The 72,089-nt window shown below is 36.6% G+C and overlaps 1 protein-coding gene across 1 annotated transcript; it reads left to right on the top strand.

Moving 5' to 3' along the window:
* Positions 1-19,480: 19,480 nt before the first annotated feature.
* On the top strand, positions 19,481-70,250 carry THOC1 (THO complex 1). Its single transcript, XM_039217686.1, has 21 exons — positions 19,481-19,562; positions 21,953-22,026; positions 22,122-22,182; positions 23,392-23,458; positions 27,141-27,259; positions 27,706-27,754; positions 28,384-28,479; positions 36,456-36,538; positions 38,907-38,980; positions 44,405-44,513; positions 46,391-46,522; positions 57,192-57,292; positions 58,707-58,773; positions 58,972-59,022; positions 59,114-59,184; positions 60,042-60,137; positions 60,683-60,748; positions 65,607-65,690; positions 68,214-68,361; positions 69,097-69,172; positions 69,839-70,250. Exons 1-21 carry the CDS (start codon positions 19,509-19,511, stop codon positions 70,132-70,134), a joined length of 1,974 nt encoding a protein of 657 aa, XP_039073617.1. The 5' UTR covers positions 19,481-19,508; the 3' UTR covers positions 70,135-70,250.
* The last annotated feature ends 1,839 nt before the right edge of the window (positions 70,251-72,089 follow it).

Genomic DNA, 72,089 nt, shown 5'->3' with positions numbered 1-72,089 from the left:
CCTAATCCTCCTATACGTGCAAACATATGATATTTGTCCTTCTCTGCCTGACTTATTTCGCTCAGCATAACACCCTCAAGGTCCATCCATGTTGCTACACATGGCCAGATTTCATTGTTTCTCATTGCCATGTAGTATTCCATGGTATAGATAAACCACATCTTCTTGATCCATTCATCTGTTGATGGACACTTAGGCTCTTTCCATGTTTTAGCTATTGTGGAGAGTGCTGCTATGAACATTGGGGTACATGTGCTCCTATGCCTCAGCACGAAATTAATTTTTTAAGTTTATTTATTTTGAGAGAGAGAGAAAGAGCACGAGCAGGGGAGGGGCAGAAAGAGAGTGGGGGGGAAAGAATCCCAAGCAGGCTCCAGGCTCATTGCAGAGCCCAACACAAGGCTTGATCTCACAACTGTGAGATCATGACCTGAGCTAGTATTAAAAGAGTCAAGACGCTTAACCAACTGAGCCATGCAGGCATCCTCAAAATTAATTTTAAAGTAGCCAAAATTAGGGGTGTCTGAGTGGCTCAGTCGAGTGTGCAACTCTTGATTTCAGCTCAGGTCATGATCATGTGGCACATGAGTTTGAGTCCCAGGTCAGGCTCTGAACTGAGTGTGGAGCCTGCTTGGGATTCTCTCTCCTTCTCTGCTCCTCCCCCAAAATAAATAAATAAACTTTAAAAATTTTTTTAAAAATAAAATTATTGATTTTTTCCTTTATGGCTTATGTTATTTGTATTTTGAAAAATCCCTTTCTACTCCAAGGTAATTAGGATACTTTCTAAATAATTTAATTTTGCCGTTCATATCTTTAACCCACCTGGATTTTTTTTTTTTTTGTATAATACAATGGATCCATTTTTATTTTTTACATGTGGATAACCAGTTCTCACAGAATGATTTATCATAGGGGTGCCTGGGTGGCTCAGTTGGTTAAGCGTCCAACTTCGTCTCAGGTCATGATCTCACAGTTTGTGAGTTCAAGTCCTGTGTAGGGTTCTGTGCTCACAGCTCAGATCCTGGAGCCTGCTTCGGATTCTGTGTCTCCCTCTCTCTCTCTGTCCCTCCCCCACTCATGCTCTGTCTCTGTCTCAAAAATAAATGAAACACTAAAAAAAATTTTTTTAAAAAGAATGATTTATCATACAATCTATTTCCCTACTGTCACAGTGTCTTCTAATGTGATACAATGAAACAGTAAAAGGTTTCTACATATATGTGGGTCTGTTTAGAGGCTCTTCATACTCTTAGTCCATTTTTATTTCTCTAAATCATTACTGTGGCATCTAATTTTTATGATTATAATAAAACTGATATCTGGTAGGGCAATTTTTAATTTTTTTCAAAATTACTAAGGAATAACTGACAAAAGTTGTATGCCTTTAAGGTGTACAACATTTTTTTGTTTTTGTGTAGTTGACATACAATATTATATTAACTTCAGATGTCCCTCATAGTGATTCAACATTTATACACATCATGAAATGATCACCATGATAAATCTAGTTGCCATCTGTCACCATAAAAAGTTGTTACATATTATTAACTATATTTCCCAATGCTGTATGTTGCATCCCCATGTCTTTATAACTGGAAGTTTGTATATTTCTCTACATCCTTGCCAACTTATTTGTCTTGTCTTTTTTTTTTTTAATTAATGGCCATTCTGACAAGTGTAAGATTATATCTCATTGTGGTTTTTATTTGCATTTCCCTGATGTTTGGTAACATTAGCATATCTATATGTTTCCTTCAGAGAAATGTCTATTTAGGTCTTCTGTTCAATTTTTAATTTAATTGGGTTGTACGTTTTTTTGGCTACTGAGTACATGATGTTTTGATATACATATACACTTTGAAATAATTACCATAATCAAGCTCATTAACATATCAACTACGTCATATAGTTACTTTTTTTGTGTATGATGAGAATGCTTAAGATCTACTGTCTTAGCAAATTTTAAGTACAGACCTTCCTCGATTTACAATGAGGTTACATCCTGATAAACCCATGATAACTTGAAAATCATTAAGTTAAAAATGCATTTAGCACCCTTAACTACCAAGCATAATAGCTTAGCCTAGCCTAACTTAAATGTGCTCAGAACACTTACATTAGCTTACAGGTGAGCAAAATCATCTAACAGAAAGCATATTTTTACAATAAAGTGTTGGGATGCCTGGGTGGCTAAGTCAGTTAAGCATCAGCTATGGCTCAGGTCATTATCTCATGGTTCGGTTTGTAAGTTCAAGCCCCACACTGATTCTCTGCTGTCAGCACAGAGCCTGCTTTGGATCCTCTGTGCCCCCGTCTCAAAAATAAACATTTAAGAAGAGTATTATAATAAAGTTTTAAATTTAATAATTTATTGAATATTATATTAAAAGTGAAAAATGTATTGGTTGTACGGGTACAGAATGGTTTTAAGTGTATGGGTTGTTTCCCTTCCTGATCACATGGCTGACTAGAAGAGGTAGCTTGCTGCTGCTGCCCAGCATCATGAGAGATCATCATAGGGCAGATCATTAGCCTGGGAAAAGACTGAAATACAACATGAGAAGTTCTACTGAATGCCTATCACTTCTGCACTATAAAGTCAAAACATCTTAAGTCAAACCACTGTAAGTCAGGGAACCATCTGTATAGAACACAGTGTCGTTAACTATAGTCACCATGCTATACATTCAACCCCCAGGACTCATTCATCTTACAGTTGAAAGTTTGTATCCTTTGACCAATATCTTTTCCTTTTCTCCATGCTGCAGCCCTGGTAACCACCATTCTATGTTCTGCTTTTATGAGTTTGACTTTTTTAGATTCTACATATACATGAGATAATACAGTATTTGTCTTTCTGTTTCTGGCTTATTTCACTTAGCATAATATCCTCCCTTCAGGTTCATCTATGCTATCACAAATAGCCAAATTTATTTCTTTTTTAAGGTTGAATTATATTTCACTAAGTATGTTTATGTGTATATATATCACATTTACTTTATCCATTTATCCACTGGCAGACACTTAGGTTGTTTCCATATCGTGGCTACCATGAACACTGCAGTAATGGAAATTGGAATGCAGATTTCTCTGAGATACTGATTTCATTTTCTTTAGATACATACTCAAAAGCAGTATTGCTAGATCTTACGGTAGTTCTATTTTCCATTTTTTGAGGACCCTACATACCATTTTCCGTAGTGGCTACACCATTTTGCATTCCCCCTAACAGTGTACAAAGGTTCCCGTTTTTCTAACCCCTCACCAAGACTTATCTTTTTGATAATAGCCATTCTAACAAGTGTGAGGGAATATCTCTTTTGATTTGCCCTTTCCTGGTAAGTAATGATGTTAAACACCTTTCCATATACCTATTGACCACTTTTATGTCATCTTTGGGGAAATGTCTTTTCAGGTTCTTTGTCCATTTGTGTGTGTGTGTGTTAATATTTTCTTTTTTTAATATAAATTGTTGTCAAGTTAGCTAACATACAGTATATACAGTGTGCTCTTCGCTTTGGGGGTAGATTCCAATGATTACATACAACACCCAGTGCTCATCCTAACAAGTGCCCTCCTCAATGCCCATCACCCATTTTCCCCTCCTCCCCACCCCATCCATATCAACCCTCAGTTTGTTCTCTGTTTAAGAGTCTCTTATGGTTAATCGGATTATTTGGTTCTTTGATGAGTTGAGTTCCTTTTATATCTTGGATATTAACATCTTGTCAGATGTATGGCTTGCAAATATTTTCTACTGTTCTGTAAGTTGTCTCTTTCTTGATTTCTTCACTTGCTGTGCAAAGACTTTTTAGTTTGATGGACTCTTAACTTCTATTTTTGCTTTTGTTGCCTGTGGTTTGGAGTCATATCTAAAAATCATTGCCCACGCCAATGTCAAGAAGCTTTTTCCTTATGCTTCCTTCTACCAGTTCTATAGTTTTAGGTCTTACATTTAAGTCTTTAATTCATTTTGACTTAGTTTTTGTATGTGGTATGAGATAAAAGTTCAATTTCATTCTTCAACATATGGATATCCAGGTCTCTCAACACCATTTTTTAAAATAGTTTATTGTCAAGTTGGTTTCCATATAACATCCAGTGCTCATCCCCACAAGTGCCCTCCTCTATGCCCATCTCCCCCCTTCCCCTTTCCTTCCGCTTTCCTCCACCCCCATGAGCCCTCAGTTTGTTCTCGGCATTCAAGAGTCTCTCATGGTTTGCCTCCCTCCCTCTCCCCACTATTTTTCCCCTTTCCCAATACCATTTATGGAAGAGACCATTCTTTCCCCATTGTGTATCTTGGGCATCCTGTTAAAGATCAGGGGCACCTAAGTGTCTCAGTTGGTTAAGCATCTGACTTTGGCTCAGGTAGGTCATGATCTCATGGCTCATAAACTTAAACCCTGTATCAGGCTCTGTGCTGACAGCTTAGAGCCTGGAGCCTGCTTCAGATTCTGTGTCTTCTCTCGGCCCCTCCCTCACTTTTGTGCTCGCATGCGTGCGTGCTCTAAAACTAAACACTAAAAAATTTTTTTAAAAAAGATCACTTGACCTTATATGCATAGTTTATTTTGGAGCTCTCCATTCTGTTCAATTTTGTTTCAAAAAAGCCTATTTTGCTTTTAATGCCAATGCCATATTGTTTTGATTGCTGTAACTGTGTAATATATTTTGAAATCAGTAAGTATGAGGCCTTCAGTTTTGTTCTTGCTCAAAATTACTTTGGCCACTTGAGGTCTTTCATGGCTCCACTTGAATTTTAGGATTTTATTCTATTTCTGTGAAAAAAGGCATTGGAATTTTGACTGGTATTGCATTGAGTCTATAGACCACTTTGGGTAGTACGCATATTGTACTAATTCTTCCAATCCATAAACATGGGGCTTCACTTTTTAATTTTCTTCACCAATGTTTTATAACTTCAGTGTACAAGTCTTTCACCTACTTAGTTATATTCCGATTATTCCTTTTTCTATTATTATAAATAGGATTGTTTACTTAATTTCTTTTTCAGATATTTTAGTGTTACTGTATAGAAATATAACTGATTTTTGTATATTGATTTTGTATCCTGAAACTTTACTAAAATCATTTATTAGTGCTAACAGTTTTAATGGTTGAGTGTTTTGAGCTTTGTATATACAAAATCATGTCATTTGCAACAGAGATAATTTTACTTCTTCCTTTTCAACTTGGGCACCTTTCATTTCTTTTTCTTTCCTAATTGTTCTAGCTAGGACTTCCAGTAGTACATTGCCCAGGAATGATGAGAGTGGGCATTGTTGGGAGTGGTCATCGAGAAGCTATGACCACTGGTTGACCCGTGAGCTGAACCCAGTAACTGGAGGCTTCTTACTCTTCCCCTGTCCTTGGAATGTGTATTCCAAGGCTGCCCCAAGGACACAGCCTTATGATAGTGATGTCATGTTGAGATCATCTGGATGGTTTCCATGACTGAACCCAGTTAAGACCTCTGTATAAACTTTGAAGACTTGGCAGGCAGGTGTAGAGATCTACTCTTCTTGTGGCCACCAAAGAGAGCCTCACATTAGTTCCCTGTTTATTAAACCTACTACCTACCAATCTCAACTAGCCAGCCTCTTTCTTTGGTCTCCTTGCCCTCCATGTATGAGGGCCAGTTTCATATTTTACCTGGGAAGCTCCCAAGGGCTTGTGAACCAACTGGTGAGCCAGCCAAGAAACCAAAAACATGCACCTTAGGCAAAAGGCATCCATGGGGGAAATCCCAGGTTGGCCATTGCTTCTCTGTGGGTTGGAACAGCATGCATATCAGAGGCCTGTGGACCGCCATGTGAGTACAGGGACACCCCCAAAATACTGGCTGCTTTAGTGAGCTTGTTTGAGAAACTGCACATAGCACACTGCAGTGAAAAAGGGAAATACACTGCTTTTGCAGTGGGCTGGCCTCTACTGTGGGCAGTTAAGCTGGCCACTATGCCCAGCTAGAGGCTGAAGCTCAAGTTAGAAAGTCAAAACAGCTATGGTTAGAGAAGGACATGTGAGTGTCCACGGGTCTGCTAACTTCAGGGTGGCAGACAAAATGGGACAGCAGGGTAGTAAGTTGGATACTTTACTTTGCAAGTGTGTTACAAAGTGTTTTTGCAAAAAAACTCTTAGAGGAAAACTTACATTTTTTTCTCTGTCCCTTGAGGTTCTAAATCTTATGTCTTTGAAATGTAAACCCCAGGAGATAAGCAAAACACTGCCCTCAGGGTTAAAAGAAAAAAAAATTAATACCAAAAGTACACTGGTACAAAATTAGAATTTGGTTTTCTCTCCACTAAAAGAACAAAGTTTGTTTAGATTATTTGATCTGGTCTTAATAAGAAATTATAGGGGCACCTGGTTGGCTCAGTTGGTTAAGCATTCAACATCCTCAGGTCATGGTCTCACAGTTCATGGGTTCAAGCCCCAATTCAGGCTCTGTACTGACAGCTCAGGGCCTGGAGCCTGCTTCAGATTCCATGTCTTCCTCTCTCTCTGTCCCTCTCCAGCTCGTGCTCTGTCTCTCTTTATCTCTCAAAAATAAAAGTTTAAAAAAATTAACAAAAATAAATAATAAAAAAGTCTTTCTTTGCCTTTAATGTAATCTGCCAAAAAAAAAAACACCCAAAATTCTGTTTTGCCTTTTATCAAGCCTTGAATTCTTAAGAAAATGGTGTCTTCTCTATTAAAAGAGCTCTTTTTTTTTTTATAACTAAGTGACTCTCATGGAAGGTGTTGTCAAATAAGAAGTGATGCTAAAGTTTCTTATTTTTTTTTTAATTTTTAATGTTTATTTTTGAGAGAGAGAGAGAGACAGAGCACGAGCAGGGAAAGGGCAGAGAGAGAGAGGGAAATGCAGAATCCAAAGTAGGCTCCAGGCTCTGAGCTGTCAGCACAGAGCTGGACATGGGGCTTAGACTCACGATCCATGAGATCATAAACTGAGCCGAAGTCACACGCTTAACTGACTGAGCCACCCAGGCACCCTTAAAGTTTCTTATTTGTATGAAATTCCTAAAAATCTGTTACGTCCTGGTATAATGTTATCAGTCATAATTTTAAAATGTCAGGGCACCTGGGTGGCTCAGTTGGTTAAGCATCCAACTTCAGCTCAGGTCATGATCTCATGGTCTGTGGGTTCAAGCCCCGGTTGGGCTCAGTGCTGACAGCTAGTTCAGAGCCTGGAGTCTGTCTTCAGATTCTGTGTCTCCCTTTCTCTCTGACCCTCCCCTGCTCATGCTGTCTCTATCTCTCTCTCAAAAATAAATAAGACGTGCTGGCTTCGGCAGTACATTTAAAAAAAAAAAAACATTAAAAATTTTTTTAAAATAACTTTAAAATGTCTGCCAAAGCAATAACCAAAATCCCTTGTCAATTACAATAAAACGAACTCTCATCAGATCTTTAACCATAGCCATTTCTTAAAGTCTTTGTGATTTACAGTTATTGTTTTATTCTGATGCTTTGCCCCTCTCCCCCACCAAAAAAAAGTGCACTTGCAAAAGTGCTTCATCTGTTAAGCAGATTTATGGAAAAGACTTTTATTCTAATAACTAAGATCAATCTACATTCATGTAGGAAGGACACGTAATAAACCTTTCAAGTGCTTCTTCCCCAAAGCTACTCACATGGCCCCACCATATCTCACAGGAAGGTAGCTTGAGTCCTGTACTCATTCTCCTTTAGCCCACATCAGTAAAATGGACCACTATATTGATGATATAATGTTAACATGTGAAGATTTCCCTCTGTTCTGGGACACGCTACTGGCTTTGCTAGAGGATCTACAAGAGATAGGATGGGCAGTGAACCCCCAGAAAACTCAAGGCCCATAAGGTTTTGGGAGTCATTTGATTCAGCAAGATTTAGATTGTCCCAGAAGCTGTGATAAGAGAAACAACTCAATCTCCCTTGGGATCCTATTGTCCTGTTGTAAGCTGGACCTGCTGAAACACATTCCTCCTAGAATGGAACATGCACCATTGAAAGAGCAGAGAAGGTGGGGGTCCTGGTCTGGCATATTCCAACCCCCATCCATCTCCTCACACCTGACAGTGCTATCTCCCCCAGCCAACATGTATGGTATGAATAACCAGGTCAATTCCCTAAAACTGCCGAACTCTATCTCCTCACTGCCAGGTGGGCACATTTTGTTTCCTTCCTACTGTTAGAATCATTTGGCCACCATCTTTGTTCTTTCCATTGATCTGGGGGATGTTACAGCATATATAGAAAGAAGCTCTTTCTAAATTTACCCAAGAAGCCTTGATGATAGCCAACAAAGCCTATCCTTACTGAATACTGAAATGTCTCTAATGAAAAAAGCTATCCTCCAAAATAGCCTTGGACATTGTTACTGCCTCATGAGGAGGCATCTGTGTGCAACAAAATGTGTGTTCATATCTGATGGGTCTGCTAAAGTGTCATCTTTATTTAAATCCCATGAGGACACAAATAAAAGCCCTGTGTGATCTGACAACCTCTAGCTTAGGGAACTTAGTCATGTCTTTGGGTTTCTGGTGAAAAAAACTGTCACTGACTTTGAAAATTATTGTCTTACTCTATTTTCTCTTACTTGTTCCTGTACTGTTGCTATGGCATCTGCCTCTAATGCAGTTAGCCACCTCCAATGCCTTGCGTGGCTCTTGTCAGTTTTTGTAAACTGTTTTACAAAAAGTCTCCAAAATTAAAAAAAATTGTTTTTAATTTAAAAGTTATCAGATTTATGGGGCGCCTGGGTGGCTCAGTCGGTTAAGCATCCGACTTCGGCTCAGGTCATGATCTCCCGGTTCGTGGGTTCAAGCCCTGCGTCGGGCTCTGTGCTGACAGCTAGCTCAGAGACTGGAGTCTGTTTCACATTCTGTATCTCCCTCTCTGACCCTCCCCTGCTCACACTATCTCTCTTGCTCTCAGAAATAAATAAAACATTAAAAACAAAAAGTTGCCAGATTTATGGTCTTAAAATTTTTAAATACTATTCTATTATCTTTTTAGTGCCTGTAGGATTTGTAATGATGTTCCCTTTTTCATTTCTCATAGTGACAATCTGAGTTTTCTTTTTATTCTTGATCATCTTGTTAAAGGTAAACCAATTTCACTTCTCTCTTCATAGAACCAGCTTTGGTTTTATTCATCTTGCCTATATTTGTTCTCTATTTTGTTGCCTTTATATTTATTATTTACTTTTCTACTTTCTTAGGGTTTAATTTGCCTTTCTTTTGCTCACTTCTTGAGATGGAAATTTATATCATTGATTTTTAACCCTTTCTTTTTTCTAATGCTTACAAACTATATAAAATATGTAACACAACATATTAAAGCATTGGATTTTCCTCCAAGTATTACTCTAGCTATATCCATAAATATCAGTAAATTGTGCTTTTGTTAATATTGGTACACAATAATACCAAAATACACAATAACTGGTATACAATTCAGAATTTTAATTTCCAGATATTTAGTGATTTTGCTACATACTTTTGTTGATTTCTTTTTTTTAATATTTTTATTTATTTCTAGGAAAGAGAGAGAGAGAGACAGTGTGAGCAGGGGAGGGTCAGAGAGAGAGGGAGATACAGACTCTGAAACAGGCTCCAGGCTCTGAGCTGGCTGTCAGCATAGAGCCCGACGTGGGGCTCGAACCCATGAACCATGAGATCATGACCTGAACCGAAGCCGGGCGTTTAACTGACTGAGCCACCCAGGCGCCCTGAACTCTGTGTGCTTTAATTAGTAAGAATATCTCCTGAATATCTCCTAAACATTTATTTGAATTATGGTATATTTTAAACATTTAATATAAAAAACAATTAAGAAACACCCACATAACCACCATTAAGATGAAATAGATCATAACATTTGTCATATNACAGACTCTGAAACAGGCTCCAGGCTCTGAGCTGGCTGTCAGCACAGAGCCCGACGCAGGGCTCGAACCCACGAACCGCGAGATCATGACCTAAGCGAAAGTCGGACGCTTAACTGACTAAGCCACCCAGGCGCCCCCCTCTCTTGTTGATTTCTAAATTCCATTATTGTCAGAGAACACATCCTATCTTAACCCTTTAAAAGTTTTTGGACTTGCTTTATGACTAAGCATATGATTTATTTGGGTAAATGACTCAGGTGCACTTGACAAAATTCATTCTGCATCTGTTGGATGTAGCATTTTACAAGTATCAATTATGTCAAGTTGGAAAGTAGTGTTATTCAAATATTCTTTGCTTTACTCATTTTTATCCTGCTTATTCTATTAATAACTTAGATGTATTAAGATCTCCAATTATGATTATGTATTTTTCTATTTATTCTTTTAGCTCTGCCAATTTCTGCTTCATGTATTATGAGGTTTTGTTTTGAGATGCACACACATTAAAGAGTTCTTTCCTAGGGTGCCTGGGTGGCTCACGTCATGAACTCCCATTAGTGGGTTTGAGCCCCACATCAGGCTCTGTGCTGACAGCTCAGAGCCTGGAGCCTGCTTCAGATTCTGTATCTCCCTCTCTGTCCCTCCCTTGCTCATGCTCTCTCTCTCTCAAAAAATAAAATTAAAAAAAGTTATTTTCCTAATGTAAGCATCATTTAATTATGAAACAAGCTTCTTTATTTCTGGTAATACTTTTTTTTCATTTCTCCAATTTTATAAAATTAATATAGTAATGCTGTATTTTTCATCATTAGTGTTTATACAAGTATTTCTCCATCCTTTTACTTTAAATCTATCTGACCTTATTTTTAAGTGTATTCTTACAAGCAGCATATAGTTAAATCTTGTTTTTGATCCAGACTGACATTATAAGATTTATTTGATATCTGTTAACATTTTTAAATAAAATTTCTATTTTGGAGTAACTTTAGATTTATAGAAAAGTTGCAAAAATACTACAGGCAGCTCCTGAATACTTCTCACTTAGTTTCCCCTAACGTTCCTATCTTATATAGACTTTTTTTCTTTTTTTTTTTCCTTACACAAACTATTACATAAACTTAATACTAAGAGAAATTAAAGAACTGAAGTTCTTGGAGCATTAAACATCACCTGTGCAAGAAACTGCAGAGTAAATCACAGATGTTGTATACCCAATAAGGGGTGGTGTGGTTGAAAAATCTCTAAACTATCAATAATAACAAATATCCACTATGCTAAGTAAAAGGCTGAATTAACTCTCTATTCTTTTTAAAAGAAATATTATATAAATACTGTATTATGACAAGGTAATCAAAGAATATGCAATCAAAAATGTAGGAGGAAGCATTATGGATAGATATTAGGTAGTTATTCTGAATTTCATGTTTGTGACATATGTAATGGATTGTCATTCTTTTCTCATTCCAAATATTCACTTCATATCTAATTTTTTATTTGTAATTTTGTTATTCTTCTTAAAGACTACCCCTCCCAAATGTATAACCTTCAGGCTGGATCTTTTGACGTATGTCTGTTTTTGTTTCTATAACCATAATTTTTAATTTACTAGATATATATGTGTAATGCTTATACATATGGCCTTTCTCCCTCCATATAAACAAACATACACATGAGAGAGACAGAGACATGAGATTTTGCAGTTTTCCTGTCTTCTAACTCTTGTTACATGAACTTATTTTTTTCTTATTATCTCCAGTGATCTTGGGGGTATATTATTTTAGATTCTACTGATGATTATCATTTATGGTTTTTAAATCTATATGCTTTAATCTAGACTTTTTGTGCTTACCTAAGAAGCTACTACAGTGTTTATTTTGGCCTCCCCTATGTATGGTTAAGAATTCAGCACATTTCCTCCCCTTATATTGGACATCCCTTGGACCCACTTTTTACTCTAGCCACTGCTGACAGTCAGCTCCACACAGCCAGATTCACCTCAGCTGCATCATACACCTGTTTTTTCCACCCCAAGGCTTCTCTAATATTGTGCTCTTGCAAAAATCCCCTGTGGGAACCCTCTATGTGCTCCTGCATGCACAACAATGATCTCCCAGAAGTCAGCTTTTGATAAACAGGGATTCAAAGTCAATGCATAAATGCTTTCCTCCCCTTTCTTTGGGGAGGCACTTTTGAGGCACATTATATATAGCTTCTCAAAAGATTCCAGTGCCTTTGAGCTCCATTCACCCATAGCAGTGACTGATACTATAGGGTACCTTTGTAATGGCTTTTTCTCCTGTTTCATTCTCCCTACTTCCAATGCTTCCTTGGATCACTTTTCAAATAAATTATGTGGACATAAGTCTTTAATTTACTTTTGGGAGGTAGGGTGGTAATCCAAACTAAAACACTCTTCTTCCACCTTGCTCCACAACTTCCCAAGCTTTGTTGACATAAATTGAGGTCTTAGAGTCACTATTACTGTAGAAAAGGAATCCTATTTATCAGATCACTTATTGGTCATGTAATGACAGGCTCATATTCATGTCTACGGCCATTCAAGCATTCAAAGCCATTAAAGCCATAAGGCTAAGAGGAGGCATGCTCATTCCTTTCCTGTGCATTGAGAAAAAGATCTATCACTGCTCAGAGGCAAAATCCAACTACAGACTTCACCTAGCTCACAGGAGCTCACCTAGCTCACCTAACTACAGGTACAGTCCTGCTAGACCATCATCTCCAGTACACTGGATCATTTAAAAGTCAGTCTACCCCATTCAGAACATCAGAATGAAATGGCCCAGTCTCCACTTTGTGGGATTGAGAAATGAAAAGGAAATTAAACCTACCTCAGCTCCTGCATTAATTGGGACTCTTTGATGGCAAACAAAAAAAATCCAACTCCAAACAGCATTAAGCTATTATAAAAGGGAATGGTTTGTGTTAGAAGATGCACTGAAGTAGTCATCTCACATGGAAAAGCCTAGTGCTCCAACTCCTCTGCAGTTAACTCTTCCCAACACTCTCCCATCTCTTTCTCCCCCTGCACCTCTCCTCCCCCACTTAATATCTTTCTCCTCCTCTTTTCAGTTCCTATAGCCCATCTTTCAACACTGTTTCTGTGTGTTGGGCTCATTTTCTTTCTGCAGATGGGCTTAATCCAAGTGATGGGAAGATGGCAACATTAGGTCAAAATTCATCCAGCCCCTGAGATAACAGAGAATTGTACTGAGCAGCCAGTATGGCCAATGGATATTATCCTACTGACTGCTCAGCATCCAAAGACCCTTTCCAATTGAAGGGAAATCCCAAATGGGGCACATTATAGAAGCTGAAAGCAAGAAGGGATGGGTATCACTTTTCCTGTTCTCTGGAAGCTACAGCATGAACACAAGACCTGAGGATAGCCAATCAGATACTCCCAGCCATGACCTCAAACCTAGAGGAAGAGGTACAAAATTTTAGGGCTGGAGATGATGCAAGGATAGCTGCAGCAGCATGGTGCGGTGGTGAGTGTTCAGTGATGTGATGGCAAATGTCCATGGCCCACAGAAATCAGGAAAAGAGCCAAGCCATTGGAGATGGTGTTAGCAGGGGCATCTTAAGACTGATGGTATGTCTTGCTTCCCATGAGGCCTGCCCAAGCTTTATTTCTAGCCTTTGTTGTATAAGCTTCCTCCAAATAGCTTACAAAACACTAACCAGAGAATATTTCTATTGTTTAAAAAAAAAAAAAAAAACAAAAAAAAACTCTGACTAACGGCAGTCATATTTTCCAGACACAGAAGAAAAAAATTCAAAAACTTACTGCTATCTCGGCCTAGTCATATGCCCACCACTGTTCTGTTACAAGAATGGGATGAAGCGGGGTGGGTATGGCAAGAGGAGTGAGAAATGTGCTGAACAACCCCTGCAATAGCTATTAGGACTGAGCAATCCTGACCTCCATTTATAAATATGAATACATAATGAAAAATCACCAGTAACATGAAGTAGAGCAGATGCTCTACACAGTGGAAGCAAGGTGGCCAATAAAAGCAAATGACTCTCCTCTGAAACAGTTTATGCAAAAAATAGAGAATTTTTAAAACAAACTTTTGTTGTGTTCAGATTCCAGAGAGCTATAGCATACCGTAGAGGAGAATGAAACCCCAGTGAAGGACAAGGTCCTGAACAATCTGGCCCTGTCCATTTGTCCAACCTCATTGTCCGCTGCTTTCCATCTTGCTCACAAAGGCTTCTTTCAGTTCTCAAATATGCTGACATCCTTCCTAACACAAGCCATTGCACATGCTGTTCCTTATACCTGGCATGTTCTTTATTGCCTTCCCCTGCAAAATCCCACCCTCATAATACACAACGAATCCCTTTCCATCCTGTAAGTTTTAGCTTACATATCACTCCCTCAGAGAAGTCTTTCCTTGACAACTCTATTTACGTATTGCCCTAGCACTGTCTGCTGAGCTTCTCACTCTTTGATTTCAAGTGAACTTAGGGCTAGGTTACTTCATCACTGTTCAAGTTTTCACCTGCAAACTGAGAATTATAAAGAGCAAATCTTTTAAGTTTGCTGGGAAGTTTAAAGGAGTTCATACATGTAAAACATTTAGAATTCAAGCACAGAACAGCACTCAATAGATGCTCTTAGTTCTGGCACAGCATTTATCGCACAATGAAATTGTTATATTTTTATTTACTTTAAAAAAAAAATCTGCTCTTCCACAGAATAAAAGCTCCATGAAAGAACTCTTCTATTCACAGTGCTAGGTTCATATATATATTTGTTGAGAGTAAACAAATGAAAATATTTTCCAAAAATGAATGAATAAAACATTATTATATGAATACACTAAGATACTGAGGTGGCCCTGGTAATGCTCCACCCAGATCTTTTTGCTGCAGGGAGCACAAATGACTGATAGCCCACGCTGCTAACCTCTGGACCCACTACACTGGCACAGAGGCCAGGCTTGCTTTCAGAGGGCTATTTCTAGTCAATGACTGAGCATGGCAGAGGTCCTAGTTCAGGCTCATTCTGGCAAACTACAAGAGTCTTCTGTACAGAAGTTTGACCTGAGGACTCCTTATTGGCAAAACCATACCTTTCTTGGAGCTGTGTTTCACTCAGAAACTTCCTACCTAGCCCTCCTTCCTTTCTTCTCCCACAGATATCAGTCCTGTGTTGTGGTCCATCAGCTTTCTGCCTGCTGCATGACAAATTCTTACACATCTAATCCCATGTTGGCGTCTGCTTATTGGTAGAACCAAACTAACACAATCAGAACCTTCAGAAGCAAACTCTGAGGTGAGAATTTATGAGCAAATGATTAGGTGTTGTCAGGAGTAGCCAGTAAGGGAGAAAAAGAATCAGAATAGGGAACAGGAACAAGCCAAGCAACGGTACAGTTTCAGGCAAAATCTCTGCTTAACCCTCGAGGGAAGTTAGGCTTACTAGAGCAAGAAGTCATCCATTCTGTGACTTCTACTCTCACCTTGAATTATGTTCATCTGTGTGGTTCAACCAAGCTCATGACACAGGATTTTACAACGTACATTAGATAATGACATTTACAGTACTTAAAGTCTAATAAAATATAATACTGCGTATATAATCCAATAATATTGTATTTGTGCCTGGTAGATAGTAGGCACTTTGTAAATATGTACTGGAAAACAGTACAATAATAACAGTATAAAATGCTTGAAAATTGCCACCACCCTATAAAAAATATAGTACTCATAGTTTTCACAGAATTCCTCTTTTTCCATAAAAATTAAGTCCCAAAATATATACACAGTGCCATGTCTCTTCCATTTCTATTCTTCGCAGTTCCACTCCTCTCCAAATGCAGGAGTCTCAATCTTTTTGCTCAACTTTGCTTCTCAAACATCAGCTCCCTATCAATATAATTATTTCAATCAACTCAAGTTACAGAGAGAAAGAGAAAGATGGCTAAGGGCTCAGAACCTGAACCAGCAAAAGCTGCAATCCAACATCAACATCCTAATGTAGCTGCTGATCACAGAACAAAAAGTTTTCCTTTGCCCTGGACCAGAGGATAAAGACTAGAACAACAGCAGACTAAGCTGCCTCCTTGGTCCTCTTCTGTTATCACTCCAATGGTAACTTGAATCCAAGTGAGAGTACTCCAAAGAAAAGGAATAATGGTGCGAATGCTTAGAACGGATCTAAACCACTCAGCCTAGACTTCCCCATGGAGGGTATTTCCTAAGAGAGGCAGTTTCTGGTCCATCTTACCTCACTAGGAAAAACAGATGCTCAGTAGCTTTAAGTGAAGATGTTATGCGGCATCGGATGCCTGCCCTTTGAGTGTTATTACATACTTTTGAAAACTCGTATGTTTTGTTTATTAATGACAGTGTGATATTCACCCATATCTAACTGTAAGGAAATAGTTATGGGATATTAATTAGGCCTGTGGCTTGGTAATGATTCAAGAGTTAAGACTTAAAAAAAAAAAATACAGGCTTTGGGATTAAAGGTAGGCCCAAATCCCAAACTGGCTTTCTCTAGCCATGTGATCTAGGACAGCTGAACCTGTTTCCTATTATCTAACTATGTGCAGTGCTGTTGTAAGGAATAGAAATACTACAAGAAAGTGTCATAAGGCAGTAGTCATTAAAACTTGACCATTACCCATGACAATATGGCATACTGTCACGAGTGTGATGAACACAAATTTTGGAACGAAAACTCCTGGGTAGTCTTATTTTGCTGATTCCCTCTATCTACCTTATCTCCATGAGTTTGCTTCCTCATGGATCAAATAATTGTAGGATAATTGTATTACCCACCTCAAAATATCATATAGACAGGCACCTGGGTGGCTCAGTTCGTTGGGCGTCCGACTTCAGCTGAGGTCATGATCTCACTGCTCGTGAGTTCAGGCCCCGTGTCAGGCTCGGTGCTAACAGCTCAGAGCCTGGAGCCTGCTTCAGATTCTGTCTCCATCAATCTGCTCCTCCCCTGCTCATGCCCTGTCTCTGTCTCTCTCTCTCAAATGTGAAAAGTAAAACATATAAAAAAAATATATAGGGGCGCCTGGGTGGCTTAGTCGGTTAAGCGTCCAACTTTCGCTTGGGTCATGATCTCGCGGTTCGTGGGTTCGGGCCCCGCGTCGGGCTCTGTGCTGACAGCCAGCTCGGAGCCTGGAGCCTGTTTCAGTCTGTGACTCCCTCCCTCTCTGACCCTCCCCTGCTCACGCTGTCTCTCTCTCTCTCTCCTAGAAATAAATAAAAAAAATTAAAAAAAAAATTTAAAATCTCTTAAAAAAAAATATATAGAGGATCAAATGAGGTACTACATGTCAAGTACACTCAAAATTATGAAACATTAACATGATCTAAATGCTTAACTATTTTACTATAATGATTTTTGATAGACACCTTTTAAAAATGCATTCTTGGCCTTATTAAATATAACCTTATCTTGATTTCTCAAAATCATACCAATGTCTTTGACGTTCCTTTTTTAAGCTAACATCAGATTGCTGCCTTTTTAAAAACAGGTTTTCTTTTTAAATTTTCATTGTGGTAAAAAAATACTGAAAATTTAGTATTTTAATCATTTTTAAGTGTACAATTCAGTGACAGAAGTACATTCATACTATTGCACAATCATTATGACTATCTATTTCCAGAGCTCTTTCATCTTCCTAAGCTAAAATCTGACTCATTAAACAATAACTCCCCATAGTCACCTGATGATTACTTTTTTTTCCTACTCTTTCATCTGGTGTTTGCTTCACTCATTAGCAGGAAAAAGGCTCATTTCTCTCCTTCAGTCAAAAATAAACTGCCAGTAATAACCTGCTATAAAAGGCATTTTTAAACCCCTAACATTCTTTGGCCTCAAACAGTAATACAATCTGGTTCCAGCTTGACTCTTCAGCCCCATTTCTGTGTAGAACCCAATGTTAAAGGAAAAATAAACAGCTTTGATTGTGCCTTCTCCCTTCCACACTTCTGTTCATACCATTTTTTCTATTTGGAAGATCTCTCCTATTCACTCTTTGCCACTCCTATGTTTGTTGGAATCCTTCAAGGTCCAGCTTATAGCCTCCTGGAACCTTCTCCAGGAAGGTTCCTTGACCACATGTGGTAATGGTTCTCTTTTTGATCACTTATAGCAACTATTATCTAAATTGCTGATAAAATTGTATAGTTTTATTTCACACCAAATAGAACTCCTCAAAAAAGAATTAAGCTATATTATTTTGTTCAATCATTTGTTCAAATATTTATTATTCATTCAACAAATACCACCCACTGTATACAAAGTGCCTAACAGATGTTTGCTGACTAAACAAATAGAATTCTAAGTCATGGGGCTTTGGTGAATAAGTCAATAAACTCCAGGTCTTATGCTTGAATTCTTGTAAAAAAAAATTTTTTTTTAATTTACCTCTCAGGTCTTAGTTGTGCTCCAGATAGTTAATAATTATCTGTAATATAATAATAATCCTATTACATCAGCTACTTATTAAATCAGCTAATACCAATTTATTTAGCCAATATGGAAACCTAAGACCTACTTGAATGATTCTGTTGATTCTAAGACTACAATGCTCCAGTAGCCACCACTGTTCACACTTCACACTTACGAGCAAGATTATGCAAAGTTATTTGTTAGCTTCCTGTATTCTTGTTAGAGGTCAATGAAGGAAACAAGGTACACATGGAAGGGAAATAAGAGAGGGAAGCTCCTCTCATTTAGGTCAGTGCTGCTTTCCCCACAGCATTTAAGTCCAATAGAGAAAGTTACTGCCCTTTGGCTTTTCATTGGCTAAGCCTCTACAGTGAGGACAAAGGGTTTTGCAACTGGGGTCTCTACCCTGGATGCAGCGCCACCCATTTTCAAACGAGCCCCGAGTTCTGCATTCCTCTTCCGTCTTTCTCTTTCAGTAGACACCTCTAGTGCAGCAAAGTTATCTGATACCAAGATATTGATGATGATACTCATATTTCCATCATAAACCACATCTGCTTTCACTGTTTCATTCGCGCTTTTCGACAGTTTCATGATACAGGCATTTTTTTTTCTTTCACAAAAGACAGAACTGCTCCTAAGATACAGAGCCCATGACCTACAAAGGCCCACGAACTACTCGGCAAGGCCACAGCTGAAGCCACTCCCTCCAGGAAAACAACTGAAGTCCGGAGATCACAAGCACTGCCAACACTTCCCCAGCCTGGGGCACTGCCAGATAACCCACCAGCTCAGGATTCCTGGGCCGCGGTTACCTTCCCGAGCAACCCAGTGAACCTTACTACCCGCCATCCACCCGGTTTCCCCAAAGCAGGAAAACCACACTGCGCGCGTCCCGGCCTATTCCCTGCCCGGCCGCGCCGAGCTTACAGGGCGAGGCTGCTCATATACCGTCACCCCAAGGGTTCCCCACGAATCCGGACTAGACACGGTGTTGCTGACTCAGCCTTCCAACGCCCCGCTGAATTCAAGTCGCCGCGGAAGCTCCCAGCTGTCAGCCGACCCACCCCTAAGCTCACAGGCCGCTCTAGCCGAACACAGAGGCAGCAATCTCGTTACTCCTGCTTGACGTCATCGGCGAGCGCCGCAGCGCGGTGGCGGGCACGCGCAGCCGAAAAGATGTCTCCGACGCCGCCGCTCTTCAGTTTGCCCGAAGCGCGGACGCGATTTACGGTGAGTGGACCGTGGGAGAGTGCGACCCTAACCCGGCTCTATCCTTTTCCTCCTCCCTATGAAAATACTCATATTTTGCTCTGGGGTAAAGCGGGGACGGAGGTGTATAGGCGCGGTGTCGGCTCCCGGCCCCGTCGGGGGCTGGGAGATGGGAAAGACGCATTACTTGCCTCTTCCGTATGTCCTGAGCTGTCCGCCTCCGTCTTTCTGCAGGCGGGTCTCTAGAGAGAACCCCGCGTTCTGGGCGCCTTTGTGCCCTGCGTGGGGGGCTTATCCCCAGACTACCTCCCGTGCGGTCGAGCTCCTGTGCAGTGCTCCCTTAGCGGAGCAGGTGTCTCCAAAATTGCTTAAGGGTGAAGGCGGGAGTGGTTTTAGCCGAGAACTAGCTCCCGCCCCGCCTCCTAAGCTGCGGGAAGTGGTGGTTCTGGCCGCTTATTGACCACCTTTTAACCCACCATATCTCTCGCCTAAGAAATTAACGAGGAGATACAAAGTAGGAAAAGGCAAACAGAGATCAGCTTGGGAATTGTTGCCAGATGTCTTTTTATTCTTACACAATGAGGAGGAGTACTTTCATCATTTGGGAAACACCTTACAGAGCGTTCATGTTAGCTTATTTAACTCTTAGCACTGTGAAGTAGACAAAGTTCTGTGAAGCCTGGTAGGTGACACCACCATCCACCTGGTAGACGAGACCACCCCCAATGCCAGAGTTCAGTGGATATACTTCCCTGTTGTTTCTGACTTCAGACCCAGGATTCTTTTTATGTTGCCCATCATGGCATGAAGAACCCTGTCCTAAGTTGTTTGCCTATATTTGTCTTTAGCATTTGCGCCAATATTTCAAATCATGATTCAACTATTGAGATATTTAACTCTGCTTGCCTAGTTATAGTGACACCAGAATAAAAATTCTATGAAAGAAAATTGATTTTTTTTTCAGTTTTCTTGTGTGCAGGTTATTTTTTCCCCCATACAATGAGGGTTTGTTAATCAGGTTATATCTTATTTATGTCTTCAGAATCGTTTTCTTTCTGTGTATTTTGCTATAATCCCAGGTGCTCTGAAATACTGCTAAGAATAACTGTTAGAAATATCCAATATCGTATTTGTCCCAGAGGGGACCATTTAATTGGAGATCATCTGGTCCAGTGCTTCTAAAGTTCAATGTGCAGTGGGATTATTTGGAGATCTTGTTAAATGTAGACTCTTGTTCAGCAGGTCTGGAATGGAGCCTGAAAGTCTGCATTTCTAATAAATTCCCAGGTGATGCCACTGCTGCTATTAGTAATAAGCATCTACAACAACCCCCTTATGTAATTGGTGAGGAAATTGAAGCACAAAGAGATAAGGAGATATGCCCAAGATAACAGTGTATTCTTGGCAAAGTCAGGAATGGACATTTCCAATATAAATCTAACTCTTGGCAGTGAAGAGATAACTTTCCAAGTGTATGTGAATTTTCATGGAGTGAATGACTTTGCAATATTTTTGTCTTTGATATTTCTTTTTTTAAGTTTTATTTTTAAATCTCTACACCCAATGTAGGGTTTGAACTTACAACCCGAGATCTAGAGTCGCATGTCTACCAACTGAGCCAAATCCCCACTTTGTTTTTTTGTCTTTCAGTTATGACTACTTTATGACAATTAGCAGGCATTCAGTGTTGACTATGTGTCAGGGACTGTGCTGAGCAAACTAGAGAAGGTAGGACTTGAGTTGGGTCTTGAAGAATGGATAGAATTTGCATAAGCAGGTGGGAGGAGCAACATGAGTGAATACACTAGAGTGAGCTTGGCAGAAAATAATGTAAAAATGGCTAGACCTTCGTGGAGAGTATAGCTGTAGTGGGAAATAAGGTTTGATAGGGTGAAGGAGATAATATCAGGGACTTGAGAGGGGGCTGTGAAATTTTGAAACTAAAGTCTATAAATAAAGAACCGAGATTTCAAAAAAAAAAAAAAAAGCAAAATACTCTCATGTATGTGATATTTAAAGCAATGGTAGGTGGGAACACCTGGAATGAGAAAGTCTAGTTGGGAAGCTCTTGTCAAGTTTAAAATTATTAGAGTCTGTATCATTAAGTGGTATTTGCATAAGAATTACTAATGGAGGGGCACCTGGGTGGCTCAATCAGTTGGACTCTTGATTTCGTCTCAGATCATGATCTCATGCACCCTGACAGCATGCAGCCTATTTGGAATTCTCTCTCTCCCTCTCTGCCCCTCCTCTGCTTGTGCTCTCTCTCTTCCTCAAAAACAAACTTAAAAAAATAATTACTGATGGGATGACTGATTTTTCCCAAGTATAAGCATTTCTAGTTAGACACACTGCTGATAAGTAATAATAAGCAAAAATCTTCCACCTATATGCTATTTTTATTTTTCTAGAAGTCTACCAGAGAAGCCCTGAACAACAAAAATATCAAGCCATTGTTGAATACCTTCAGCCAATTACCTGGCAGGTAAGGCATTGATACCCATGAAATATTACTAGCCGAGATCTTTATACTTACCTTGAGCTGTTTAAAACAATTCAGGTGTCTTTTGTTTTTAATAGTGAAAATGAAAAAAAATGTACCCTTGACCAAGCTTTCAGAGGTGTTCTAGAAGAAGAAATTGTAAGTATGTTTTTCTCTATTATTAAAATTTTGTTGATAAATTAATAAATGTTATTTTTGAAATTGCTTTTATCTCAGAATGGGTATTTAAGATTATTTTTTCTATAGTGAACTTACTACTTTGTGAAAGCTGACTTGCTCACAATATAGGGATTATGTAATTGTTGAGGATTTTGACAGCACAAGCATAATTTAAGGGTTTAGTTTTAACAAATGATCTCTCTCCAAGTGAATATAAGAATAGTTGATATGAGATGTTCCTGAGCAAGAACTGGAAGTGGTAGGTGAGCCCTCCTACTTTGCTCTATAAACAGTGACACATCCTTTAGTAACATGAAAGGTCTAGTCCAAGGATGTTCAGCACAAGAACCGGGATTCCATGCCCTCATTTTCCTATGGCATCCTCATCACTAAGCATACAAAAATAGCTAGAGCCTATCCAACTTCAGTAGAGAAATTTAACATAAACGTGAAAACTGAATTTATTTACCATTAGTGAGACACCCAAAGGAAAGCTTTCAGCAGTTTATTCTTGGTTAAGTAAAGGTTGTGTCCCAAGAATCTGGATTCTTTTCTAACGTCTATCATACAGTGTCCCTTTCTTTTGAACAATTCTGTATCAAACTCATTTTTTTTTCCTCTTCTTCAGACCTAGTCACTTATGCATTGTGAGGCATTGGACAAGTTACTTTGCTTTACTGAGGCCCAATTTCATTTGTAAGAAGGGAAATAATATTCTTTCAAGGCTTTTGTAGAAAACAACACTACTGAGCACTCAAAAAATGCTAGTTTCTATGATGTTATTGAACATAAGCACTACCTCCCTTCTATTAAAACCTTCAGACATATTGATGTACCAGTACAATTAATTACCCTGGCTTAGTCTTTGCCCTATGCCATTGATTGAGTTATGACCTCTGCTTCTCTACTTGATTAGCTTGTTGGGTTGTCATGCTAATGTAACCATTTTCCTGAGATCATTGGATTTTAAGTGAATCACCTGATTATGATTTACTTTATCTACTCTGACAATTAGTGATTCTATTACTATTTTTCATTTTTTGTATTTTCATCTTAGAAAGTAATTTTGTGTAAGAAATATGTTTATCTTATATTTCTGGTAATTTAGTTAGAAAAGATGTTTTTATTGTTATCAAACTAGCCCGGACTCTGGCTCCTAAATTAAATTGTTTTCTCCTCTGTTGGTAGATAAATCACTCATCATGTGAAAACGTTTTAGCTATTATTTCTCTTGCTATTGGGGGAGTAACTGAAGGTAAGTACAGTTGTTGGTTTTTTTTTTTTTAAATAATCATGGATGTGACATGCTTTATTTAAAACTTATTCTCCCCATACCTGTCATCTATTTGAGTTTGTTCATTTTTCAAATTCTGCCTACCACCTTTACCAAGAAGTTATCCCAAAGAAATTAACTCATGCTTCTCATCTCTAGTATGCAGCACACATTTTGGCACTTTCTTTGTTCTCCAGTTGTGTCATTCATTCAGTAAATATTTGTTGAGCATCTACTATGTGCCTGGTACAGAGCTAGGACTAGAACATTCAGTGGTACAGAAAACACATTCCTGCCCATAAGGAGCCTAGTGGCTAATGGAGGAAAGAGATGTGTAAATTTTTTACTGTGGTATAATTATTGTGAAGTAGGAATGAAGTGTGGTTGAAGTGATTCTCTAAAGTGATTCTCTAAACTTGAAAGGAATAAGGAAGGTCTTAGAAGGGAAGCTGTAACAGGAGTTGGGATGTGAGGGGTGATTGATTTTGTTAGGCAGAAAGAGAAACGAATACACAGCTATGTAGAGGCCAAGTTCACCCTGGCTAAAGAATTGTGTAGAGCAGAGGGGTGAGAGGATGATGACAATGGTGAGGAAGGAAGCAGCACAGGAAGCTTAGGTCATTTGTGAAGGGCTTTGTATATTGTGCTTACAAGGAGCTATGGTGTAAGAGTTGGATTGGGAGAGACTGCTGGCAGGAAAAGTAGGTAGGGGACTGTTAAAATGAGGCAGTGGTGGTAGGGGATAGTTTCAAGACTGAAGAAAGCATTTTGGAAGTACACAGTGTTGAGGTGCCTGTGTGGCTCAGTCAGTTAAGCATCCAACTCTTGATTTTGGATCAGGTCATGATCTCACATTTCATGAGTTCGAGCCCCGCATCAGGCTCCGTGACAGTGTGAAACCTACTTGGGATTCTCTCTCTCCTTCCCTCTGTGCCCTTCCCTGACTTACTCTCTTTCAAAATGAATGAACTTTAAAAAAATTAACAAAAATTCAAAAAAAGTACACAGTGTCTATCTAACACATAGTGGGAGCTCCTTAAATATTTGCAGAAAGAAGCAATGAAAAACTAGTTCATCAGTACTCTTTAACAAATTTAGTTGAAGTATTCATTAATTCAGATAATTTATGTGAAAAGTACCTTTTTTATATTTATTTTTTTTGATAGCGAGAGAGAGAGAATCCCAAGCAGGCCCCAGGCATTCAGCACAGAGCCCTACATGGGGCTCAGTCTCATGAACTGCAGGATCATGACCTGAGCTGAAATCAAGAGTCAGTTACTTAACTGAGCCACCCAGGTGCCTCGGAACACATTAAACTTTTATACAAGATGTTCATTCATTCATTCATTAAGCATACCTAAATGAGTTATGCAGTAGAGTGTTCCTTGCCCAGTTTCTGTCAAACAGCAGTGTCTCCTTAGTTCATTGATTACCTTGATGTGTTGACTCTGGTAGACTAGTAATATTTTTAACACTTGAAGTTATACAGAGTCTATATTTAGAACTTTAAGAAAGATAAGAACTTATGAACTTAGTTACACTGAAAATAAAGTCTTAGATTTTATTTTTTTTAATTGGATGGGAAAAAGTCCTTGACAGAGATTATTCTTCTTTATTTGACATGTTTTCAAATTGTCCATAAATATGTGAAATTCAACTCTGCAGGTAATTTTTGAGCTTCTATTTATTGCCAGACACTTTACTGATTAAAACATACAAAAATGCCTACCCTTAAAAAGCTCATAGTCAACATGAAAATAAACAATGTATGATAAATGCTATAATTCCTTTATACTATGCTTCAGAAGCATAGGTGGAGTTGTTCAAAGGTATCAGGAGGTTTTAGGTTCATGGATATTTGCCATGTGCTTTGAAAGATGGAGCAGGAATTTGCCAAATAAGAGAGGAGGAAGATTAAGAAAAGAAAAGCATTGTAAACAAAACCATGGAAGTGTCAACATAGAAAGATATTTGGGAACTGCGGAGAGGTAATCTGTGGCCAAGGTTAAGGTAAAGCAAAGAATGTGGGCAGAGGCTGGTGCACAGGTAATGAAAGTTCTGGGGTATCATGTTCTAGTCCAGTTCATCAGAATCACCAGTGAATCTCTATTTTTAAATGAGATTGTAAGGCCTCAGCTTATTTTTACTGAATCAGAATCTTCAGGAGTGGAATCTAGGTAATTTTCTTAAGTTCTGCAATTAAATGTACTGCAACTACAGCAGGGAATATGCCTCTCAAATCTCTTGGGTATACAGAGTATATTGTTTCTCGAGATCTTAAGTAGTAAGGCACTTCGGCAATTCTCTAGTTATTTAGTCTACCTCTGGCCTCTCCTGCTCCCCTCTGTAACATCACTGGCATGTGGTTGTCCGGCCTCCGTGCCCATTGATAGAGCTTACTAATTTGATTTCTCTTAGTTTTGTCAGGTTCCCCTTGTATTGAGTTGAAATCTGTTGCCTTCTGCAACCCATTGGTTCTTGGCAATATCCCTGAAATCACATTGCAGATGCGATCATACCAGTGCAGAGTAGAGCTGGAAATAATACATTTTTTTTCTGAACATACTATATCAATTACAGTGTTTTGGGCTTACAGTGCTCCCTAGATATTTTGTTTGCATTCTATGCTTAAATGGCTACCTTTTTAAAACACTTAACAAGTGCTAGTACATGTTTCCTTAAAAGAGAAGGAGGAATGAACAAGGAGATTAAAGTATTTTTAGCTAGTCCAAGTGACCTTTTCTTTAAAACATTTTAAAATTTATTGCTGTACTTAAATAACATTGAATTTTGAAATAAACTTTTTATATACCATCTTTTCCCTTCAAACATTTTATTTTATATTAAATGTTTAATATTAATTTTATATTAAATGCTTAATAATTGACATCAGTATCAAACTTTTTTATTATCTTTTTTGAAGGTAATCTTTTCAAATCAGAACAATATTTAGCAACATTATGGAACACTTGGACATGAGCAAAAGAGAAAACAATACTCATAATTCCTCTACTTTAAAAACTACCATTCATTTTGGTATATGTTTTTAGTTTCTTTAGTCTTTTTAAAAACTTTTATTATTGTAACCATAATATATGTACAGTTTTAAATCCTGCCTTTTTCACGTAACATTATGTCATAAACATTTTCCACGTTATAGTCGTCATAACCATCGTTTTTAATTGGCTGCATTATATTCTTTTGAATAGCTTAGTGGTGAAGAAAACAGACTGTGGAGCCAGACTGCCTGGGTTCGTATCCCAGCTCTACCACTTACTGGCTCTATGGCCTTGGGCAAGTTATTTAACTTCTCTGTGTCAGATTTCCCATTCTGTAAACTGGAGGTAATATTATCCACCTCATAGGGTTATAAGGATTAAACGTGTTAGTATACATAAAGTACTTAGTGTGCCTGACATATAGTAAATGCTCTAGAAGTATAATCAAGAATTATCATCATCATCATTATTGAGTGAACATACCAAAAATTACTTAAGTATGTCCCGTTTTGGGGACTTTTAGGTTGCTTCCATTTCTTGTCTTTTAAAAATTTGTTAGGGGTAACAGAAATATACTGTTAAAATATTCTTCAGAATTATTTTGTATGAGCTATTTTACTGTACAGTTTTTTAAACTTTTAAATTGGCTTGTGCTCCACTTGAAGGTATTTGTACTGCATCTACACCTTTTGTATTATTGGGAGATGTTTTGGATTGTCTTCCTTTGGATCAATGTGACACAATATTCACTTTTGTGGAAAAAAATGTTGCTACTTGGAAATCAGTAAGTGCCTTAGTTTCCTTTTTTTGCTGACGTTCTGTTTCTATAGATCCAGAGTTCAGAGGATAGATTTTTTTTTTTTTTTTTGCTTCTGTTTTAATATTGCTGACTCCCAAAAAGTTTTTCCTTATGAGAGAATTATACTGTCTTACTTGGGGACCCAAGTAAGAGTCATGTGTGAAGAAAAGGTTTAAGTAACAAAATTTTACTGAATAGTAACAGTTAACTTGAAAATGGACACTTTCCATGTTTAAAACAGCTACTCAGTAACATGTTGTGTTAGGTATGTGAAAATAGCTTTATTTCACTGAAAATGTTTGTAGGGGGAGTGAAAGTGGGATAGTAAACTCAGTGCATGTTAGTGTTCTTTAATATCCTACTTCCTTTGACTTATCGAAGAGATTGCAACAACTTCTGAACAGAAGTAATAATTTCTGTCTTAATTTCAGAATACATTCTATTCTGCTGGGAAAAATTATCTACTACGTATGTGCAATGGTAAGTGATTAGTAAATGATCATTTTTTAAAACATAAATGTAGCTAGAGAAACAGGTGGTTGAATTAAACACAAGTGATAAAATTTTAAAAATAGATTAGTACCATCATCTTTATCATAACAGACTGATTTGTTAAAACTGATCATTCACTTAAAATTAAACTGTTCCTGTTTTGGGGATAAACTTAAGACCAAAAAATTTTTAGTAAAGTTTATTTTGCCCATGCTAAACTCACTTTATTCCTATTTTTTTTAAATTTTTATTTTTTAGTTTATTTTTGAGACAGAGACAGAGCATGAGTTGGGGAGGGGCAGAGAGAGAGGGAGACACAGAATCTGAAACAGGCTCCAGGCTCTTATCTGTCCGCACAGAACCTGATGTGGGGCTCGAACCCACAAACTGCAAGATCATGACCTGAGCCAAAGTCGGATGCTTAATCGACTGAGCCACCCAGGCGCCCCTTTATTCCTAATTTTTTAGTGCTTTTTTTAAATGACAATAGTTTCTACCCCAGTTTTGAGAACTACTGCTTTAGGAAAATACTCTTGACAGACTAGTTAACAAATTTGGGTATAGTTGTAATAAACATAGAATGATCTCCTATAACCTTCACTTCCATGTATTATTAGATCTCCTAAGAAGATTATCAAAATCCCAGAATACAGTCTTCTGTGGACGAATTCAACTCTTTTTGGCCAGGCTTTTCCCTTTATCTGAGAAATCAGGTAAGCTTTTATGCATTAAATAAATGTTTTGAGGAAAATATTTTTCAGATTTTAATGAATTAGAAGCTGTTGTGATAATAAGAAAAATAGTTTTAGAAAGTTGAGTAAGAAATTGTCACTTTAATTTCTTTTACTGATAATTATACTGTTCCTAATGCATAATATAGGTAACCCTTAAAGTCACCGTTTTGTTTTGTTTTGTTTTTTGTATAGTTGACATAGTATCATATTAGTTTCAGAAGCACAAGGTAGTAATTTAACAACTGATTCTCTTTAAGTTCCAAGCTTATTAATCATAAAAATGTGCAGTTGAATCACACGTATAGAGATATGAATTATCATATCTGTATGTCATTTATAATGCATGCTGATTTTTCCACTTCCATTTTCTCTCTCAGTCACTACTGTTTAGACACAATTATGTCCTCATATCTTTTACCATTTTTTATTGCGAAATATAGCACTCATATAGAAAAGTGAGTAAAAGTACATTATACTTATTCTGAATCAAATACTTACGTTACTACTGGCAAAATCCAGAAATGAAACATAACCAGTTCTCCCGAGCTCTTCACAATCTATTCAAATGTTCTAGATTTTAAAAACCTCTTTCCTTCAGTCTTCCTTTCCTTTTTTTTTTTTTAATGTCTTTATTTTGAGAGAGACAGAGCAGGCAGGGAAGGGGCAGAGAGAGAGGGAGACACAGAATCCAAAGCAGGCTCCAGGCTCTGAACTGTCAGCACAGAGCCCAATGTGGGGCTCAAACCCATGTGAGTTCATGGCCCGAATTGTAGTCGGATGCTTAACCGACTGAGCCACCCAGGTACCCCAGTCTTCCTTTCGTTAATATCAGGCTGTTATACCACCTACTTCCTATGTTGTTGTGAGGATTAAATGAATTAAAATATGTGAACATATTTTACAACAATGCCTACATATAGAGAGACCCATACTATATGTGGGCAATTGTTTCTGTGTGTTTCTTTTTGTCATGCTAGATCTGTGGTATTTTATCTTTTGTACTTAATGTGATTCAAGATTAATTTAGATTACCATTGTATTTACTGCTTGTATTTCTGTTCTATCTGTGGAAATTTTCCCCGTTAAACTTTAATGCAGGTCTGTATTTTATCTGGAAATCTTTATTCTTGAAAACTGATTTCAGTAGAGGGGTGCCTGGGTGGCTCAGTCGGTTAAGCATCCGACTTCGGCTCAGGTCATGATCTCACAGTTCGTGGGTTCGAGCCCCACATTGTGCTCTATGCTGACTGCCAGCTCAGAGCCTGGAGCCTGTTTCAGATTCTGTATCTCCCTTTCTCTCTGCTCCTCCCCTGCTCATGCTGTCTCTCTCTCTCTCTCTCAGAAACAAATAAAACATTAAAAAAAGTTTTTTAATGATTTCAGTAGATAAAAGATTCTAGGTTAGCAATAGATATAGGATTTCATCTTATGGGAGATAATCATTTACTTTGTCTTCTATCTTCTATGTTCTCTAGATGACACAAACGTCAGTCTAACTTCTTTGAAGATAATCTAGATTTTTTGTTTTGTTTTTTCTCAAGTTTTTTTTTGTTTTCGGGTTTTGTTTTTCAGTTTTATTATGATGTGTCTTATTGTGGAATTCTTTTTATTCATGATGCTTGGGATCTGTGGGAATCTTAAATCTATGGATTAGTGTCTTCATCTAGTTTGTAAAAATTTTAACCATTATCTCATCAAATATTGTGGATATCTCTTTGTTTTCTTTCTGGAACTCCAATGAACATTGTTATATCTTGTCACTATGTTCTCTGTCTCTTATTCTTTCTATATTTTTATCTATTTGTCTCTATTCTGGATAATTTCTTGGGAATGGTTTTCTGGTTCATTATTTCTTTCTTTAGCTCTGAATGATGAGCTGCTAAATGAATTTTTAATTTGTTATTGTTTTCATTGTTTTATATTCTGTTTTTCATTTGTTTAAGGTCTTATTTTAAGTCTGCTGTGTCACTCTCTAGTTTCTTATTCCCTGCTCATATTTTCAAGCTTGTTCTTTAGTTTTTTAACCAGTATAAGTATTATTTTATAGTCTGTGTCTGATCATTCTAGTACCTTAAGTCTTTGTGGGTTTGTTTCTACTGTTTCTCAGAATTTCTTATGTGTGTATCTGTTTAGTATTGGGTGTTATATTTGAGAAAATATTGAGGGATTTTGAGACCTAAGATAGGTAGTTTCCTCCAGATAGAGTTTTCATTGATTTTGCCAGAAGCCTTTAGAAGGAGGCTACCACCTGTCCAGGGTTACCTTAATCCAGCCCAAGATAAGTCCTGTAACTTATTGGCAAATGTCTTCAAGACAAAAGTGCCTTTAAATATTGATGATGCATTGCTTATCTTACATGTCTTTTGGATGTTTGCCACATATCCCTTACTTTCTTGTCAGCCCTTTACTGTTTTTAAGAAAACCATTTTTGTACTTTATTGTCTGGAACACTGCTGTGAACATGGTTTATGCTCTGTAAATTTTATGGAATTAATGCAGTTTATTGAAGTTTTTAGTTGTCTTTAGGGTTAATCTGAATTAATTAGCCAATTAATTGACCTGTTACTAGAAACTCACCTTTTCTATTACTTTTTTAAATACCTTTCTTTTTTTATTTAATAGCTTTCAACATGTGAATTAACTTACACAATTCACCATTTAAACTATGCAATTCACTGTTTTGTATCATATTTACAAGGTTGTGCAACCATCATTGCAGTCTGATATTTGAGTATTTTTAACTTTTACTCCCCCTGCCCCCCGACCCCCCAGCTCATCATCATTCTTACCCTCTCTTCCAAGCCCTAAACAACCATTAATCTACTTGTTCTCTGTAGATTTTCCTATTCTGAACATTAAAAAAATAGAGTAATGAAATACATGGTCTTTTAGTGATGAGCTTTTTTAACTTAGCATATATAACATTCTCAAGATTTATCTATGTTACAGCATGTATCAGTATTTCATTTTTTAAATAACCAAATAATACTCTCAGTATAGGTATACCACATTTTGTTTATCCATTTCTCAGTTGATGGACATTTGGGTTGTTTCTGCTTTTTGCTGATTATGAACAATGCTGATGTGAACTTTTGTTTACAGGTTTTTGTTTGGATGTATATTTTCATTTCTTTTTGGCATATACCTAGAATGGAATTGCTAAGTCATATGGTAACTGTATTTAAATTCTTAAGGAGGGGCGCCTGGGTGGCTCAGTTGGTTGAGTGTCCAACTCTTGATTTTAGCTCAGGTCATGATCCCAGAGTCATGGGATTGAGCCCTGCATTGGGCTCTGAACTGAGCATGGATCCTGCTTAAGATTCATTCTCTCCCACCCCCCACCCCCTGCTCTTTCCCTCCTCCTCCTGCTCCTCTCCCCTACTTGTGCACTCTCTTTCTCAACTTAATAAATAAATCAGTGCCTCTAACTAAAAAAATAAATTCTTGAACTACCAAACTGTTTTGTAAAGAAGCTGCACCACTTTACAATCCTATGCACATGGGTTCCAATTTCTCCACGTCCTTGCTCATACTTATTATTCTGTCTTTTTCTTTTTAATAGCCATCTGAGTACATATAAAGTGGTATCTCATTGTGGTTTTGATTGGCATTTTCCTAATGACTGTCTAGTCATTATGAAGGTGTTAAGCATTATCTAGATGTTAAGCATCTTTTCATTTGCTTGCTGGCCATTTATATATCTTCCTTAAAGAAATGGCTATTTATTTTATTTGCCCATTTTTTAAATTGAGTTGTCTTTTTATTAAGTAGTTGTATGACTTCTCTTTATATTCTAGATACTAGACTCTTATCAGATATGTAATTTGCAAATGTTTTCTTCCATTCTGCGCATTTCCTTTCACTTTCTTGATAGTATTGTTAACAATACAAAAGTTTTATATTTTGGTGAAGTTTGATACATCAGTTTTTACTTTTGTTGTTTGTGCTCTGGGTGTCATATGTAAGAAATCGTTGTCTAACCCAAGGTTACAAAGATTTATTCTTGCATTCTCTTACAAGAGATTTAGCTCTGTGGTCCGTTTTGAGTTAATTTTTGTATATGGTATGAGGTGGAATTCCAGTTTCATTTTTTTTTGTATGTTAATAACTAGTTCTCCCAGCACTGTTTATTGAAAAAAACTATTCTTTGCCCATTGAATTGGCATTTTGCCTTCTTTCTGCCTTCGAAATTACCAACTGAAATGCCTTCAGTTGAACTTTGGGGCTTTGGCACTAACTCCCTCTATAAACCTTTTGTTCATTACTGTTACACTATTGACTTTTGCTGTTAATCTCAATTTTATTTCCTCAAGGAGCCTCTCTTTCGGCATCTATTCTAAACCTGCCAGCACAGTCACTCATTGTCACCACCTAATTTCCAATCTCTTCTTAGCATTTAACACTATCTGTCATTTTCAATGTGTATATTGTTTACTTCTGTGTTTTCTCTGCCTAGAACAGTGCCAGACACCTAGTTGCCATTTAAATCTGTGATAAATGAAGGCTCTCTTTTGTGAAATGAAGTATGCCCCCTCATTAATACTAATTTGTAGGTTTTTTTTTATCTCTAAGTTATAGAAGACATAAGAACAAGGTTTCAATTCTCAGCCATAATTTTGTCCTTCTTGGTTATTTCTAGCCTCCACTCTCATTAGTTTTTTGGTTTTTTTTTTTTTTTTTTTTTACATTGCATAAACCAAATTTAGTTGTAATATGGCCTCCTCTTAATATATAGGTGGATTAGGAATGTTAATTTTTGTAGAGATAATGTGAATTTAGTTCAGGAAAGAGAGTGGCCTGTAAATTTCCTTCCCTATAATGATGTTATTAGATATTTGTACCAGATTCATAAAATGAATTTTCAGTTTTCCCATTTTTCTTCTTTTTGTGAAGAGTTGGGGTAATTGTGTATTATTTCTTTCTTGAATGTTTGGTAAGATTTACAAGGGAAGCAGTTAGCCACAATAGAATTTCGTGGGGAATGTTTTAAACTATGGATTTGATTTACATAATAGATTTAGGACCATTCAGACTTTTCATTTGTTTCTTGAGACAGTTTTGGTTACTTTTTTTTCCTGGATATTTGTGAGTATTATCTAAAATTTCAAATGTATTGGGATGCCTGGGTGGCTCAGACAGTTGAGCATCCGACTGTTGAGCATCCAACTCTTGATTTCAGCTCAGGTCATGATCCCAGGGTTGTGGGATCAGGCCTCACATCGGACTCCATGCTGAGTGTGGAACCTGCTCAAGATTCTCTCTCACCCTGCCCCTCTCCCCGCCTGCCCCTCTCCCCCTCTCTTCTCCTGCCCTTCTCCCTCTGTCTCAACTTCCCACATCTGTCTTCCCCAATCTCTCTCTCTCTCTCAAATAAAACAAAAATAATTAGAATTTCAAATGTATTTGTTGCAATTCTTTTTTCTATTTTTCTTTTTTATAATTGAAGTATAGTTAACATACAGTGTTATGTTAGTTTCAAGTGTATGACATAATGATTCAATAATTCTCTGTGTTAGTGCTCATGAGGATAAGCATACTCTTTCTTTTATTAATTTTTTAAAATGTTTATTTTATTTTGAGAGAGAGAGAGGGTGTGCTAGTGGGAGAGAGAGAAAGAGAAGGAGAGAGAGAGAGAGAGAGAGAGAGAGAGAGAGAGAGAATCCCATGCAGGCTCACAAATCATGAGATCATGACCTGAACCAATGTCAGAAGATGCTTAACTGACTAAGCTACCCAGGCACCCAAGATAAGCGTACTCTTAATCCCCTTTCTCTATTTGTAGATCTCATTATTTTTTAAAGAACATTTTAGACCTTTCTTTCAATGTACAGCATTACTAAATTGACAAGACATAGAAAAACCATTCTTTTTTTCTCTTATTGACAGGTTGAAAGACTAATAATATATTGCTAATATACAGCTTTAAACATTATACATCTTTTAATAAATGATGTTTTTAGATTTAATTTTTAAATTATAAAAGTAACCTTTTTCAGAAATTTGGAAAACGAAGGAAAAACCTGTTTATAATTAATCTACTCTAATATAAGGGAGGTTGGCATTTGGAGATATTTTCTCATAGTATCTATTTTAAACATTTGTAGATGCTTGACATTCACTAGAGTATATCCCAAGACCTTCAGAAAGCCAATTTAACATGTAATTTAGCATGTAGTGAAGTATGACTGAAATTACTGATTTAATGAGAATTAAATATTGAATAATAAATAGAAAATAGACAAACAAAATTTAAGTAGTCAGTGCCAAATGGGCAACCAGATTAATTCACTAGCCTAATGACTTGATTAGCATAGGTTTTTTTTTTTTTACTTTCACTATTGTACTAAAATAACTTGAGACTTAAAGAAGATTGCAAAGATAACAGAGAGAGTACCTGAATAACAACCTTCCCCTCATATTAGCCTCTAACATGATCACAAATACAGTTACCAAAACTAAAAAATCAACATTGGTACAGTAGTAGTCTATTGTTAACATAGACTTTATTTGGTTTTTACCAATTTCATCACTATTTTTCTTTTTCCTGTTCAAGGATCCCACTCAGGATCTCATGTTGCATTTAGTTGCTACGTTGCTTTACTCTCCCCAATCAGTGACAATTCTTATTTTTTTCATGACTTTGATACTTTTGAAGAGTACTGATCAGGTATTTTGCAGAATATCCTTCAATTTAAGTTTGTCTTAATTTTTTTGTAATTAGATTGAGGATATGGATTTAGGGGAAGACCACAACTGGTGATGTGCCTTTCTCAGTGCATCATTTCAACATAATGTTGATACATACTGTTACTGGTGACATTATCCTTGGTCACCATATTTTTTTGTTGCTAAATTACTGTTTTTACCTTTGTAATTAATGTTTGAAGGGAAATACTTTGAGGCTGTGCACCTGCCCTTTTTCTCCTTAGACCTTTACCTAGTGAAAGGTAATTTTACTATTCATCAGTGAATTTGCCTATAGCAATGATTTTTAGGTTGTCCGGTGGTAGTTTTCTATTTCTTTTTATTCCTTCTACGTGTATTACTTGGGATTCTTCCATGTGGAAGAGTTGTCTCTTGTCCCTTATTTATTTATTAATCATCTGTTTCAGTGTAAATTTGTGGATATTTTACTCTCTGGGTTATAATCCTATAGGATAGTTTCTTACTCATACTGTTCTGGTTTTGCCCATTGGAGGGAGCTCTTTCACGTTTTCCTGTTATGAGAAAATAGCGTTCATCTTGCGTTTTCCCTATCCCAACCCTAGAAATCACCCACTTCTCCAAAGAGCCTGATTCCTTTTATTTAAGAATGGTATTTAGAAGCAAGGATCTGGGCCTTAGGTATGCTAGGAGTATCCCTGCTTCTGGGTTCTCTTGGTGGACAGACTTAGGAAAGATCTATATGCGTACACGTCTATATTTACTTCTGTATATACCCATGTATGTATTTTTAAATGACCAACAACAAAAGCCAGTATGAGATCATACTGACACTTCTGAGTTTAATCCAGCACCAATATTCCTTTTATTTTTTTATAAGTTCTTTCTTTGACAGTGAGAAACCTGGCTCCCATTAACTGCAGCATATTTACTACGTATGTTGTTATACACTCTCACTTGTTTAATACGATTTTTGTTTGTGCTTTAGCAAAATTATAGATTACTACATATTGCACTCTGTAAAATTGTTCTAGATTTTTCACTAATAACAAAGACAACTATATGTGTTATAATGTATGTAGAATTCTGGATACTCTAAAGGCCCCCTTAAAGAAATGAATTTTAGAAAGGATTTGAAAACCAAGTGTGGTCTTATTTCTGACTTGATCTTTTGTTTAATTGTGGATTTCTCATTTTATGTGTTTTGGTTATGTGACAACAAAGTTATTCTTAAGCAAGTTTAGGTGTTTGGTGGTGCTCTGAAAATCTTTTTTTTTTTTTCTTTTTAATAGGTCTTAACTTGCAGAGTCAGTTTAATCTGGAAAATGTCACTGTTTTCAATACCAATGAGCAGGAAAGCACCCTGGGTCAGAAGGTGAGGCTGTAACGAAATTTAACAAACATGTTTATAAGGTTGTTACTAAGATAACTCCTGTGAATGGGTCTTCTAAGTCTCCAAAATTTTTAAAGCCCTTATTTCTAATTTATAGAAATAATATGTGTTCTGTGTAAAAAATACAAACAAAATAGAAATATTTAAAATAGAAAGTATGGTTACCCCATAATCCAAGGCCCAAAGATAACCACTCTTAGCATTCTCTGTCTGTACTTAATAGGACTTACTGTGTGTGTGTGTGTGTGTGTGTGTGTGTGTGTATGTAGTTTTATTCCAAAAATGAGATCATATAATACATACTTTTCTGAAATTTATTTTTTTGTTTTAACAGTATAAAATGGATGCATTTCTGCATCAGTACATTTGGATCTGTGTCTGTTTTAATGGTTCATAGTAAGTCTTTCAAGTGGATATATATTACAGTGCTCTCAGTGGACATTTAGATGATTTTTAATAGTGGAAAATTGTTAACAGCATTACAATCAATAGATTTGTATATATCATTGCTAAATAATGTAGGTGTCTCTTTAGGGATAAATTACAAAAGGTGAAATTGCTGTGTCAAAATATATGTATATATCAAACTTTGATAGCTGCGCTCAGTTACTTCTCAGACAGGTAGTACCCATTAATACCTAGTGACACATAAAGAATGCTGCCTGTCCACAGCCACACACCAACCCTGGGTATTACCAAGTCTTAAAAATCTTTGCTTAATTGATAATATACTTAAAAAGTAAATCTTCTTTGTTTTAACCTACATTGCCTTGGTTATTAATGAAGTCAAGGGACTTCCTGTATGTTTATTGAAATTTATTTTTCTTCTGTGCCAATTAGAAGCAGTGAGCAAGAGAATTACCTATTCATGCCATTTGCCCATTTTACTGTTGAAATGTCTTTTTCTTACTGATGTATAGTTCTACTCATATAGAATATTACTAATTCTTTGCCTATCATTTTGTTTTTTGTTTTTTTCAGTTAACTGTTTTTCTTACAACTTTATTTATGGTGACTTTGCTGTGTATAACTTTTAAATTTAGATATAATATTAACGTTTGGTGGTCTTTTGTTTTATTGTTTCTGGCCTTGTGTCAATGCTAAAGGCTTTTCTACTCCACAGATTATATAAGTCCCTTTGTTTTCTTTGATGCTTTTATGATTTAATTTTTCTTTTTAAATCTTTAATCCAGCATGAGTGTTGGAGTATGGAATAAGTTGAATTATAATTTTATTTTTCCAAGTATCTTCAGAACCATTTGTTAAATATCCATCATTTGCCCACTGATTTTTTTTAAAAAGACGTCAGTTATCAACTTTATTTTTAAAGGTTTTTTTTTTTAGCTTTTTTTAAAAAAAAGTTTATTTTTGAGAGACAGAGAGAGTATGAGCAGGGTGGGGCAGAGAGGGAGGGAGGGAGAGAATCCCAAGTGGGCTCCATGCTGTCAGTGCAGGGCCCAGTGTGGGGCTCAAATTCACAAACCATGAGATCATGCCCTGAGCTGAAACCAAGAGTCAGCTGCTTAATTAACTGAACCACTGGCCCTTTTAAGATTATTTGTGATATGTCCAGAAGACAGTCCAGATTTCTGGCAAATTTCTGGACATTGAGCACCTATTCTTCATTTAAGAACAAATTATATAAAGCTTAAAAATTAATTAGATATAACTAATATCTCACTGTAAATTAGATTACCTTATGTAATTTTTTCCTTAAAATGTAATTATTATCAATTTGGAAGTGATGTTGACTTAAGATTTTTCAAAATCTTGTCTCTCATCTTTATATATCTTTTAGTACTTCTTGAACTATTTCCTATAAACTTCTTATTTTGATTTTCTTAGCTTAGAGCTAGACACTCAGCATACCCTAAAGTATTTCCTCAATAATAAGAGTTTTCTGTGCGGTTGGGGGAGGATTTCTGTGGTCAAATTAAAGTTGGGGACAAAACTACTTAAATACACTTTGAGTTCTTTACTGTGATTCTTAGAGTCCTTAATGTATTAAAGGTCTTCTCAATTCTCTAAAAGGTCATTATATAGATTTCTAAAATGTATTTAGCCATAAACCCTTTATTCCCAGAGAGAATCTGTAGACCATGTATGAAGAAATACTGTTTTAAAACTTTATCTTCAAAACTATCTTATATCATTGTCATACTGCTTTTGAGTTTTCAGATCCCTGTCACATAGAATACCTATTGCCTTAAAGATTAACTGTAGGTTTAGACAGAAGTGTGACTAGACTTCTAACAGTGTCTAGCAGTGTGTAAATGATGTTATTCCATCCAGCATTTGCCTTCTGTCTGACAACTGCCTCATGACAGGCTATCCATGTTTTTAAATTTAGCATACTGAGGATAGAGAAGAAGGAATGGATGTTGAGGAAGGTGAAATGGGAGATGATGAAGCTCCAACAACTTGGTAAGTTTTCAGAGTTCAGATTTCTTGGTTTACAAAGCTAACACCTTAATGACTAAGCACTAAGACACAGTTACCGTGTCTTCAAAATATAGTAATGCCACCTATCTGCATTAGAGGAGATTAGAGGAGATGATGGTTGGACATGATCCATTAAGATACACAGTAGTTATCCTGTTGATCACTATAGTTATTGATGTTATGTATAGTGATATATGGAAAGTGCTTGGAACAGTGTTTATACTCAGTAGCTACCATCAAGATGTAGATAAGTAAATCCTGCTTTCCAAATTATTTATTTCCAAATAAATAGATTTATTTGTAATTTTTATGTATATTACTTAAAGTTATAAATTTTAAATCACTAATAGGCTTTTTAGTTGGTTTCTAAATTGCATGTAGACATTCATTATTTACATGGCCTACTTTATGCAAAAGCCTGAAATTTGGAAAGTCAACAGTGGGCAACTTAGGCATTCCTCTTTTTTCTTCCATTTAACTTTGTGGATCTAGGGCCTATGGATAATGGCCTGACTTTTTAATGAAGTAGGAGGAATAAGAAACCTTTCCCTCTTCTCCTGCCCCATCTCTTGTTTCTTATATCATGTGCTAACTCTTTACTTTCTTTCCAAATTATTTCTTCCTAATGCTGGTTAGAAACAATGAGGAAGAGAAAAGGGAAATATGAAGGAAAACTTTAACTTCCAGGTATCTGCAAGTGACAAAAGATATCAATTGAAATTAATTTCCAGAAGATTAAGAAGAGTTTTCAGTATCCACACAGGGAGACATATTGCTGGCATGCCAGATTTCAAATTCAAACATGAATCTCCAAAGAAGCATTGAAAGTAGTGTGCCTTAATTCCAATCCTAGCCGTATAACCTTAAGCAAGATACTTAACTTCCTGCAACTCAGTTTCAGTGTCTTTAAAATGTAGTAATGCCACCTACCTGCTAATTGAGAGTATTAATGAAGATGCTGCTTGGACATGGTCTATTAAGATACACAGTAGTTAGGAAACCAATTTGACAATAAATTATACTTAAAAAAATACACAGTAGTTATCCTTGTTGTCATACTTATTGATGTTATCTATAATGATATATGGAAAATTTAGAACAGTGTTCAGTATTTATTATTAGCTATAGTTGTGTTTGGGTTTTATTTTGTTTTGTTTTTTAAGAGCTCTGTTTGTTCATGGACATTATGGATGGTATACTTTTGGGGTCTGGCCAGAACAATGAGCATAAGGGGTAGTAGTCTCCAGCATAACAGGAGCCTGAAATGTAAAAAGAGCCCCCAAAGACAAACTGTCCAGTGTAGTTTTGTCTAGTTAAACTCAGCCTGTATCCCCTTTGGTTATGTTGCTGAAGTAGTCCCAGACACAAGAAAATCACTTAACTAGGATTCAGTGCTCAGCTGCCTCTCAGGCTGTCACAATCATATTTTTTAACCCTTTTTTTTTTCATTGAAATGTAGTTGACAAACAATATTACATTAGTTTCAGGTGCATACATAGTGATTCAACATTTATATACATTATGAAGTGATCACCAGGATAAATCTAGCTATCCTCTGTCAACCATACAAAGTTGTTACAATATTGTTGACTATATTCCCTATGATATACTTTATATCCCAGTGACTGAATTATTTTAAAACTGCAAGTTTATACCTTTTAATCCCCTTCACTATTTTTTGAATGGAGGAAGAGATTTGGGAATTACTTTGTGACCAACTGTATCACCAGATTATCGTAAGCACTGTAATTTACAAAGAACACATTACCCATATATCTACAGTATGAAGTTCATTTCAGATTTAGCTAAATATACCAATAAAAAATTTTGTATTAAAATGTCAGTATAACATTCTATAAAATCATCAGCTCACCATTTAAAAAAATATGTCAAGTTACAGAACATTCTATTTTAGGTAGTAACTCTCACCTCTAATTTGTTATGGTTTGCATATAAAATAAGAAGTTACATTTGCTTTGTGTGGAGAAGTATAGAATCCAAAAGTATCTGTGGAATGGTGAAGTTAGAAGGCAAATTGCAGTGGGTCAAAACATGAAAGTAAGGAAATGATGACATTGAGTGTAGACCACTCTTTCAAGTTTAGCCATGAAGGAAAAGAGAGGGAGAAAATGGAATGGAACTTTCAGAGGAGAGGATTTTTTTAAATTTTAGTGCCTCAACTGTAAAAATGTCTTAGTCATATATTAGTTAATACTCCTTTAAAATTTCTGCTATGAAGCACCTCAAACAAATACCAGACCAACTAAAAATGAAAGAGAGATCAGAAGCTTTTACAATAGGAGATTATAATTAGCAACTTGGAATAAGATTGTTGTTGGTATCAAGCATTAAATTAAGATGTAAGGTTTCTGGCAACTGAAACAATAAAGGAACATACGATGGTTACATAATTCCCATTCTCTGATTAGATGTTGTCTCCTATTTCTTAAGAGCAAACTTGTACTACATTTCAAGAGGTGTTTATTATATTCTTATATGTGGTAACTGAGTAACATTATGTGTGTGTGCATATAACTATATATAAAACTATAAAATCTTCAAAAGCAGTTTTGTTTCAAAAACCTTTATTAACTGGTTATAGTATTATTTCATGAGTATAAATAATTTATCTTATACATGACTTTTCCTTTTATAATTTACTTGCACATTTTGGAAAATGCTCCTTTTGTAGCTTTTTTTTTAACTTTATCTGTAGAAAACCCAGACTAATAATCTTGTAAGTCAATGAAATTGCTTCAGTTATAGAAAACAACTGATGTCAGTTGATATTCAGATCATTTTCCTGTTTTCAGAGTTGTTACTAGGAAAGAATGTAGAAAGAGTCAAAGTTAACAAGTCCGTTAGATTCTTTTGAACACTGCTGGTTCTTGATAAAACTTTTGGTAGGAGCTGGATTTTGGTCAATTAAAAGTTGTTAGTATTCTTCACTATTGATTTGAAAAGCAAGATCCGCATATTTTATTTTCTTTAAATGCAGATTCTAATTTTTTAATGTTTTTATTTATTTTTGAGAGAGAGAGAGACAGAGCACAAGCAGGGGAGGGGCAGAGAGAGAGAGAGACACACACACAGAAGCAGAAGCAGGCTCCAGGCTCTGAGCTGTCAGCACAGAGCCTGACGTGGGGCTTGAAGTCGTGAACCAGGAGATCATGGCCTGAGCTGAAGTTAGATGCTCAACCAACTGAGCCTACAGGCACCCCAGGTTCCACATATTTTAAATAATAGTAGTCACTCTACCAAGTTAGCATTCTTTTATCAAAATTAGCTGGCTTCCTAAATTATTAACCTTTATACATAATTCAAAGCCATTGTGATCTGGGTAAGCATAATTCAAAGATAATTTCAAGCCTCGTTTGTAAAATGAAGCGCATGTACTTTGTGACTGCTGTTTCCTTGCAGACCAAGGGCTTTTTCAATATTTTCCAAGTTCACAGCTTTGTTTCAGACAGTTATCAGAAGTGTGAATGTAAGATAAGTGATCTGTTGTTAATGTATGTGGTTGTTTTAATTGATGTGCCAATAGATACAAATTTACTGAAATTCTTTAGACAAGTATTTTATGATACTGACTTGTAGTTTGTAATCTTAATCATGAATTAGAGTACTATGGTGAGAATCTTCATCAAATGTGCTTCCATATGTTTTGCTAAAATACTTTTCCCTTCTTCATTTTTAGAAAACTAATGTCTTTTCAGACATTTTTTTAGAAAACTGATGTTTACACTAGCAAATTATTTTTTACTTTTCTACTCTAATCTTATACACAAAGGAAGACACTTTTCAGTCTTTAAATATTACCCTCCCCCCACAAAAACTTCTTAAAGTACATAATAAAAATTATACTCATTTTTATTTCACCATAATCCTTAAAAATGCACTATAATATTGTCTCTGTTACCCCTTGTCATTGAACAAGTAATTTTGAATATATCCATCTCAAAGATGAAGAGCAAAAGATTAACTTACTTCCTATTATTGGCCAGAATAGAGAATGCAAGACTCTTCAGATAATTGTATTTTGTGGATCACTAAGTAACCCTTCCTGTTCTTCACATAAAATTAGAATCTTCCTTGAAATATTTGTATGGCCATGAAGCTTAGAGAAAATACTAACTATAATCCATAGGTTCAATTTATTAAGGTTTATTTAGAAAGAATGGGGTAAGGTAGTACACAACTGTGTTTAGAAACAAACCTAATTTTATAGAGGTGATGTTGAAAATTTGTGTGGATATTTAAGGATATGAAATAGTTACTACCTCAAGTATTTTTTACATTATGTAATGGCTGTTTTGAATGAATTGGAGGATTTTGTTAAAAAACAAAACTCTCTCAGATAAAAAGTTTGAAGTGTTTAACTTTTAAAATTAAAACATAGCATAATTTTTGTAAATTTAAAAATTAAAATAATGTGTATTGACACTGCAGATCTGTAACAAATGAAAGGTTGAATTAGTAATGCCATAATAAAAACACCCAAAAAAGGGGCCTACTTTTGTAATACTGAGTTGATATGTACTTGTCTGATGCCATGTCTTTTAGCATAGGTTCAAGATGACATTAGTTTAAAAAACATGGAAGTTGATTTCTTTCTTATGTAAAAGTCTGGAAACAGGAAGTTCAGAGCTGGTAGAATATCACTTCTCAGGGAGATTGTCTAGGGACCTACCTGTGTTCCTCCTAACTTCTTGTCCCACCATATCTTGGTGTTTGCTTTTTTCCCTATAGTCCATGGAGCTCATCATCATGTCTGCATTTTGGCCAGCAGAAAGAGAAATAGGAAAATGATAAAAAAAAACCATGGCCCAAAAATTGCACGTATGACGCCTACTCCCAAATAGCTAGAAGTTAACCACATGGCCACACCTAGCTGCAAGAGAAGTTAGGAAACAAAGTCTTTAATTCTGAATAATCATGTATTGGGCCAAAATTCAGGTGTTCCACTGCTGTAAAGTGGGTCTGTTAGGGTCTATGAACCCCCTTGAAATTGTTTTTAAAAGTTTATTATAGAGTATGAATGTGCACTTTCTGGGCAAATGGGCTTTAGCTATCATCAACTTCTTAAAGGGGTTTATGACTTAAAAGTTAGGAGCACTTTGGGGCGCCTGGGTGGCTTAGTCGGTTAAGCGTCCGACTTTCGCTTGGGTCATGATCTTGCAGTTCGTGAGTTCAAGCCCCGTGTCGGGCTCTGTGCTGACTGCCAGCTCAGAGCCTGGAGCCTGTTTCAGTCTGTGACTCCCTCTCTCTCTGACCCTCCCCTGCTCACACTGTCTCTCTCTCTCTCTCCTAGAAATAAATAAAACATTAAAAAAAAAAAATTAGGAGCACTTAGATAGTTCTAAAAAATTTTAAATGATTTATTTAATATAACATTTATTTTATTAGCTCCATTCCAATTGATTACAACCTGTATCGAAAATTCTGGTCACTTCAGGATTACTTCAGGAACCCTGTGCAATGCTATGAGAAGATTTCATGGAAAACTTTTCTTAAGGTGAGTTGCCAGTCACATACTGCTGAAAGCTCAGTGTTTTACAGCTAATGGCAGAGGCAAAATTTGACTCTTGTCCAGCATACTTTTTATTATATAATTTTATCTCTTAGGTTTTTATACCTATTTTATAATGTAATGCAGAAGTTAAATTCTAAATTAGTATTTAAACCACTGATTTTGTGGAGTTGTTTATAAATGACTTAGGGATTTAAAAGTTAATAATTACAGCCGTGGGGTTTGTTTGTTTTTTACATAGTATTATAATACAACACAAATTGATGACTTTTTGCAAAATTGTTATCTTTACTTTCCACAAAATTATTTCAAGTATCCTGTTAGAACAAGGGTTGCAAACTATGGCATGGGCCAGATCCAGCTTTCTGCCTGTTTTCATAGGCAGAGTTATATTGGCACACAGCCACACTCATTCATTTATGTATTACTTGTGGCTGTTTGTGTGCTCTAATGGCAGACTTGAATAGTGTGACTGAGACCATATGAGCCTTATAGCCTATGAAAATTAATAAAAGGAAACCTCATTTAGAATGGAGGAATCAGGAAGCCAGCAGGGGGAAACTCCTTGCAGACCCAACTGGAAGACATGGACCTTTCCAGTGGATACTCTTACTGTCCCAGCAGCATGAAGATTTCTTCATTTCCCAGCAACAGCCCAGCCAATGAGAGATAGTGACAGCTTAGTCAATGAGAAGACACTATACTTTGAACTCCTAGTTTACTCCAATGAACTTTTAGTTTATAACAGCCCCTCACAACTCCTCTTTTCTTCTGTAAAAGAGCATTCTTCTCCTTTGTTCTCCCAATTTGTGTCTGGTTTTGTGGTAGTTTGTTTGTCCTGGATTGCAATTCTCAGCTATCCCCAAATAAACCCATTTCTTTTGCTGGTAAAATAACTGGCAGTTTTGTTTTTAAGGTTAATAAGCTTAGGGGTGCCTTGCTGGCTCAATAGAGCATGCAACTCTTGATCTCAGGGTTGTAAGTTTACCCCACTTTGAGTGTAAAGATTACTTAAAAATAAAATCTTAAAAAATTTTTTTAAGTTGGACCACCTGGGTGACTCAGTTGGTTAAGCATTGGACTCTTGATTTGGGCTCAGATTATGATGTCATGGTTCACAAGTTCAAGCCCCATGTCAGGCTCTGCACTGGCAATGCAGAACCTGCTTAGGGTTCTCTCTCTTCCCTCTCTGCCCCTCCCCTGCTTGCACAGGTGCTCTTTCTTTCTCCCTCTCAAAATTAACTTGAAAAAAAAATTTTTTTAAAGGTTAACCTAATATACTTAACAATCAGAAAAAAAATGGCTCGCCTTTATTTTGTAAGAATTCTCGGTATTTCTTTTTCTAGGCTGCTTAGAGATCAGTTGTCCTTTTTGGTTGTAGTATCCAAGGTAAATAGGTAGCTCTTAAAAGTGGCATGGTGTTTGTTCAGATTAAATAGTGAGTGAGAAATCATCTGGAATTGTTACTGGATAGGATTCGACATCATTGTCTTATTTGGTCACAGTGTTACACAAGAAATGCTTCAGTTTTTTCCACAGCTGGTTAAATAGCTCTTCTCACTGGTAAATTTCTGTATACTCTCAAAGCATTACTTTCTCTGTTTGCCCCTTACACAAACTACATAAGAAGTGCTATTTCTTAGGAGTAGAGGATTTGTTCCAACTTTTACAATACCATGAAATCTCATAACAAGTAGTTTTACTCCCATTTTCCCATTATGGTTTTTCTTGTTTAATGTGCTTTACAATTTGCATTCATGGTTAACTATGAATAAATTCTAGGTATTTTGATATAGAAAAGCACTTAAAAAATTATTGGGCCACAATGCCAAATAAAACTAATTGGTATTTTTACTTTGCAGTATTCTGAAGAAGTTCTAGCTGTTTTTAAGAGTTATAAATTAGATGATACTCAGGCCTCCAGGAAAAAGATGGAAGAATTAAAAGCAGGAGGAGAACATGTATATTTTGCAAAATTTTTAACAAGTGAAAAGGTACAAATTTTTCTTTTTCACTGAGCATAATAAGTACTGATCATTTTTTTCTCTTTAGCTGATCTTGTTTTTAAGTTTAATAGAAATGTTTCTTACTTTATTTTTGGTTAAAGCTGGTAAGTATTAGTTTGAGAATCTTGTGTCTTCCTTGCACAAGTAAGACTGATTTGATTTCAGAGGTGAAAGAAGTTGTTCTGCATTTTCTGTTTTGTAGACTTACTTTGCAATTTAATTACTTTCAAGTGCATATATTTTGGACCTCAAGTTAGGATTTAATTTGCATTTATGAAGATAATATTTTGTAATTAGTTTGTCCCTTCAGTACACATAAGGAGTTTAAACATTCTCTGGTAATCTTATTTGTACAGCTTAATAAGTAAATTTTCTTCAAATGCAGTGCTAAGGGGGTATAGCTCAGGGGTAGAGCATTTGACTACACATACAATGCTAAGGGATTATGTAAGTTTTCCAGTCAAGGTGGCACATTAAATGTATGTTTTGACTCATTCCCTTTGCTCCCAACACATAAAAATGACAGATGAAGTATAAAAGGAGAAAACCAAAAGACAAAGCTGGGATTCCAGAAATAAGATTAATAACTTAATGGACCAGAAATATCAAGTAACCTGAATGAAACTGAAGTCTCAGGGCTGCTGGACTCTTATTCCAGGCAGGTGGTGGTACCCAGGAGTTTGGCTACAAGTGGTAGACACCAGATATGTTTCATGTGGGACCAGGAGCCAAAGCCAGATTCACTGCTTAAAGCCAGGAACTTAGGTGGAAGTTTACCCACTTTTAAAAAGAAGCTAAGACAAAATATTAATAATATTCTGCCAAGGGCAGTGGATTCATAGGAGGCTTGTGTCACACAGGTTTGTGTCAAGCTTTATGTCTGCTTGCTCTGTGTTAGATTTATGATATCATCAATATTACTAATAAAGTAGTTGCTCCAGGAATTCATCTTAAGGCTCTTTTCAGACTTGGTTCCAGGGGCCGTTGTGGAATCAAATGTTAAACTCCTAGACAGGAAAGGATGTACACAGAAAGAAGGGAAAGTAAACAAACATTCCAAAACAAAAGCTTCTCATTCTGTATCTTCTCATATAACTTATCACTCTGATAAATTATAATTAAAGTATAGTATGAATTACAAAATTTATAAAGAAATTCAGTACTAGGAAATATCACCAACCAAATCAACTACTGGATACACGTGTATTTATTCCATATACACAGCTTGATGGTGACTTTAAAAATACATGTTTTGGATAATCTAAGAGATAATTGATAATATAGCATCCATTTAGAATAAATAAAAAATTGTGAAACTGAAACAGGCAGAAATGAAACAGAATGGTTCAATATAACAACTAATTGAGACTTAGAAATGAAAAATGCAATCATCAAAACCAAAGCAGAACATACAAAATTAAACTGTAGATTGAACATAGATGAAAAGAGAACTAGTGAATGGAAGGTAATGTTGGAAAGTTTACCCAGAAAACAGAGACAGGATTTTTTTTTTGTTAACGTGAAAGAGCAGTGGAGACCAATGTGTAGCTGACTGAGAAATTCAGGCAAATATTAAAGAACAAAATAGAGGGAATGGTAGGAAAACTATATTGAAAAGAATTGAAGGTAATACCAAGTTCTAAGATTAAATGTGAGCTACAAATAAAGTTAAATCCATACTTCAGTACATCATGCTATAACTGCAAAAATAAAGAGAAAACCTTAAAAGCCACTAAAAGGGAAAAAAGACAAATATACTAGAAAGGAACAGCTATTTGACTGTTAGCCAATTTCTAACAGATACCAGAAGACAGTGGTGAAATATTATAGCACTAAGGAGGGGGGAAACCTGTCAATCTAGAATTTTATACCCAGCTAAATGCACTCAAGACTGTGGACAAAATGGATATTTTCATTGAACGACCAGGAAAACATACTACTCTAAGACCTTCTTTTTGAAAACCTACTAAAGGGTATTCTCCAGGAAGAAGGAAATTGAACCCATAAGAAAGTAGTGGGATACCAAAAGCAGTGGTGGCCACAAAAAATTGAAAAATACGACAGTCAACTTATTGATTAAAAACAAAAATGTCATAAAAAATGATTTAAAAAATTTTTTAATGTGGAATTTAAACTAGATGACATTATGGGAAGGGAAAACAGATGTTTAATGAATGATTTAGGCATTATACCTCAGTTCTTAAAATCTTTCAGAGGAAGAAAGAAATACTAAATAACTATAGACTTCATTGTATATATTAAAAGAGTAACCACCAAAAGAAAACTACCTGTAGTTCTTAAACAGCAAAGAGGTAAAAAGGGCACAGGAAGAAATTTAGACTATTTTATAAACCTAACTAATGGCAGGAAGGGAGAAAAAAGCAAAAAGGAAGGTAGAAATAAGTTCAAATATATCAATAATACCACGTATAAACAGATTTAAAACAGATTATCAGATTGTATTTTTTTTTTAATCTGGCCACATTTATTAATTAAAACATATAAAAGTTTTGGTTGAATAAAGAATTCAAAATTTTTATTTCACCCTATTTAGAAGAGGGGAAGAAAATCCCAGAGCTCTTCTAGCTTTAAAAAAGAATCTTCCTAAAAGCATACTTTTCAGAAAGTTGAAATGTCTATTTAAATAATATTGGGGCAAAAAACTTCCACAATAAAACAACCAGTAAGAGTTGTGTATAGTTTTAGGAGCTACAGGTTACATTTTTCAGGATATAGCAACTGTTTTGAAACTCTGGATGTTATTGAAGCTTGTTGTATAAATAACATTTCCAGGAACATTTTAATAATAGAAAACAGTAAGATTACATACTTTCAGAGAAATCTCCATGTTGGAATAGAAAATGAGTGCTTTTGTAACAGTCTCCATTCACCACTGTATGTTCTGTCCAAGTGGTAGTAATCACTGCCCTCATCAAAGTACGTTTTTTCAAAAAACTGTTTACATTTATGAATATATTGACTTTATGCTTTCATGTAAATCATGACTGTGTAGTGCCATAAAATGAAATGAGAATAGTCATTTCTAGAGGAGCTAACATTTAATGTTATTAATTATTAATAATTATTAATTTCTATTAATAACTGAAATGATTGTTTCTATTACTCTGGCTAATGACATAGCAAGGGTGGGCCATTTCTCATCCTATATTTGCTCTTATCTTTATCTTACCAATTAACCAGTCTCCTCTACCAACTCTTTAAGACTTTGTCCTTCTTCAGAATCAGGCTCCATATCCATGGCCTATCCTGGCAGGATACCTTTTGTACCCTGACTGGCTTTAGCCTTTCCTAGATGGCCACTTGGCAGCACCAAAGAATAGACTTTCTTATCTTGCTTGCATAACCATAGCTTGTCATTTAAGAATGACAAGTTGAAAATTCCTTTCAAGAAGCTAGGCACAGAATCTCAAAGTAGAAGTAAATAATGCATAAATTACTGAAGTAGAAAAAAGAAAATAAGGAAAACATCAATAAAAGCAAAAGCTGTTTTTTTGAAGAGAAAAATTTTATAGTAAAAACTTTTATAAAAATTTTATGGAGCAGGCCTGACCAAGTTAAAAAATGAAAAGGTAGCAGTAAACAATATTAATAAAATAATAAACAATAAAAATAGGCTAACTGAAAATAACAGATATTTAAAATATGTAAGAGAATATATTCTTAATTTCTGCTAATACCTTTTTAAATCTAATAATTCTGTAGTAAAATTTCATTCCAAAATATATTCACAAAGAAATGATTAACCTGAATAAATAAAGAAATAATAGTCAAATGATACCTTTCAAATGACCTCAGGCTCAGATGTTTTTACTCCCATATTATCAGCACTTCAAGGAATAGATGATTCTTATTATAAATGAAAATTTTCAGAAATTAGAAAAGGAAGAAAAGCAACCAGGTCCTTAATATGAGATTGATTTAACTTTTAAGTAAAATCCCAATAATGACAGAATGGAGGGGGTAAGGAGGGGAGTGTATATATCAGTCTTAGGAATAGAGGTGAAAAAAATTTTTTTAACTCACAAATCAAATGTAGGTTTTTTTGGGGTTTTTTTTGTTTTGTTTTTTAAGTAGAGACTAAATAGGATTTTTCCTAGGAACGTAAGTATGGTTCAACATCAGAAAGATTAATGAATACCAAATTAAGCCTAAAGGTTTAAATATTTTAAAACTATATGATCATCTCAGATTCCAAGAAAATTTTTATAGTAAAATCTAACATTCAGTGCAGGAACAAATCAGAAGTAGAAGGGAATTTTCCTAACTTACGGGGATTAATAAAAACCCAATGGCAAGTATTATACATAATGATCAAACTTCCGCAAATATTCCCAGTAAATTCAAGAGCAAGGCAGAGATGCCTGCGAACCATATTTCTGCACATATTACTCCACAATAGTGAAAGACCTAGCCATTTCATTAAGAAAAGAGAAATAAGAGTTAAAATTACTGAAAAGACTCAACTGACTCTTTGAAGGCAATATAATTGTCCACAGAGAAAATCCAGGAGAACCAACAAACTATTAATAGAATTATGGAGGCTTCATCAAGGTTACAAGAGACACATCAATGGTGTTTTACTTCATAAGTAACCAGTTACAAGTTAGGCGAAATAACAGTGAAAACTAATACTTAGGAGAAATCTTCGTGAAGAAAATTATAAAAGTGGAGAGGTACAGCTACATTTATAGATAGGAAAACCCAATGCCGTTTCTCCCCAAGTGTATGCGTAAATTCGTTGTATTTTGAGTCAAATCCAAATGTGTTTATTTGTGGAAACTTGAAAAGTTGATATTAAAGTTCTTATGAAAAGCCAAGAGTACTAAGAAAAATTGAAAGAAATTGGGAACAATTGCCCTATCAGATATTAAGACCTATAAAGCTTCAGTAATTGAAACAGTAAAGTAATTATTAGTATAAGGTATAAAGAAAGAAAAAAAATAGAAAGCACAGACTGTAGGAAAGTTTGAGATACAAATGAAGTTACAGTACAGATTAGTGAGGAAAAGATGGATTTTTCTTTTTTTAATGTTTGTTTATTTTTGAGGGGGGTTGGGGAGGAGGGACAGAGACGGAGACAGAATCCCAAGCAGGCTCTGCACTGCCAGCACAGAGCCCCATATGGAGCTTGACCTCACATACTGTGAGATCATGACCTGAGCTGAAACCAAGAATTGGATACTTAACCATCTGAGCCACCCATGCACTTCAAGATGGATTATTCTTAATAAATGTTGCTTGGACAGCTCATCCATATGGAAACAATAAAGTTCAGTTCATACCTTATTACATGCACAAAGCTCAATTCCAGGTTAGTTAAAAGTCTAAAAGAGACTGCCTGGGTGACTCAGTGTGTTAAGCGTCTGACTTCAGCTCAGGTCATGATCTCGCGGTTCATGAGTTCAGGCTCTGTTTCAGACTGTGTCTGACAGTTCAGAACCTGGAGTCTCCTTCAGATTCTGTGTCTCCCTCTCTTCGCCCCTACCCTGCTCTCTCATCCTCTTGCTCTCTCAAAAATAAACATTTTAAAAAAATTTTTTAAGTCTAAATGAGAAAAACAAAACTTTGAAGCATTTAAATATATAGATAAAATGTGTACATTTGGAGCAGAGAAAGATCTTTCAAGTCACAGAAGGCACCAGTCATGAGGGAAAATACCAGTATATTTAATATGAAAATATAAAAGTATTGAATAGTAAAAGATACTACAGAAAAAACCATACCAAAGTGAAAAAACAGCCACAAACTGGAAGATATTCATCACCTGTATAAGTGAAGAAGATTAATATTCTGAACATTGTATGGATAAAAAGACAAGCCGGTTGAAAACTGGAAAGATGGGATGTGCAGGTATATTGCAGGTATAGAAACCTAAATCACTGATAAGCTTATAAAAGATGCTAATCATCTCTAATAGCCAAAGAAGAATAAAATAAAATAATGAGGCAATCATTTGACACTTACCAAACTGACAAAAGCAGAAAAGCCTTACAATAAATGGTATTGGCAAAAGTGTGGGAAAAGACACTTTCATACACTGCTGGTTAAGGTATAAATTGGTACAACCACTTTGCAGAACAATTTTGTAATCAAAATGAAAACTTCTGTTCCTAGATGTGGCCCTTAGAGAATCACACACATGCACAAGGAAACACATAAAAAGACTCATTGTTTATAAATTATGTGTTTGTAAGTGGAAGTTGGGAAACAACCTAAATATTCATAAGCAGGAGACTGGTAAATTACAGTAAATTAATGCAGTAGAGTTCTACAAAGTACTGAACATGGGTTAATTGGAGCAAGGGTTGGCAAATCTGGCTTGCCACCTAGTTTTATAAATGAGTTTTATTGGCTCACAGCCATGTTATATATTCATTCACCTGTTAATCTATGGCTGCTTTTGTACTGCCACAGCATAAAGTCGTAGTTGTGATGGAGACTGTATCATTCACAAAGCCTAAAATAATTTACTAAATGGCCCTTAACTGAAATTTGCCAATCCCTGAACTAGTGTTACATGTATTAAGTTGTATGAATTTCAAACATAATGTCACATGAAAATAGCTTATTGCAAAATAGTACATATAGAGTTTGAAAACATGCAGAATACTTCTGTATGTTATTTGTAGATAACTACTTATGTAGCAATAGTGTAAAATCTGTGTTAGAATCATAAACACAAATACTGGATAGTGTTTACCGGGGAGCAAAAGAGGGAGATTACAGAGAAGAGCTCAACAACTGTAATATCTATTTCTTTAACAAATGTGGAACAAGTAAAATGTTAGGATTTGACATGTCATTGGATAGAGGGACATGAATGTTGTATTACTTAACTGTACCTTTTTGACTTTGAAAATTGGATAATTTGATATCAGCTAATGTATTGATGACAAATTAGTAAGATTTTAAGAAGAATGCTCTTAATTTTTTTTCTAGCACAGATTATTAAAGTACTTTGTGTAAATGATAGAAATGGAATATTTCCTACCTGTTTAATTTTACCAGGAATATTATTTACATATACAGTTTATTGACAGAAAGGCACATAAAGGTAAATAAGAATAGCATCATCCTTTTTAGGTTTAAAATAATAGGAAGGCTGAGAGGCCTGAGCTGAGATGTGCAGTAAAATCTGAGGATGATAAAAGACCCTTTGTTTAAGAACCAAAGACAACAAAGAAATATTTGATCCATTGCATGATGTAAATGGTGTAATTTTCTATAACAGAGAAAAGTAGAACTAGAAAATATACAATAAGGAAGAAAGTGCAGTTGAGTGTGTCAGTTTTAGTCTCAGCTCTGTCACTAACTAGCTGTGTGATGTTGCAGATCTTCTAGTTTCTCTAAGCATAATGTGAAGCAGTTAGCTTGAATGATCATACTGGTCCTTTCCCACCTCACATTCAATGTCTTTTTGACTCCTATTTTCAGTCCACTATTTCTGTCAAAAAATATATTCCAACATAAAAAATAAACATGGGATGGGCGCCTGGATGGCTCAGTAGGTTAAGTGTTCAACTCTTGGTTTCGACTGAGGTTATGATCTCATGGTTTTATGAGTTCAAGTCCCATCCTGACAGCTCAGAGCCTGGAGCCTGCTTCACATTTTCTCCCCGCCCCGTGCCCCCCTCCCCCCCCACTGGCTGAACTACTTAAGGTCTTCAAACAGGCCAGCCTCTTACAGGGCTTAGAGTCTTGGTATCTCCTGTTTCTTTCTTGTTACATTACTCTCCAACTCGAGATTTGCTCCTGTGGTTTATAGTTGTGCTTTTTCCAGTCTTCCTCGAGTTGCTCAGGCAAATAGATGGAGGGTGGAACCTCTTACTGGAGAAAAGTGGGTTTTGTGGACAAATAAGTGTGTTTTACCTTTGACATGAAATCTGATCAAGTGTCAGTTGAATATTCATGTAGATATGTAGTAGGTTTGTAAGTATACAGATTTGGAGATTAGCAACACGGTCAAAGATGAGTATAGATTTGGTATATGGTATAATCAAATCACTACAGCTCTGTGTAGTGATTAAAGGAAAATATAAACTGGAAAGAGAAGAAAACATCATGCAGAATCCTGAAGAAAATCAGCATTTAAGGGTTGGGAGTGTAAGGGAGAGGAAGAAGGTTGAAGAGTAGCCAGTGAAATTGGAGAAAAGCTAGAGAAGTGTGACTTTCTGGAAGCCAAGCATATCCAGTAGTATAAGGACTCTGAAAAAAGTGTTCATGGGGGTGGGGAAGCAGGGGGGACAGTTCATTGTATTTAACAAGTAAGTCATTGGTGATCTTGGCAAAAACACTGTTAGTGAATTGGTAAACCAGAAAGCCACAGATTCTGCAGGTTGAGGGGTGAATTGGAAACAGTTCTTTCAAGAAGTTTGGCTGTTAGGGATGAGGGGAGGCTGAGGATCTCTTTGAGAGAAGTTACTTAATGGAAAGGAGCTTGGAAAGAAGAAAGCATTGAAGAAAGGGGGGTTAACTGATGGGACTCATTTAACTTAGGGAGATTGGAATGTCCAGATGGAAAGATTACCTTTAGCCATGAAGATGTTGAGACAGAGGAAACAAGGTGAAAACAAGGATGTGGGTGAAGCTGAAATTTCCAACTTACTGAATTATTTTCATTAAAGGTGGAGGTAGTTGATGTACTGAGAATGAAATGGTAGTTAAGTAATGCTTGTAATAAGTTGAAAGGGTTTGCAGTAATTGCTGTGGAAAAGAGGAAAGAATAGTCTTGGAGAATAAAGATTGCTGATTAGACACCAGAATTTTAAGTTAGAGGCAGTAAGTAGCATAGTGGGGATACCATCTGCAGAGCTATGTGGTTTGTATTTTCTTTCAAGTAGCTCCATCTGCAACCTCCATGGAAAGCCTTCATGTTGATAGAAAGAAGGTGAGTAAGTTAATTTGATCTGGGGTTGCCTGGTAGATGTGACAGAAGTATGGCACAAAGGTGTTGAGGAAGTTGGCAAGAAAATGATAGAAGAAAGAAACCAAAAAGTCAGGACCAGGAGTCAGCCAACTACAGCCACAGGCCAAATCTGACCCAGTGCTTGTTTTATTTTACATCTTAAATGTTTACATAAGTACCTATATAATATAATATGCCTCTTGGCTCACATAGCCTAAAATTTTTACCATCTAAAGAAGGTTTGCTGACCCCTTATCTCAGCCAAAATAGGATTACTGTGAAAACAGAATGGGACTAACAGGCAGAAAATAAAGGATTCAGGAAAATAGAGAAATTAAGATTTCAGGTCCTGGGACAACTGAGTGAGAGAGAGACTGGAAGAATCGGAGGTTGTGGTGAGAAGATTGTGAATTAAAGGTAGCTGTGAGTAATACCTGGTTCCAGCTTTTGTCCATGGTAGTGGGGCCACAGTAGAGCTGTGCCTGTCCATGGAGCTGAGGTCAAGGAACTTGAGAGCCTGGGTAGGGATGGTCAAGTCATCTAGGAGTTGGAGGAAAGACCATGCCATTCAACTTCGGTTGAAATATTTAATATGAGAAACAATAAAATCAAAGGTTCAATACCTAAAGGTGAGGATTGAAAGGCCAGTTGTGTTTAGAAAGGAAATGGCTAGTGAGTGTTAGGTAGATGGGAGCATAGCCAAAGGAACTTGGGGCCTTCAACTGAATTCCTTTCTTCAGGCTTTCAGGTGTCTTCCTGGTTGGTTATCCATTTAAAATAAGGCAGCTCCCGGAGCACCAGGGTGGGTCAGTCTGTTAAGCATCTGACTTTGGCTCAGGTCATGATCTCACGGTTCGTAGGTTCAAGCCCCACATCAGGCTCTGTGCTGACAACTGAGAGCCTAGAGGCTGCTTCAGATCCTGTGTCTCCCTCTCTCTCTCTCTCTGCCTCTCCCCAGCTCACGTTCTGTCTCTCTCTCTCTCTAAAATAAATGTTAAGAAAAAATAAAATTAATTTAATAAGGCAGCTCCCCATTATTGCTTTAGCTCTGGAAGGCCAAAGCAGCACAGGTTTGTAGATATAGACTTCAGCATTCCTTCAGTGCTCTAGGGACATAGTAAGAATGACTGCCTTCATCACTGGAGGTCATTCTTATAGACCACCCTAGGGACAGGGTTGTTGAAGAACTTCCTTGTGAGTGACCTTCAGGTCTTTTCTAATGAAGATTCTGTGATAATACAAGTATGATACAGTTTTCTCTAAAATACAAGTAAATAGTCCACTTAATTCACAGATGATTCTTAACTCCTAATTCCTTGTTTATTACTAAACACCAACTCTGTTGTAGGCACTTAGTAGGGTACAAAAATGAGCAACATCCCTTGTTATTTATCTGTATATGGACCACTCCTTAGCCAGTATTTCTTTATATGTGAGAAAATGGTAGTCATATTTTTACCTTTTTATATTTCTGGTTTGCTTTATCTTGACTTCAGAACCAGATGTAACATTGCTATCTACTGACATACATATCTCATGGCATAAAATGGTTAAAAAAATCTGAAGCCTTTGCTCCTCTGTTCTAGGGCTTGTGCAGTAATGCCTCCTATTCAGTGAGCCCTCGGTGAATATTTTTTATATTAAAATCTTTCATTTCTGTAGTAACCTGTACCTTTAGGCAAAACCTGAATTTAATGTGTCCTGTGTTATATCTGCTTGTTTTTCATCTAGTTGATGGATTTACAACTGAGCGACAGTAACTTTCGCCGACACATCCTTTTGCAATATCTCATTTTATTCCAGTATCTCAAGGGGCAGGTCAAATTCAAAAGGTAAGTTAATGTGGGTAGTAAATGATTTCCAAATAGTCCTTTCTAAAAGATGGTTTATTTACTGATGTATTTTTCTTATGTATCAGACTCTTTTAATTTATAAGGGTCACATCCCTGAAACTTCCTTCGGAGCAACACTAGATAACCAGGGGCTTTTGTTAGAGATACTAGATGTTAGGGTATTTGTTTTAGAGAAAGGTTTTGACTGTATTTACTGTAAGTGTAAGTCTCTCCTGCTGAGCGCCTGGGCTTCCTGGGGTTCCCCAGTTGTGTGGATACAGGTCTCTCTTTTCCAGACATCCACTGTTCCCCTCTCACTTCACTCAGACCTTCTCCAAGCCTGATTTGCAGACTAAATCCTTAATACTTCTCTCACAAGGTGTAAAGTGGCTTAGGACTTTAGAACTCAAAAAATGTAAAGTAAATCTTTGAAGGACAGAGGAGCTCCACTTTCTTTGGGGTTTCAGAAAACCTAATCAGTTACTCTACTTCCTGAGCACCTCCACCTGCAGCACAGACCACTTCCTCTTGTCCTGTCCATAATTGAAGTAGAATTTAAGTCTGCAAAGCAGTGTTGTATCTATTAGTTGTGTGAAGAATGTGCCTTTACTACTTACTGGTTCTGAATTCCACTTTCATCAATCAAATCACTTTCAGACTTGTGATTTTAAGATAATAGCAAGTACTGAAAAATGGGTTTTTTTTTTTAATCCTTCTGTTGTTGAGTTTTAATATAGTTTGGTGGAAAGATCAAGGACTCTGGAGCCAGACCTAGGTTTGAATTCAAGCTTTGTCATCTTAGGTAAATCACTGAGCCTTTATGGCCACTGTTTAATATACACACATCCTCATTCTGAGAATTAAATGAATAATGTGTGTAAAGTGCTCAGATCCTGGCACAGTCGTCTATCACTATTTACTGACTGGCAATAAAGCACCTCGAACCTAGTGAAAGCCGAATTAATGGCACCCATTAACACTTTGGGTCTGCCTTCAGCCTTCTCTAAAGGTGAGTTTTTTTATTCAGTGTGTTTTGATTGCCTTTTAGAGAAATGTAGCATGCTTTATCTGGATGTGCATCATGTAGAAGAATACGTTAATATTGTCTCAGAGGTTTTCACTCCACATTAAACTCATTTTAGGAAACCTTCATTGCTCTGTTCATAGTTAATCAGATTGAGTATTCTTTATACACCTTCATGTCTTCAAGTCCGACCATCTTAAATGAAGTGCACAAATTCTCTTATAATCCTCTCATTTATGATTGCTCTTATCTTGGTAATTTTTGACACTATTTACAGTCTGGTTAACTTAACCTGTTACAGGCCTTGGATTTTTACAAATAGTATATAAGCCTTAAAATTGAATACACATTGCTGTAACTCAAGTATGCTTTTATTGCTTTGTTTCCTAGTTCAAACTATGTATTAACTGATGAGCAATCACTGTGGATTGAAGATACGACAAAATCAGTTTATCAAGTAAGTTCAACATGCAACAAACCCATGATTGAACAAAATGGAAATTTAGAATTTTCTTTGTTTCAGCCCCAAATAGGAAAATAAGGATAAAGTTAAGCTCAGGTACAAGACCACAAACACTCCTTGGTTCTCTGCCTACAAACCACACCTATGATGCAGAAAGTTGTTGAAAGCTTAGTATATTCTTTCTAATCACAGCTACTATCTGAAAACCCACCTGATGGAGAAAGATTTTCAAAGATGGTAGAGGTATGTGTTTTATATTTACATAGTCTTCTTAGCACCAAATAGAATTCCAAAGACCTTCATTATACAAATGTAATTCCTTTGTTTTTCTCAGCATATATTAAACACTGAAGAAAACTGGAACTCGTGGAAAAATGAAGGCTGCCCAAGCTTTGTGAAAGAAAGGTAAATATGTACTCCTCTCAAGCAATATGAGAACGACTTCTCAAAATATCATTTGATATGATTATTTTATATTATGTATAGATGTATATGTCTATTTCATATTAAAAAGTGTAAGTCAAACTATGTAAGAATACAACCATTTTGGCGCACCTCGGTGGCTCAGTTAAGCGTCTGACTTCGGCTCAGGTCATGATCTTGCAGCTTATGAGTTTGGGCCCTGTGCTGACAGCTGAGAGCCTGGAGCCTGCTTAAGATTCTGTGTTTGTCTCTCTCTCTGACCCTCCCCTGCTCATGCTCTGTCTCTCTCTCTCTCTCTCTCAAATACAAATGAACAGTAAAGTAAATAAATGAATTAATTAACAAAAAGAATACAATCATTTTGATTTACTTCTTTTTTTAATTTATTTTTATTTTGAGAGAGAGAGAGTGAGCATGAGCAAGCAGGGGAGGGCCAGAGAGGGGAGAGAATCCCAAGCTGACTCCACACAAGATGAGTGCAGAGCTCAAAGCTCAGCATGAACCCACAAACCTGAGCTGAAATCAAGAGTCGGATGTTTAACCAACTGAGCCATGCAGGTGCCCCTGATTGACTTCTAGTTGAATATTTTCACCCTAGATTTCTTGTCATTAAGTTCCCAGACCAAATGAACCTATTATTATTGAAAAAAATGCTATCTATCCACTCCTTGTGATATGTTCCCTGGTGTGGCATTTTTCTCTTCTATCTGATAACTGTTTTATAATAATATGAAGCTTTGATGTTTTTATAGGAAGAACAAGAACTGAATTTTCTTTTACATTAAACACTTCTATGTGTGGTTTCCATTTGTAAGTCCAGTGTGTTTTATTCACCACAGAACATCAGACACGAAGCCAACAAGAGTAGCTCGCAAGAGAACGGCACCAGAGGACTTCCTAGGGAAAGGACCCAACAAAAAGATTCTAATGGGAAAGTACGTTAACCTGTCTCCATATGTTGGATGTTATTAGTTTTTTAAAATATTTTGAAGATGTTACTGTAGGAACTTTCCAGTTTTTGTGTTTTTCAAGTTTTTGTGTTTAGTGTATACATAGATGACTAAAGCAGACCACACAGTCAACCTACAGGACTCATACAGATAGATAAGCTTCCATTTTGTCACCTGCTCCCATAGCCCATGGCTCTAGGCTATGCCACTTTTTTCTGTGTCAGACAATACAGTCACTATAGAATGATCCAGCTCACTCCCAGTCGCTGCAGGATACCACGATCCTTCAGTTCTGTTACCTTTCAGTTAATTGTTCATCACTTTATATTCAACTTGAATATTTTTAGAAAAAACAAATGATTATAATCATTAAATACATGCTTATACAGAAAATTTGCTAAATAGCAAAAATTAATGAAGAAATTAAAATTCATTCTGTCACCACCTAAAAATTCACTAAGTATTTTCACAATTTTATGGCATATGAAGATGATGTCCATAAAAAAAGTATTTATGTGTCTGTTTTGTAGTGAGGAGTTAACAAGGCTTTGGAATCTCTGTCCTGATAACATGGAAGCCTGCAAATCAGAGACAAGGCAAGTTTAAAATGTTTCACATGAAGTATTGCTTCTCTCAAATGTCAAGTGAATGAAATTAATCTACTGTGTTGACTTTGGCACAGCAGAATATGGTTTCTCATCATGAAACACCTAGACGCACTGGTAAAATAATTCTAGAAATCACAAGGAAATATAAATTCAAAAAAGAAGAGGGAACTGAAAACCGAAGCAGGAGTTAATATGGTTGCTGCTAGCTGGGAAGTTTGCACATGATTCCCACTTTGGGGAAGCAGGGAACTTGGTTTGTAAGAGCTACAAAGGGACAGAAGGTAAGGCCTTAGGCCTGCACAAATTTATAACTGAGTTTCCCTTGCATAAAGCTGAGGCCCTTGAAGCACTGCGCTGAACGTAAAAGAACAGATTGAGGAGCGACTTGCTTAGTGGCACAGGAACAAGCTTATCCATTTCTACCTGGGGTGTGCGTAAAAAGGGAAAAGTACTCCTAGAGAAATTATAACCACAAGTCTGCTGTCATGCAGTCCTACAATTTAAATTTATCCTACCTGCAGTTCAGAGGAACCCACAAGTTAAAGGGTGAATTAAAATGTCTCAGTCTGATGATCAAAAACTTTCTGGAGCTCACACCTTCAACCTAAGCCATACAAAGATCCTCCAGATAAAAATCTGAAGATAACCATCCACACTTAAAACACTCAAGAAAACGGTCTACCATGAGAAAGAATCAGCAGATAGAACAAACAACATAACTTAGACAGCGACTTCAGATAATAAAACCATCAGGTAAAATAAGTAATTTTATAAGTAAATATAGCTTAAAATAAGCATATTTAAGAGTTAAAGACATAAAAAAAGGAATTGAAATTTTTAGAAAGAATATGACACTCCCAAAAAGGACCAAGCAAATTTGAAAAAACAAATAGTCTAGCAATAAGAAAATATAGTCATTGAAATTATAAAATAGACATTTTAAATAGCAGACTAGACACAGGTGGAAATGAGAATTAATGGTTAAGAAATCACCCAAAATATTAAAAGAGATCAAGAGTTAGAAAATATGAAAGAGTAAGAATCAACCACAGAATGAGGAAATAGAAAATGAGAAAGAGACAATAATTAAGATAATGGCTGAGAATTTTTCAGAACTGAGAATAGGCATAAATTTTTAGGTTCAAGTACAAGTCTTAAGTAGGATAAACAAAATAAATCCAAATCTCTATACATTGTTTTACTGTAAAATCCAAGAGAAAACCCAGATTACCTACAAGAAAACAAAATTGGCTCACTTTAAGAACAAAAGAAACAATGAGTGTGAAGAGAAGGTGTCAACCCAGAATTTTGTAACAAGTTAAACAGATCAATCAGGAGTGACTGAGAAGTAAAGTTACTTTCAGATTAAAACAATCTGTTTAAACAGTCATTACTAAAAAATCTGTCAAGGAAATTGAACCCAGAAACACTGAATAAATTGCAAGAAGGACTGTTATTCAAAGACATTGGTAAACATGAATTAATCTCATCAAGAATTCACTGTATAAAACAGTAATACTATTTGGGGATTATTTTAAAAGGTGGAACTAACTTATTTGATAAAAGTAACAATACAGGGAATGATCAGAATTAAAGAATGTCACATGAAGGTAGAGATAATGAATAACTAGACTTCCAATAAAACCTGCTTACTTAAGTAAATAAAAGAAATAGAATGTGTAACTTTTTTTTTTTAATGTTTTATTTATTTCTAGGAGAGAGAGAGATAGAGACAGCGTGAGCAGGGGAGGGTCAGAGAGAGAGGGGGTCACAGACTGAAACAGGCTCCAGGCTCTGAGCTGGCAGTCAGCACAGAGCCCGATGCGGGGCTCGAACCCACGAACCGCGAGATCATGACCTAAGCGAAGTCAGACGCTTAACTGACTAAGCCACCCAGGCGCCCCAGAATGTGTAACTTTCATCTGAGTTGAGGATAAAAGGAAATAACAGAAAATTCAAGCAATCAAATAAAAAAAGGCAAGGAGGAAAACACATATAAGAAAAAGTAATGGAAAGCATAAAATGATATAGTTAAAAAAATAACAATAATTGGAAATGGGCTTCCTAGTTCAAAGACAGAAGTTAGTATACTTTTAAAGTTCATTTATTATTTTAAGAGAGAGAAACAGCAAGTGGCGGTGCAGGGTCGGGGGGGTGACGAGAGAGAGAGGGGGAGAGAGAATCCTAGGCAGGTGGAGCTCGAACCATGAGATCATGACCTGAGCCAAAGTTGGATGCTTAACCAAAAGAGCCATCCAGGTTCCCCTAGAAGTTGGTATTCTGTTTTAAAAGTCCATCTCTCTGTTTATAACACCTTAAACATAAGGATATGGAAGGGATGAAACTAAAAAATACATGTATGATGTATGACAAATAGGTCATATGGATATCAGAGAAAGTTTTAAAGGCAGAAAGCATTATTAAAAATAAAGACAATCATTGCAGGGACACCTGGGTGGCTCAGTCGGTTAAGCGTCGACTTTGGCTCAGGTCGTGATCTTGCAGTTTTTGAGTTCGAGCCCTGTGTCAGGCTCTGTGCAGACAGCTCAGAGCCTGGAGCCTGCTTCAGATTCTATTTTCAGATTCTCCCCCTCTCTCTGCCCCTCCCCAGCTCATGCTCTGTCTCTCTCAGTAATAAATAAATGTTAAAAATTTTTTAAAAACATCACTGCATAAAGATAAAAAATGTGTCAAATACATAGATCTTATTTCTAAAGAAATAATTCTAAATAAGGATTAACCAACCCACTATCTAACACTTCATTTTGACACTTCTACAAAATGTTTTAACGGAATTTTGACACTACTTTCAATATTTACTAAGAAGGGTAAGAAAAACTTTGTATTTGAATTTAACAATTAACAAGCTTAGTCTTACAGAAAACACAAATGCACTTAAATTATACATGAACAAAATGTATTTTTAAAACGTTCAGATACTTTTAAATAACTCCAGAATCAAAGAAATCATAATGTAATCAACTGTCTGAGTCACCCAGGCACCCCTGTATTATTACAGTAAAGGAAGCTGGAGAAAAGAAAGTGTTACTAAAATCATAAAAAATTACATTTAGAGTACTATGTTTATCAAAAAAAATCCACACATAAGTGGGCCCACCCAGTTCAAACTTGTGGTGTTCAAGAGCCAACTGTATAGTAATTTTTTTTTCATGTTTATTTTTGAGAGAGAAGCATGAGTGGAGAAGGGACAGAGAGAGAGGGAGACAGGATCTGAAGCAGGCTGATAAGAGGGCTGGAACTTATATACTGTGAGATCATAATCTGAGCTGAAGTCAGATGTGGAGCTCAAACTCATGAACCATGATATCATGAGCTGAGGAAGTCATACGCTTAACCGACTGAGCCACCCAGGCGCCCCACCTATATAGCAATATTTTAAATTAGCAAATGGTTCCAAACATTTGTGAATGACAATCTGGCTGGGATTTTAGTGTGTACCTTGCTTAATATAGTGTGATATGTAAGAGAAAAGAGTGGTTGTAAACTCAGAGAAACCCAGGCCTGTAATGTTTACCAGTTAGAGAGCATGTTATTGTACTGCAAGTCATAATAAGATTTGTTGCTTGAGTTCTCTTTAGAGAGCCCATCTTTCTAGTTTTAGTCAAAGATGTTTTCTGATCAGACCCTTAAATCTTATTTGCTTAACTATCAAAATCTTCTAAAATCAAATTTAGTGGGGTGCCTAGGTGGCTCATTCAGTTGAGCATCTGACTTCAGCTCAGGTCATGGTCTCATGGATTGTTGGTTCAAGCACCATGTTGGGCTCTGTGCTGACAGCTTGGAGCCTGGAGCCTGCTTCAGATTCTGTGTCTCCCTCTCTGCTCCTCCCCTACTAGCTCACATGCTTGCTCTGTCTCTCAAAAATAAACATTAAAACTTTTTTTAAATAAAAAATAAAAACAAATTCAAGAAAGATGCAATTAAAAATCAACCATGCTATCATGAGCTAAAATAAGCTCAAAGTTAAACTACTCAAATTTCAGTATGGTCTTGTTATTAGTGTGGGTTTTATATTAATTCTGGTTTAAGGAAAAAACATCCTTGTTTGGATGTGAAATTTTCCTCCTTGCTGGGGAAATTCAAAAGTTATTAAACCCCAAGCTCCCCCGGTGACCAGTAACATTACAGCATAGAGTCCAGTGACTGTTAACATTAGATGGAATACAGTATATGATCACTGCAGCAGCACATTGCCTCTCTTCATTGTCCTCTTTAAACAGTTTAGTTTTATGGGTCAGTTAGCCTTTTTTTTTTTTTTTAAGTTTATTTATTTTGAGAATGTATGCATGTGTGTGAGCAGGGGAGGAGCAGAGAGAATCCCAAGGAGGTTCAGCGCTGTGAGCGCAGAGCCCAATGTAAGGCTCATTCCCATGAATTACGAGATCATGACTTGAGCCAAACCCAAATCAGACACTTAATTGACTGAGCCACTCAGGTGCTCATAGTTATTTACCTCCTTAAAAATCTGAGTTCCTAGGGTGCCTGGGTGGCTCAGTTGGTTAAGTGACTTCAGCTCAAGTCATGATCTCACAGTTCATGGGCTCAAGACCCTTGCAGGCTCTGTGTTGACACTGGGGAGCCTGGAGCCTGCTTCAGATTCTGTCTCCCTTGCTCCCTGCCCCTAGCCCACTCATGCTGTATATCTCTTGCCTTCAGAAGTAAGTATTTAAAAAAAAATTTTTTAAATCAGAGTTCGTAAGTAATGTGACTAACTCAAGTTAATGTAATATGAGAAGTAATATGAGTATCTTTCATTGCCATCATTTTATGAGTATTTAGTATTAAGAACACACATGATCTTCAGTAGGTATTTTTTAACACCTAGGGAATACATGCCAACTTTGGAGGAATTCTTTGAAGAAGCCATTGAACAGGCAGACCCTGAAAACATGGTTGAAAATGAATACAAGTAAGTAGTGTTTTTCATGAGCTAACTTTCCACAGTGTTTTTTTTTAGGAAATGTATGTACACCAGAACACTAATTAAGGGAGATGGCTGGTAGGGCGGTACTTTTCCTCATAGGGGAGTTTACATGCCAGGTTCACAGTAGTGCACATCCTGACGTCAGTGACCATGCCCACCAACAAGCACGATACACAGTCACCCCTGTTTCTAAAAATACGAACAACCCCGTTGGGCCCCCACCTCCCTTCAACCATCCTCTTTTCTTTGTTCCCCTTCAAATCAGAATCTCCCGAGAGGTGTGGATAACCGTTGCTTCATTTCCTCACCTCTCATTCCTCAGCTCACTGCCTCCGGACTGTCTCCCTGAAATCACTCTAGTCGAGGTCACTGCATCTAGTTTGACCTCCCAGCAGCATTCACTACTGGTCTCTCCCTCCCTAGATAACATGTCCTTCTCTTGACATCCATCAAACTACACCCGTTTTCCCTCCTGCCTTGCTGCATCTCAGGTGGCTCCCTGTCCTCTGCTCACAGCTCCATCTTCTAAATCTAGGTGATACCACACAGCACTGTGGTTTCAAACAGGCATTTTGGTGTCTTGATTTAAGGGCACAGGCCCTCTTGTCAGACTGTTCCAATCCCAAGACTACCTCTCTCTCTCACTGGCTAGGCTGCTATGGCTACTGTAGCACCCCTCTGCCTGTCTCCCAATTGTTAAATGGTAATAATACCCACTTCAGAGGGTTATTCTGAGGATTAAACAAGATGGTTCACTTTGAACCACACAGGACATGTAGTTAGCACACAGTAAATAGAGTGCTGTGACCTTATGACTGGTTATGAGTTAGTTACTATAATCTCTTAACTAGTCATACTCTGGTGAGTTCTCCAAAATGAGAACTGTGATCTTTAAACTCCTGCTTAAAATCTACCAGTGACTACATATTAAAATTAGGATGAAATCCAAACTCCTTACCAGGCCTAAAAGACTTCAGTCTGGCTCCTGCCTACCCTTCCAACCACATCTCCTCCTCATTTGTTTTCTTTCTGCTCTAAACACACCAGCCAGGGTTCTTTTTTTTACCTCAAAGATTTTTTCCATCTCAGGGCCTTTGCACTTGCTATTATGTTTGCTTGAAACTTGTCCCCGAGGTACTCACATGGCTTATGGGCTCACTTCACCTATCAGATACTGCCTCGGGGCCATTTTCCCTGGCCCAGAAGCTCCCCCAAATCAGAAATCTCACTTCTCATTTTTCTCATCCTTACCACTGTCTGAGATTCTTACACCATGTGTCAGGTACTCCCTAAGCACTTACCATGTATACCTCTAAAGTAGAAACTACTCTTCTCTCCATTTTACAGTTAAAGAAAGTGAGGCAAAGAGTAAATGTTTTGAAATTCTCATCTAGTAAATGACAGAGCCAGGAAATCACTCTGGCCTCAGGCCCCTGCCATTAACTGCAACACTGTAGTGTCTTAAGTGTTCAGGGTACACTTAACAGTCTCCATGACCCTGAGACTGTATTTGTCTCAGCTCAACAAGTATTTGTTGAATGAATGAATGAATGTGATAGTTCTCCAAGAATCTTGGTTTAAGAACCTGAATGGTATGTATGGATTTCTGTAGAATAAGAAAGTTTGTATGTATAACTGGCCGGATTTTGAAAATGTATAAAAGATTCAAATTACTTAAATGGGAATGTGTCTGAGAAGTAGACTGGTTCAGTGTTCAGGCAGAGCCCTGTAGCGTGGCATTAACTTAGCAAGACCATGGTATAGGAGTAGCTTTGTAAGTACCAGCACCTGTTAAAAGTAGAGACTCATTTATAAGAGGACTAAATAACTAGCTTGTTACTCTTAAGAACTTGGGTGAAACTGCCAAATGACTTGCAAAAACTCACAAACAGAACAAATTTGTGCTCTAGATTCTTCTACAGCTTGGCTGTTTCTAGAACATTATCTTTAGAATCTGAGGTTTCTATTTCTCACCTTACTGTGTACCACCTACTGCTCTGCTTCCTAACAGTTCATGGATTCTGTTCCTGCATCACTGCTTATTGTGCTGGCTATTTGAGGTTTCCCTTTTAGTTTTGGAGCCATTTTTATTTGCTGAGTTTAGTATTGAGCATTGGATGTTCTGAAACTCCCACCTGTAGGTGCCATTGACAGTATGGGTATCAACTTACTAAATACAGTAAACCTATTGTAAATTTTTTTTCCTAAATAGTTAGATGATTACTATCCTGCACATAAAACATCTAGTTAGTAATATACAAACTGACTTATGAATAAGTAAAATATGTATAAACTTTTCAAATATGTTTGCTGTATATGAACCTGTCTCATCAGATTCTGCTGGTTTCTAGTAATACAAATGAACTGCATACTGAGAAGTTCTTTAGGAATAAGATCAGAATGAAAAGAATGGTGCCTTCAGTATAGAATTTCATATGGTAAGTTACATTAACTAGAAGGTATATAGAAATAAAACGTAAATGTCACGACGGATATCTCTTTTCATAGGGCTGTGAACAATTCAAATTATGGTTGGAGAGCCCTGAGACTACTAGCACGGAGAAGCCCTCACTTCTTCCAGCCAACCAACCAGCAGTTTAAAAGTTTGCCCGAATATCTTGAAAACATGGTAATAAAGCTAGCAAAGGAATTACCAGTAAGTAATACAGATCAATTTTTTCATATGCTTTACGTAATGTTATCTAAAACGATTATCACTATTTGAGCAAAGAAACTAAATTTAGTTTATCACATGGAAAAAAAATAATGATCTACAAACAAACCTCCATGTTCTAGAATAAGGAAAAATGCATTTGAGTATACATTTATAGGAAGTACATAAATTGATAAAGTAACTTAAATTACACGTATAAAAATTTGTTAAAGTCCACAGTACTTTGGTTAAATAATCATCCCACCTGTAAACTCAGACATGACATTTTTCCTGTTTGCCATTGTACTTTTATCAAACAGGATCTGAGGGTAGTAGTAGGCATCTTGGCCTATCTTCCTACTCGGTTCTCTTTTCTGATGCAATTTTCTCATTGTATTGCTTCAATATGGTAATAACTATACTGAAAAACTACCCAGGAATTTTCCCCAACTCACTGTTGGGAAATACATAAGATATTTGCAAATCATTATACTTTTTACTGGCTTCCTTCTTCCCAGGTTGGGGTTAGGGGGAGTCTTTCCAATTCTCAGATCTTACCATCCACTCCAAGTTAACACTATCCCATTTGGGATCCTCACCTGCCATTCCCATTTAACACGCTCAAGGATAAAGTTCCGGGTCCTCTATTTGGAACCTCAACCACTCTTGTCTAATCTGAAAGTATCCCGTTATTTTACAAGTCAGCATTCTTGTAAACATTCTTCTTCCTCATTTTAGCCTCCTTCTGAAGAAATAAAAACAGGTGAGGATGAAGATGAGGAAGATAATGATGCTTTACTGAAGGAAAATGAAAGTAAGAATTGAATTTTCTTGGCTATTTTACAAAATTGGAAAAGATTGGGGTTCTTTGTTGAGAGGTACGTTATTTGATCTACTTCTCAACTTCTACCATTTATCTCTCAGCTGTTTCTTATAGTGAGGAATTTTAAACGTTGCTTGACAACTTGTAATTAAAATACATTTGAAGGTGACCATACCTGTTAATTTTCACAGGGCCTAGGGGTGGTTAGAAGGGAGCAGCTGGTTTCAGGGGAGGCCTTCATAATTACAATAGAGGCAACAGCTCTAGCTTTAAAAGAAGTATTGAGGGGCACCTGGGTGCCTCACTCCCTTGAGCATCTGACTCTTGAATTAGGCTCAGGTCATGATCCTAGGGTTGTGGGATTGAGCCTGCTTGAGATTCTCTCTCTGCCCCTCTCCCCCACTTGTCCTTTTTCTCTGTCCCTCTCTCTAAAATAAAATTTTAAAAAATACAACTATGGATTTCCTAATGATCATGACTGTAAGAACAGTATTAACCCATGGAAAATATAGGAAGGAATTGTTTTACTTTTAAAATAAAGCTTATGAAAGGTGATTAATATTCCAGTGGCCCCTTATCTTCCCAGTTCTGTTGTACACTTTGAATTGTACATGTCCTCATACTTTGTACATAATTTACATTTCCTGTGTTTTCTAGGTCCTGATGTTCGGCGAGACAAACCTGTGACAGGGGAACAAATAGAAGTATTTGCCAACAAGCTGGGCGAACAGTGGAAGATCCTGGCTCCCTACTTGGAAATGAAAGACTCAGAAATTAGACAGATTGAGTGTGACAGTGAAGACATGAAGATGAGAGCTAAGCAGCTACTAGTCGCCTGGCAAGATCAAGAGGGAGTACATGCTACACCTGAGAATCTGATGAATGCACTGAATAAGTCCGGATTAAGTGACCTTGCAGAAAGTCTAACTAATGACAATGAGACAAATAGTTAGCTTCTTTCTTTTTTTTTTTTTTTTTTTTTTATTAAAACTGTGATAAGATTTTGTTACCAAGCAGCATTTGATAAGAGGTCCAATGGTTTTGGTAAACAATAAACATTTTTGTAACAGTTGTTGTACAGTTGGCTGGTGCTCCAAGATCAACAGAACACACTGGCTCTTGATAACTGACCTCAGGATTTCAGAAGGGAGTATGTTTGGAAAATGGCCAAAATTGACCTCAGGGTCCAATATTTTTGTTAAATATAATGAAGTCAGTAAGCACTATTTAGGGAGCATTGTGTTTCCTAAGATATACTATGACAAATTAGTTTCCTGCATGCCATTAGTAGTTACAAAATTTAACGTGCCATTCTGAAAAATCCCAGAATGACTTTGTGAAACCATATACGACTGCTCTAGTCTCAATCATTTGTGCTTTAAAGCAGATCAGCAAACAATGGTCCATTTTCCACTTGTTTTTACAGGTAAAACTGTATCAGCACACAGCCATGCTGACTCCTTTAGTATGACCCACGGCTCCTTTCATGCTACAGCAGAGTTAAAAGTAGCCACAACAAAGATTATGGCCTGCAAAATCTAAAGTATTTACCACCCACCCCACCCATTACAGAAAATGTCTGCCAACCTCAAACTTGAAAAGAAATAAGGTAAAGTCTAAAACCTCTTAAGTCCTTAAAATAGAGATTTATACTTCAAGGATTGTTGTGAAGTTGGAGATGTGTAATCCATAAACGTCAAAGCACTATGTAGTAATGGCTGGAAAATAGTACCATCCACTGTCCATTTCTCACATAAACATTAGGGCATCACTAATCGTTTGTTTTGAATCCTGAAAGGTTACTAAGTGCTTATTACACCATAAATATTCTTGCTTGGGCTTCACGTTCCTAGACAGTCCAACAGTGATACGGCATAGCTGTCATATTGAAAGGGCCTCAGTGCCTTATGGCACAGCAAACAAGGCACGCTCAGGAATCAAGACATTTTCTGGTCTATTCTCCCTTAAGACCTTGAGTGCAAGGCTGAACTCTAAAACAGCCTTATTAAAACACTGATATAAGTCCCAATTTCTTATACTTAGAAAAATCTTTGGAATAATGCTTATTTGGATCAAATAAAATGAAATTAATTTTTATAACATTTAAGGAATTACAGTTTTAAAATTCTAACTCCATACGAGACATACTTTGTTCTAAACCTGCCTTACCTGATCTAAGTAGCTACAGCATCCTGCAAATCAGAAATCTAAATTCTAATTGCTAAATTTAGGTCCTCAAAATTGTTCAGACCAAGTAAGACAGAGAATAAAAACTGCACTCACAAGCCTCATGGCTACAGTCTCCTCCCCATTCTTTTCTGCGCCCTCCCCCAAGGCAAAGGGAATCATGACTGTCAATAATTACCATTTAGCTGAAGAAGCTATTTACAAATAAGTTTCCCTGAAATGTTTATTTTATCCTCTAGTATTCTCTGATTTTTATCACATTGTTCAAAGTTGAGAGAAAAATGGCCAATCTCTAGGAAACTAGTAGTTACTGGTGGTGTGCTCTGCAGAACATTAAAACAGCCTAAGTGAAGACTGGAGATTTCATGATACTCACCCAAACTTCATTTTATATATCTAATTCAAAATCAGAGACAAATTAGCTAATTTTCTATCTTCCATCTAGCAATCACCTACCATACTGAAACACCACATGCTCTTGGTATTTTTACCATCACTTTAAAAATCAATGCTATTATATTCTGAGATAGACATTAAGACTTTGGGAATAGATGAAAGTAAAAATACAAATTAGGCCAAGGAAAAGAGCAATAAATGTCATTGCATTCAGCATCCAAAGAACTCTTCTTACTTTTACAACTTTATATTCTGTTCAAAACGGATGCTTAACAACAGAGTAAGACTAACCATCTGCAGAAACTAATACTACATATACCTAAAC

This window comes from Hyaena hyaena, unplaced genomic scaffold (genome assembly GCF_003009895.1).
Source record: "Hyaena hyaena isolate Hyena2069 unplaced genomic scaffold, ASM300989v1 scaffold_14, whole genome shotgun sequence".
NCBI lineage: Eukaryota > Metazoa > Chordata > Mammalia > Carnivora > Hyaenidae > Hyaena > Hyaena hyaena.
The sequence above is the reverse complement of the archived record's forward strand: the minus strand, read 5'-3'. Positions and strand labels throughout refer to the sequence as shown.

Excerpts from the sequence above, each read along its gene's own strand:
- THOC1 (XM_039217686.1), top strand. The coding sequence starts at position 19,509 with ATGTCTCCGACGCCGCCGCTCTTCAGTTTGCCCGAAGCGCGGACGCGA. Across the intron at positions 46,523-57,191 it reads AATTTTTAACAAGTGAAAAG|TTGATGGATTTACAACTGAG; the intron begins GTACAAATTTTT and ends TTTTTCATCTAG. Across the intron at positions 68,362-69,096 it reads AGCTAGCAAAGGAATTACCA|CCTCCTTCTGAAGAAATAAA; the intron begins GTAAGTAATACA and ends TCCTCATTTTAG.